General features: G+C 41.2%; 7 protein-coding genes across 21 annotated transcripts; 3 read left to right on the top strand and 4 right to left on the bottom strand.

Annotated features, from left to right (window-relative positions):
* Nucleotides 1–4,175: 4,175 nt before the first annotated feature.
* Nucleotides 4,176–7,723, bottom strand: LOC115686057 (uncharacterized). Of its 4 annotated transcripts, none has more exons than XM_056304205.1 (4): nucleotides 7,542–7,723; nucleotides 6,718–7,173; nucleotides 5,232–6,309; nucleotides 4,176–4,603 (listed from the first exon to the last, which is right to left on the bottom strand). In XM_056304205.1, exons 2-4 carry the CDS (start codon nucleotides 7,148–7,150, stop codon nucleotides 4,417–4,419), a joined length of 1,698 nt encoding a protein of 565 aa, XP_056160180.1. In that variant the 5' UTR covers nucleotides 7,151–7,173; nucleotides 7,542–7,723; the 3' UTR covers nucleotides 4,176–4,416. The 4 variants fall into 4 exon arrangements, with proteins under 4 accessions (XP_056160180.1, XP_056160178.1, XP_030467100.2 ...); XM_056304203.1 differs by having other exon boundaries at nucleotides 6,688–7,168; XM_030611240.2 differs by having other exon boundaries at nucleotides 6,688–7,173; nucleotides 7,542–7,722.
* A 1,223-nt stretch (nucleotides 7,724–8,946) lies between these two features.
* LOC115686059 (dihydrofolate synthetase) lies at nucleotides 8,947–16,518 on the top strand. Of its 5 annotated transcripts, none has more exons than XM_030611244.2 (11): nucleotides 8,947–9,095; nucleotides 11,861–12,144; nucleotides 12,528–12,625; nucleotides 12,728–12,878; nucleotides 13,398–13,460; nucleotides 13,606–13,767; nucleotides 14,327–14,518; nucleotides 14,612–14,711; nucleotides 15,225–15,356; nucleotides 15,687–15,818; nucleotides 16,055–16,518. In XM_030611244.2, the coding sequence occupies exons 2-11, from the start codon at nucleotides 11,872–11,874 to the stop codon at nucleotides 16,408–16,410; spliced, it is 1,659 nt and encodes a 552-aa protein (XP_030467104.1). In that variant the 5' UTR covers nucleotides 8,947–9,095; nucleotides 11,861–11,871; the 3' UTR covers nucleotides 16,411–16,518. The 5 variants fall into 5 exon arrangements, with proteins under 5 accessions (XP_030467104.1, XP_056160183.1, XP_056160182.1 ...); XM_056304209.1 differs by having other exon boundaries at nucleotides 9,013–9,095; nucleotides 11,981–12,144; XM_030611243.2 differs by lacking the exon at nucleotides 8,947–9,095 and adding an exon at nucleotides 11,378–11,509.
* On the top strand, nucleotides 9,104–11,671 carry LOC130135336 (pentatricopeptide repeat-containing protein At2g20540-like). The gene has a single exon (XM_056304210.1). It carries the CDS (start codon nucleotides 9,495–9,497, stop codon nucleotides 11,049–11,051), a length of 1,557 nt encoding a protein of 518 aa, XP_056160185.1. The 5' UTR covers nucleotides 9,104–9,494; the 3' UTR covers nucleotides 11,052–11,671.
* A 675-nt stretch (nucleotides 16,519–17,193) lies between the features above and the next one.
* LOC115686060 (probable WRKY transcription factor 53) lies at nucleotides 17,194–19,735 on the bottom strand. Its single transcript, XM_030611246.2, has 3 exons — nucleotides 18,991–19,735; nucleotides 18,736–18,864; nucleotides 17,194–18,133 (listed from the first exon to the last, which is right to left on the bottom strand). The coding sequence occupies exons 1-3, from the start codon at nucleotides 19,311–19,313 to the stop codon at nucleotides 17,482–17,484; spliced, it is 1,104 nt and encodes a 367-aa protein (XP_030467106.2). The 5' UTR covers nucleotides 19,314–19,735; the 3' UTR covers nucleotides 17,194–17,481.
* A 7,580-nt stretch (nucleotides 19,736–27,315) lies between these two features.
* LOC115686062 (MYB-like transcription factor ETC3) lies at nucleotides 27,316–29,644 on the bottom strand. The gene is made up of 3 exons (XM_030611248.2): nucleotides 29,427–29,644; nucleotides 29,215–29,302; nucleotides 27,316–27,667 (listed from the first exon to the last, which is right to left on the bottom strand). The coding sequence occupies exons 1-3, from the start codon at nucleotides 29,488–29,490 to the stop codon at nucleotides 27,529–27,531; spliced, it is 291 nt and encodes a 96-aa protein (XP_030467108.1). The 5' UTR covers nucleotides 29,491–29,644; the 3' UTR covers nucleotides 27,316–27,528.
* A 4,676-nt stretch (nucleotides 29,645–34,320) lies between these two features.
* On the top strand, nucleotides 34,321–40,851 carry LOC115686077 (polypyrimidine tract-binding protein homolog 2). Of its 3 annotated transcripts, none has more exons than XM_030611269.2 (11): nucleotides 34,321–34,473; nucleotides 35,379–35,620; nucleotides 35,722–35,931; nucleotides 37,772–37,834; nucleotides 37,921–37,994; nucleotides 38,300–38,395; nucleotides 38,506–38,563; nucleotides 38,690–38,794; nucleotides 38,874–38,955; nucleotides 39,071–39,183; nucleotides 40,232–40,851. In XM_030611269.2, the coding sequence occupies exons 2-11, from the start codon at nucleotides 35,435–35,437 to the stop codon at nucleotides 40,586–40,588; spliced, it is 1,344 nt and encodes a 447-aa protein (XP_030467129.1). In that variant the 5' UTR covers nucleotides 34,321–34,473; nucleotides 35,379–35,434; the 3' UTR covers nucleotides 40,589–40,851. The 3 variants fall into 3 exon arrangements, with proteins under 3 accessions (XP_030467129.1, XP_056160204.1, XP_030467130.1); XM_056304229.1 differs by having other exon boundaries at nucleotides 34,387–34,541; XM_030611270.2 differs by lacking the exons at nucleotides 34,321–34,473; nucleotides 35,379–35,620 and adding an exon at nucleotides 36,075–36,132 and having other exon boundaries at nucleotides 35,756–35,931.
* Nucleotides 40,852–41,567: 716 nt separating this feature from the next.
* LOC115686078 (probable trehalose-phosphate phosphatase C) lies at nucleotides 41,568–48,361 on the bottom strand. Of its 6 annotated transcripts, XM_056304235.1 has the most exons (11): nucleotides 48,096–48,355; nucleotides 44,100–44,153; nucleotides 43,633–43,782; nucleotides 43,393–43,533; nucleotides 43,245–43,316; nucleotides 43,015–43,134; nucleotides 42,859–42,912; nucleotides 42,620–42,721; nucleotides 42,416–42,493; nucleotides 42,189–42,329; nucleotides 41,568–42,071 (listed from the first exon to the last, which is right to left on the bottom strand). In XM_056304235.1, the coding sequence occupies exons 3-11, from the start codon at nucleotides 43,771–43,773 to the stop codon at nucleotides 41,736–41,738; spliced, it is 1,185 nt and encodes a 394-aa protein (XP_056160210.1). In that variant the 5' UTR covers nucleotides 43,774–43,782; nucleotides 44,100–44,153; nucleotides 48,096–48,355; the 3' UTR covers nucleotides 41,568–41,735. The 6 variants fall into 6 exon arrangements, with proteins under 6 accessions (XP_056160210.1, XP_056160206.1, XP_056160205.1 ...); XM_056304231.1 differs by having other exon boundaries at nucleotides 43,393–43,782; nucleotides 48,088–48,361; XM_056304230.1 differs by having other exon boundaries at nucleotides 43,393–43,782; nucleotides 48,096–48,360.
* Nucleotides 48,362–52,117: the final 3,756 nt, after the last annotated feature.

Below are 52,117 nucleotides of genomic sequence, written 5' to 3'. Positions count from 1 at the left end.
ATTGGCAGGGCATGGAAATCGTGAAAAGCCCGTAGTATCTTTCTTGTACTGAATTTTATGTCTTGACTTCCTGGTGCCGTGACAATACGTTGGTTACATTTCCTCCACTCTGCAGCATCTCAGGTCGTGTGATATGTGATGGAGGGCATTGTACTATTGTTCATAAATGCAATATCCACTCCAAAACGGACATTCCGTGAATGCTCTCTGCTGGAACGGATTGTGTTGTTTCAGAATGACATCTTAGCAAAGACTCTCTTCGGTACAAGTGCGTGTTTGAAGTAAGCCTTTGATCGATATGACGAGCATTGGGATCGAGCACGACACCTCGAGGGGGTCGAATAATGTCTCACTCCCGACATCTTTTTAGGATTAGCAAAAGTGGCTATAATGAACATAGGCGTCCATCACGCGTCGGATGGAAGGAAGTGTTGACTTGACAAGCATTACAAAATGTATTGATATCTTTCTGGTACATTCGCTTTTTCCTCTACTTTAGGGCTAGATTAGTTTGGCTTTTTAAGTAACTCTCTTGCTACAATTTAAAATTTCATCATTATTCTATATCTTTATCAGAGCCAAGGGGGAGATCTCCACGAAGGGGGATACCATAAGGTTGCCCTAGGTATATATTGGATATATTTGTTGATTTTAGAAAGTATTGCACATTCATGTTTCGATCAAATTATGGGATCTCAAGATGTGAAAGAAAAATAGACTTAGGTAGAGATCACTCCAAACAAAATCTGTCTTTGAAGACACTAAGCCTTTAATCCAACGTTATATGACACAATGTGACTAGCATGACGGTCACAAACTTAATCTCATGTGGTCTATAATATGGTCGAAGGTCATTTCCCGCCCGTATGAATGCTACTAATACGAACTATGGTATTTCGGTGACAATCTAATCCGAATTGCCGACTCCTTATTAGCTTCTTTTTAGTAATAATTGAACAAAATTTTGTACGAGATCATATACCAGAGAATGTGCGCTTTCAAATGTTTTCTCTTATTAGTTCATTTCCTTTATTTTTCAACTGACGTTGGATTCATCGAGTGACAATATGGCAAGATTCGTGGTCGTAATTTCTTTCTTTCTTTTATTGGAAATCGATTTCCATTTCAAGATATCAATGTAGCCCAAATCAAATATCAGAGATAATCCCATAATCATAATGAAAAAAGAAAAAAAAAAAAGAATCGAGATATACATAAAGAAAAAAAATATATGTTTTTCCCCCAGCCGCTCTCTTGTCACAAAAGATTCAAGCCATCTCCAGACACACTAATCAACCCCAGCCAGACACAAATTAAAAAAATAAAATAAAATACAAACATGTTTAAGGTTTCGTTTTTCTCTGTCCTTAAAATAAAAATTAAGCAAAAAAAATAAAATAAATGGAAGCTTTTTGTGTGTTGCGATCGCGAATGTCAACCGGTGTGGATCGCCCTTTTCGTCTGGAGAAACCATTTGAGAACGAACGGTGGATGTTGATGTTGATGTCGATGTCGATGTCGATATTGATGGGGGGGAGGCAATCGGTCATCGACATCAATGGATGAGATACGTGAGGATGAGGGCTATCAGCATCAGCACGTACGCTATTCCTTGGTCTATTGACGTACCTGCATGCGTCCAACACCAGCAATCAAGATCGTTTTTTGATCTTTTCTTGTGGGTCAATCATCAGTTTTACTCTTACCCAACACAAATTATTCGAAGTTCCAATGAAAGCTGAATAGAAAAATTAAGGGAATCGAGGGAGGAAAACACACGGACCGTCGCTGGTGGGGGCCGGAGCCGGAGCCGGGGATTGGGCACGAGCCGTGGGTAACATGATGGCGTACATAACGACGACGGCGACGACGGCGAACACTCCGGCATTAACCTTAGAAGCGCCCATTTTTTTTTTTTTTTTTGGCTTGTTCCTCTCTCTATCTTCCCGGCTAACTTCGTCGCGAAAAGTAGGAATGATTCGAGTGTTTCCTTAGACGAACGTTAGAGGAAATGATAGAGAGAGAGAGAGAGCTCCTTGTTTTTTGGTAGGAAATACAGAGATCTCGTTCCGTTTCGTGAATGGAACGGAACCTTTATAGGTAAGTCACGGGGGTGTGAGATCATGCAAGGGGAGGAGAGTTCTTGATATGTGTCCATTTCTGGAAAACAGAGATGCTTGGTCCACCCGCACGTTTAGGGGGATCTTTCAACGAATGGAAAAGAGGCAAAAAGGAAAGGAACCAGCAATGAATCGATCGATGTTGAGGTATATCATGCATGTTGCACGATGCTGCTGGTCATGAGTTGTCGTTCTTGGCATCTAGAGAACAGCCCCCTTTTTTGCGTGGCGCTCTGTTTTTGTGAGCTGTGTCTGTACGGGCGTATTTTGGGACAAATTATTTGCCATATGTGCACACTTACGCATGTATTGTGTCTGTACTGTTTTGTTTTTCCTACAGCTGTATTACTATAAGTATACAGTAAGGACGATCACTATAATCGCAGGCTGCGAAATCAATCGGCTGTCGGACCGCCCATTTTCGGTGCATCCATTGTTGTAGGCGTTGCCGTGACAAAAGATCTTAATGCCCGGCGATTTATGATTTAGCGTGTAGGAAAACTCGGTAATTAGGCCAATGAGGTGTCTCTGGACTCTCTTGTAGCATTTGGACTGACTAGGCACGAAACTACATAAGTCCTGTTGGTCGTTTCAATTTGGATACCAGTCATATACACCATGCGGAGTTAGTAAGGCCGGCCATCTCTATTCCAAGTCCAAGTCCGAGCTCCTGTTCTAATATCCGTGACCGAACCCGACCTGCCCATCGAGATATCATGTTTGATTGATGCCATAAGATTCATCTTAGGTGAGTGAATTCTGAATCTATCTAGTTGAAATTGCAAGTCAGAATCTGAGTGCGTTGCTAACCGGCTTTTCTTGGGCCATCTCAATCTTTTTCCCTCTCCATCTAATTAAACTCTTGAATCGGAGCCAATGCCTTAACTATTTCAGAGGAATTGTTATAGTTCATAAAACCATGGAAAAACAATCTGACTTTTCGAAAGTTCTTTCCTTTATTGCATCCTGGGGAGCTACAGCATCCACCAAAAACAGCTCATACATGTACCACATGATCTTAGCTTATGAGTGAAAGTATCGCACCATGGAAACAAAAACACGGAACAGCAGATTGTACCAGCTGAGCTAGCTTTCTAGTGCTGACGAGGCCAGACGAAAGCTCCGATGGCAAACTTCCTCTTCCGCTCCACGTCCCCGGCCGCTGCGACCGAGCTTGGGAGCCCGTATTCGGAGAGGAGGCGATCGATCTGCCACTCGGGCATGTTCTCGTAGTCGGACTTGGAGTAACTCGGGTAATGCAGCGGCATTTGAAAGCCGCGATTGCCGCCGTCGGCGTTCCTCTCTCTCTCTTCCTGAAACCGCATTGCTCCAACGTTGTATGCACCATTTGATGAGTCCATTTTCTCTCTCCTTCTCTCTCTCTTTTTGTGAGTGAAAGAGTTTGCCTCAAACCCTATTAATATACAAAATTTCCTGCAGAGCGTTTGTACAGTTGCACGTGAAGGCCAAGGACTTGTATATTTTTATTACTAGGAAACAGAGAAGTTCCACTCCACCTAAAACTCTTAACTTCACTCACAAAAATAGAAAGGCCTCATTTATTTGTGTGTTTTCGTATTGAATTGCTGTAAATCTCAACCCTAGTGTGTTGTCTGGTGAGAGAAGTGTCAAACAGAAAGCGATTCATTAATTCGGCCAGTCGGCGGGTACAGGGGTGCTATTCTTTCTGTGCAGACGTCAAAACGTGCAAAAGTATTGGAGTTGTTGTGTGAGGTCACCAACCACCTTTGTTTTTCCTTCCACTTATTAATTTTCTTATGCCACCTGGTCCTCTGCTCTGGTGTGTACTAAATAATTACTCTAAAGTAATAATTTGAAAAAAATATAGGTTATTGTATAAAAGGGCAGTCACAACTGGTGCAAACAAGGAGGAAAACATTCAAACTTTACCTGGCAAGATCATGTTTGGTATTCCCTGAGACTGAAGTGGACTTATCCTCCTCTTTATTGTGGAAACTCTGCAAATCGAGAATGTTTAACCAGAAGCAGATGCAGAGAAGGTATAAACTGCAATTAATCACTGGACGAGAATCATTAAGAAATTTGATCTTACGTTACGCCATCGATGCATACATACTGTCAACTTCCATATATACATGACACAGCACATATATACAGCCCCTGTGCTTTTTAAAGCAAATATCTAACCTATACATATCCGTCTAATTTCCACAAGACTCGCACTCTGGTTCAACTCAAAGCACAAAGAGTTAGGAAAATCTTTGTCCGAACGGCGAAATGTCCTCTAACTTCTTCATTGGCATCGAAACAGGCTTCAAGAAGGAAAGAAAAAAGGGTCCTCATTGTTCTTGTAGATCTGAAACAGCTGTTTAGAGTAGTGATCAGCCAATTTCCGGCAGAGATCTAATGCTTCAGGGTCATGCTCCTGTAACTCCTCAACCGACTTCGTTAGGTCACCAGATGCATCTCCGTCAGTAAGAAACTCACCCAGAGAGCAGCCCCTAAGCAGAACACCATGATATATTAACAACAGAGCAGCTGGAATTCATAAACTGGATACATAATATTTGAATTCAACTCCACAAAACCCCAAAGGAGCATATTAAACAAGATTATCACTGACTCAAAAGGCAGCATTATTAATTATTCACGAGGAAGTTCGGACAGGACATGCAACTGGTCATGCAAAAGGTACATTATCTAACAAAAGAAACGTACAAGAAACATATACAACCATCGGGCAACACGTACAGATAAAGATCACTGAAAGCAGCACACATCTTGTTGCAAAGGAAGAGCAAACAAATAGAACCATCAGGCAATAAGTTTATCAAGCAATAAACATAAGACCTGAAACTTGTAGTAATTATTAGATCGATGGAAGCATATAAGCTTCCAGCACCAGAGTGTAATACCATCTCGTTTCGTTCAAAGAAAAACAAGGTAAACATAAGATGCTTATGTATAAGATAACATCAAAGCAAACACAGGAGAAAACATAACGTGTGTGCAACTTGCAGGCAGCTTTGACAAGCAAATCATAAGTCAAGCATCCAACATAAGCATCAGTACTAAACAAATTGACCAAGGAAAGAGTCTATCGATACGAATGATGGAAATACAACCTACCTGGGTGCATCAAACTTGCTAAACCCACGTTGATTGTTGTAGAATGCTTCCTTACTAATTTTCTCATCAGCAGTTTGCTGTCGATAGAGAGCACATACAGCTTTCATGCACAACTCAGGTTCCTTACCAAATGCTGCAAGCATGTCTGCCTCAAATTTCCACTCAGACTTATGATCTTTGCTTCTTTTAATTCTCGATAAAATCTCGCCAAAGTCCGTTTCACCATCAGATGTATCTTCTGACTGACCAGAAGCACCATCCCCATCAGAAGCATCATCGGCATGAGAAACATCAGAATCAGCAACTATAAAGCTGCTCGAGCTGTCGTTATCACTGTCTAATCCAAAATCTTCAGAATCGTCATCCTCAGCATCTTCGGTGGTAGGGCCTGCACGATGATGCTGAACTCCGCTGGATGATTTTCGTTTTGCCTTCGCTTTAGCCTCACGTTCCCTCAATGTCATTAGGTGCCGCCTCACGGGGGTCTGAGCATGTTCGACATGGTTGTCTGGAGAAGTATTAGCTCTTTGGCACCGATTCATTTCACAAGTAGTACCAGGTTTATATAATTCCTGAAGATGCATCCTCTTTAGCCTACCTATTGGAACACAATCATCGTCACCACTCTCGCTATCAGTCTCGATAACATTAAAAGCCCGTTTCCTTTTTGGAATCAGTACAGCAGAGTTATCTTCATCACCAGCTATACTGTCATTGTAGTCCTCTTCGTGACTGGTCCTTGCACTGTTCTCAATAGTCATTGCTTTTCCACCCTCTGGAATCCCCTTATATGAGCGGTAATCTAAATCCAAACCCTTTGAATTTTCCTGATTGTTAAGAGCATGCGTTTCGTTGTTAGTTTTATCTTCTTCTTCATCACTATCATGGATGTCAATAATGCCAACAGCGTGGGGTTTGGCAACTCCAGGAGTAGATGAAGCCATTTTTCTGCTGGGGCTTTCCTCCTCTTTGAATAGTAACTTTTTCCTAGCTCTCCTGCCGTAGTGTAGGCATGCAACTTCTTTTTCGCCTTTAACATCACAAGAATTACTTTGCATTGTAAAGTTTGGAGGAGAACCTGCCCAAGAAAATCCAAAGCATATTGTATGTGGCCACAGCTGGTAATTTCACCAAAAAGGGAAGTAGGTATAGATTTGACTACATGTCAAAAATGCTAATCACTGAGAATGATTTCTTCAAGGTCAACCACTAAAGGAAGCTCACTGATGCCGATTAGAAAATCTTTTTTTTTTTTGGCCATGTAAAACTCGCCGATTAGACAATCAAGATGAGATAATTGAGTAATTAAGTTTTAAAAAAGGTTTTCCAATCTATTGTACGTACGAGATACATAATAATAAGACAATCAATGTTATCATGCCAATCAATCATAAATGCTAGAAAACTAACTAACCAAATTAAAAGCAAACAAAACGATGTTGAAAGGTCAAAGTACCTGAAACTTTCAAATGTGCAGCTTCTTTACCACATGATTTGCAACCAGAGCCCACATCAACCAGATCCACCATCCGTGCATCCCAATGTCCACCACATGACTCCTTGAGATTGCCCATTTCCTTTCTTCTGCTCACACCATGTGCAAGTTCATTAGCAAATTCACCATCCGTCCATTCGAAGCCTGAAATTCGTTCCTTGATCTCGCTGTTCTTTTGCTTCAAAACCACAACTTCACGCTCAATAGCCTGCTTCTCAGCTTCTAATGCCTTGAATTTATCCTCGAGCGCTTCATAATCACTCTTCCATTTCCGGTTCTCCAATTCCAACCTCGCAATTCTCTCTTCAACACTCTCACCCCTATCCATGCCTGCGCTAAGCCTACAAGCTTCCAACTCTTTTTCAACAAAATCCAAGCCTCTGCTGTCATCCGGGCATTCCACTTCATCCAAGTTCGAATTCATATCGAATCACGGCGTCTCCTAAACTTCAACAAATCAAACATACCAAGATCAGCATCTCAAACTTCCTATTAGGAGAGCCCTAAGTAGCATAATGACACAGCAAGGGGCAAATAATGAAATTAAAAGATTAAAAAAATCCTAAACACATGTTAACACCAACCAACTCGGTCACACACTAACAGTACGCAAGCTCACTCTAGTCTCCAGCTTTCGCGTAATACCATCCAACAACATCCTAAGGGACCATAAACAGAACAACCCAATACACAATACGAGGAAGAGGAAAATACCCACAATTCAAAATACAATCTTTCTTTCCATTTCTCAACCGCTTCACGCGAAGAAAGAGCAGCAGACTTTTGATGAGACAAACCAAGGAGAAGGCGCATACCAAACGGCCGAGCGGGCGTCGATCGGCTTCGCTGTCGGAAAGATGAAGCCTTCCAGCCTCGTTCTGCCAGGGCTTACGGCCTTCGTGCTCGTCGCAGGTGACCGAGCCCGGAGAGAGAGAGAGAGAGAGAGAGTGGAGCCGCTGGCGCATCGGAAAACTCGACCGCCGGTTGGCTTCTGAGAGACGATTGACGTCACCCAGACAGTGCCCGGTCACGTGGCCATTGAATGGCCGCCACGTGCTCTTAACAACGTAAAAAGTTTTCCTCGATATTCCTTTTCTTTTTGTCTGGCTATTTTTCAGTTTCTACTTTACACACTTATATCATAAGAAAATATTGTAATACGCGGAAGTGTTTGATTCAGCTTTGCAAACGAGACTTAAGAAAGTGCAAATGTCTTGATCTAATTAAACCAAATTTGTTGGTACTTATTTTTTTTTTGAGTCTATTCGTATTTTCATATTTTGATTTTTCATATTTTTAGGTGAAATAATTATTTTTTCAAATATATGATGAGATATTAAGAGATATGGTTAAATATTAAAAAATAAAATGAGGTATTGTAAGATATTATTTCTAGTTATATTTTAGGAAAGATAAGGGTCACGTAACTTTTCTTTAAATAGGGAAGTCTTGTAATTTTTTATAAGAGTGAAATCTGAGTGAAATATATTGAGTCAAAAAATTCTATCTATTCTCTTCTTTTCTTTGCGTGAGTTGCGATTGTTTTACCTTCAAAAATTTCTTCCATCAAATCAAGTTGTTGCCGCGTCTCTGACGCTCAACAAATTGGTATCAGAGGTCATTAGGGAAATGCAAATTGCGCTTAGTGAAAAATTCTTTATAAAGGCTATTTTGACCTAAATAATGTTTGACTAGTGCTTTTGGGTTTGATTTTTTTTTTTTTACGACGGGGATGGGATCAAACTTATTGCATCTGATTGCATTTGCAAAAAAATGAAAAGGATGAAAAATTAGAAAATTAAAATAAGATAAAAAAGAACAGAAACGATGATTCTGTTTTCACACAACGATGTCAATTGTCCGAGAGTTTTCTTCTCTCATCATGCCCGAAGTGGTTGTCAAAGTGAGGCAACACTAGTGGCGCCTATCGCCTCACTTCGACGATCACTTAGTAGTGGTCACACCTCACAATCTTTAACGAGCTTAATCGACCTGCGAGCTAGATCTACTGCTGATCTACCAAACCCCGCCACGGTGGTTGCCATTAGAAATGGCCACCACCACAGGCGACGGTGGTCCCGTGTAATAGTAGAATAGGATTTTCTATATACTTTTTTTTATTTTCCTAAAGTAATTTACTCAAATATTTTATTATTTATTTAATTCTAGTCTAAATTAAATCCAGTCACCTTGGATATGACAAATTCACTTAAATTTTTTTTTTGTATTATTCTATTCCATTCGATCCGAATGCTTATCTCGACGACCAGCGTTGAATTTCACTCGAACTTGCAGTTTACACACAAACTCTGCTTTTCCATTGAAACAGAACAAACAGTCCGTACGTTCAATCTCTGACCGATAAAGAGGTATGCAAACCTTTGATTTCCATTTTTCTTGTTCTCGTCATTTACGAAAGGAAGATTTCGCGAAAACATGGAAACCCGAAATGTAAAATTTCGATCTTGCGGTTCGTTGAAACGATTCCGCCGTTTCTCTGTCGTTATTGCGTTCTTCTTTCCCGCGGTACGGTAGTGCACGCTAGGTGCTCGATGAAATGCCTGCGAAGAATCGGGTTGTTTATTTAGCGGTACTTTTGGCAGGGCATGCTTTGTCATTCTGGATAAAATAAGATACCTAGGTGGATATTGGGTCGTCATGGTTGAGACCGAATTCTGGTTTTGCTTTCGAGACGAATCATGATGGATGTCCTGTGCCAGTGCTCGTGTTAATGCTATATCTCACAGGGGAACTAGTTGTGGCAGCTCATGGCTAGCGGTAGCGGGAGGAGATGCCTCCTGCTTTTGGAGAAATGCAAGACCATGAGACACTTGAGAGAAGCTCATGGACAGGTGATCACGTGTGGGCTTGGGAGTAACAGCTTTGCACTAAGCAGACTCTTAGCTTTTTGCGCAGACCCGCGTCATGGAAGCGTTCATTATGCATGGGAAGTTTTCCAACGGATCCAAATGCCCACCATCTGTATCTACAACACCATTATCAAAGCTTTCTTGCTCAATAACGACTTTTTCAGTACCATGAGCATGTACAATAGGTTATTGATAAGCGGTTTTTGTCCCGATAATTACACGATTCCTTATGTACTGAAGGCTTGTGCAAAGCTGCATGACCATTATCTAGGAGAGTCTGTCCATGGGCATGGGTTAAAAGTGGGACTTCTGTCGGATATTTTTGTGGGCAATAGCTTGATCTCTATGTACTGTGAGCACAAGAGTATGAGAGCGGCAAGAAAAGTGTTTGATGAAATTCCTAGGCGGTGCGTTATCTCATGGACAATAATGATTTCTGCATATGCAAAGGTGGGAGATGTTGATAGTGCAAGGGAGTTGTTTGATGAGGTTACTGAGAAGGATAAAGGTATATGGGGTGCCATGATTTCTGGATATGTACAGAATGGTTGTGTTAAGGAAGGACTGTACACGTTTCGCTTGATGCAGTTGAATGGTGTTGAGCCTGATGAGTCAGTGCTGGTTAGCACACTCTCTGCTTGCGCTCACTTGGGGGCTCTGGATACTGGTATTTGGATTCACAGGTTTGTCAACCTGTGGCGGTTGACATTGAGTTCTCGACTGTGTACCGGTCTCATAGATATGTATGCCAAATGTGGGTATATAGACATAGCCAAGAAACTGTTTGATGAAATGCCTGAAAAAGATAATATTTGCTGGAATGCTATGATTTCAGGATATGCAGTCAATGGTGACGGAGAGAGTGCACTCAAGCTGTTTACAGAGATGGAGAATGGTGGCATTCGACCAGATGACATCACATTCATTTCCATCTTCACTGCATGCAACCATTCAGGTTTGCCACGTGAAGGTCTGAGGCTGTTGTATAAAATGTTGACAGTGTACAAAATTGAGCCTAAGAGTGAACACTATGGTTGCTTAGTTGACCTCCTCTGCCAAACAGGGTATTTGGAAGAAGCAAAGGAAATACTCCTGAAAGTTCCAAGAAGTGGCTCATTTGAAGAAGCTATTGCTTGGAGAGCTTTACTCCAAGCTTGCTGTAAGCAAGGAAACTCGCAGATGGCTGAGTTTGCAGCTGAGAGACTTGTGCAGCTGGAATGTCACAGTGGAGCATATGTTCTACTTTCTAACTTATATGCTGTTGCCGAAAAGCAAGATGAAGTTCAAAGAATCATAAAGTTGATGACAAGCAGAGGAGTTTACAAGGCACCTGGTTGCAGCTCAATTCAACTTAATGGGGGTGTTTATGAATTCATTGCTGGAGAGAAAACACACCCACAGATGGATAGGATATATAGTACTTTGGACAAGTTGAATAAGCAGTTCGACTGCTGAAGGTTGCAACCCTTTTCCAGTATTAATTCTACCATCTGCACTTGAAAGAATGGTTTAACCCTCACCTGGTTTTAGTGTACCACTTTGAGGATAGATAGCAACAAGACGATGTCCCAGTCTTTGAATGAGTCTGCTACCGAGAGGAAATAATAAAGAGTGAAGGAGTTGAACTACACAGTAACAGTGTTGAAACCCTCCGACATGTTCACAAAAATGAGAAATCGAGGTCCCAAACCCTCCGACATGTTCACAAGATGAAGCATGAAATGTCCCAAGAAGAATTTGCTCTTCGATAAAAGGCTAATGGAAGCTTGAGACAGGTGGGACAATATGAAGTTACCGACATTGGATGGACATAGTAAGCTTTGGAGATAGTAGTTTTAGCAAGATTGAGATGGTCTTATTTGATGTGGCTGTGGATACAAATGACTCATGAGGAACCAATTTACTTGTGGAAGGTGCTGGAGGGATTTCTTTTGTTTAGACTCCACGATGACGAAAATACTTCTATTTGTATCTAACATATTATGACATTTCAATTTTACGGTCTCTCTTAAAAGTCTGTTGTCTCACTTACCTGGGATTTGATTAACAAGGATGTGATAATAAAATGTGACTTATGTTTGACCGCATCACCCTCTCCAGCACTCTCTCTCTCTCTCTCTCTCTCTCTCTCTGAAATAAGTGCATTTGGTTTTGAGATGAGTGATGTATGTTTTCTCTGGTAATTAGATGACTGATAATTTTGAACTAGTGGTATAGTAAAGAATTTGTAGCTCCTAATCTCTCTTTTCTCTGGTGGGATACAGGAACCAAAGAAATGCAGTTTTTGAAGCTCATCAGCTCGAGCCCTGCCTGTTCTCTCAGAAAATCATTATATAACAAGAAGTGGGTTTCACCATTTACACAAGGGACTTCTTTGTCCGCAGGGGATGTGGAAGTGAGGGAACTTGTTGAATACATAGATTCGCTCAAGAACTATGAAAAATCAGGAGTGCCAAAAGATGCAGGTACGGATTCGGATGACGGGTTTGATCTTGGTCGGATGAGAAGGTTGATGGGTCGTCTAGGGAATCCTGATTCGAGGTTCAAGGTTTGCTTTTTGCTCCAAATTCTTTTTCATTGTTCTTCTAATTTTTCTTTGTTTATAAAAGTAAATGTATTTTGTCCCATGAGAAGCTCAAGAACTTAGATTTAACCCTTTACAACTGGTTAATGCAAAATAATCTTCGTTACTTTATAATTGATTTATTTGTTAACTACTACGACTGAATTTGTTTCAGTCATTTGCGTGTGAAAAGTACATTTATTGGACTCCTCATTTATTTGTCTGATCATTGGATTGATGAAGTAGCTTCAGTTTTCATATCTGAGACATCCTTGTAGAGGTATCTGTTGATATTGCATGCTTTACTACTTCTCTGTTTCTCTTTAATCTGAGTATGTCTTCATGTTACTTTCCTAACAACTGCATAGGCTATTCACATTGCTGGGACGAAGGGGAAAGGATCTACTGCAGCATTTCTTGTGAACATCTTAAATGCAGAAGGATATGTTGTGGGTTGTTATACTAGGTGTTGTGTTATCACATCTGTTGACTTTATTAATATTTACTTTTCTTTGGTTGCTTTTTCATTGTCTCCTTCCTTATGACTGGCAATATGTTCTGGTTGCAGCCCACATATTCTGTCAATCAGAGAACGCATTTTGGTGGGAAATCCAGCCAAGCCTGTGCCAGCAGAGAAACTAAATTGCCTATTCCATCAGATAAAAGACATTCTTGATGAGTCAATAGTACTTGAAAATGGTTGCCTGAGTCATTTTGAGGTATGCTAGCCTATTTTTCACAAATAACACTTTGTTGACTATTTTAAGAGTTCGTGTGAGTGAGTTTTTCCGGTAGCTGCTGCATAGAAATACTAGTGATGAACAATGAATCATTTTAGTGGGCCATAATCTAAATGATTTTGCCTGTTTGATTCTCCCTCTTAACTTGTCTTCCTTTTTTTTTCCCTGTTTTACTCCTTTTGTCCTCTTTTATCTTTTTGTTGCACTCATGATGCATTTTAGTTCCAAGTGTAAGTTTTGCAGTCGAATTAGATTAGGAGATCCACTGCATTTCCTTCCTTTTTTTTAACAGTTCATAATATTCGCTGACAAAGATAACTCCATCAGCAGCATGCATCATTTTATCAGATAGCTTGTCGATTTTTGGTCTTTCTTGGCTATTAAATTCACTATTGGGGGATTGCACATATAAAGATGCACTCTGTTTGCAAATTCAGAAACATGCACCCTTTTCTTACTGACTGATCTTTTTCATACTGACCAAGCAAAATATTTCAGGTTCTTACTGCTGTGGCATTCACGCTCTTTGCCCAAGAGAATGTTGATATGGCAGTTATCGAGGTTGATTTTACTAATTACAAGATCTCTTTTCCATGGCTTCACTATTCTTTTCGCAAGTTTCCATGCGAATTCTCTTGTCATCCTTATCATGAGTGAAAACTTGGAAAATGGATACAATAGTGATGTCCTTTTCTTATGGAAACAGGCTGGACTGGGGGGTGCTCGAGATGCTACAAATGTTATTTCTAGTTCTGGACTCCTTGCATCAGTCATAACAACAATAGGCGAGGAACATATGGATGCTCTTGGAGGTTCTTTGGAAAGCATAGCAATGGCGAAATCTGGGATCGTTAAGCACGGCTGTCCAGTTAGGTTGTTCTTGCTGCTTATATGTGTGACACGTTTGTAACTACCTCCATGTTCGCTTGAATGTCTTCCAGAAACTATAACACTTTCTTCTTTAAGTTTGGTTGCAAATTTAAAAGGAACTCTTCATTAAATCTAATCTTACTGGAAAAACAACAAGTGGACATTGACAGCATGATGTATTTTTCTTTTTCACCTGTGAGCAGTCAGATAAAAAGTGGCTGGTTGCGCAAGTACAACCACTGTATCTCATGGCAACTGGACTTTTCTGAATTACCTTCAAATTAATGCATGCATCTTTTATGAAACTTTAAACCATTTAATCCTGCTGAAGTGGATGAAGATATCAGATTCATATAGAGCATAAGAGCTCTTAGAATGACGTTGGTAACTAATGCTCCTGAGACCCACTTGTCTATATTGGGGTCGCTGGACTCACTTTCTGGTCAAGTGACTGCTTAAGATAGAACTTTTTTTTGCATAACGTATGTTATCTTGTGAGATGTTCTTATAATCAGCTTAGCCATGCTCTTAATTCTGACATGTGATCACGATCTCAGTTGGTGCTGGGGGGACCAGTTGTTCCACAAATTGAGCGCATTCTTCGTGATAAAGCTTCAGTAATGAATTCGCCAGTGGTCTTAGCATCTGGTGCCGGGAACAGAAGTGTTATAGAAAGCATTTGCTTTCTCGATGGTAGGCCTTGTCAGCGTTGTGACGTTGTCTTAGAAGTTGAGAGGGACTTGCAGCTGGTATGACCTTTTAGAATCTCTGAATAGTCTCTGATCATTATGTTTTGAGTTGTTGGGAGATTTTCATGGAGACATGTCGTTTGGATTATGCAGTCTACTAATTTGTTGAATGTAAGGATGTCCATGCTTGGGGCCCACCAGCTTCAGAATGCAGTAACGGCCACATGTGCTGCACTCTGCCTTCGTGACATGGGTACTAACAATTACCAATGTTTCATTGGGTTGATTTTCCCTGATTGTCTTTGCTGTCTTGGTCATGATTGCTGTATGATTTTGTTGCAAGGTTCTATGCTAATGTATTGATGCATATTGTGCTTAAGTATGAGTCTTTTTTTATGCTCATCTTCAACAATCTCCATTTTATATCGTAGTTCTTTAGAAATGCTGAACTTGTGTCTTGAGAGAGCTTGATGCTTTTTCAAAAGCCAGAAATCTTGCGTATGCCTGTGTTTGTATGAGACGGAGCACTCGCAGACAATTGAGTTCTCTGCGATCACTTTGTGACTTCTGATTATTTCAGTTGGATCCGACACTAAACGACCATTTGTTCAACGCTTTATATTAGTTCTTTCATGATGTTAGACACTTTATTTCATCATAGCATAGAGGTGATCATTAAACATGTTGGTCCTGTCAGTTTAAGAATATGTACAAGTATCTTTTTTTTTCCTTCTTTTCAATTCACGTCTTGTCTTCCTGACTGCAGGATGGACAATCTCTGACCAATCCATAAGAGCTGGATTGGAGCGTACCCATTTGCTTGGAAGAAGCCAATTTCTTACGTTTACAGAGGCCAAGGCACTGGGACTACCTGGAGCAGCAGTACTGCTGGATGGAGGTATTGTGGTGCTCAAATGCCTATTCTGTACCTACACTTTGCACATGACTAGTTTTCTTTCCTCACAAGCCAAAAAAAAAAAGTCTGTATATCTCTATATGTTGTTAGTATTATGACTTAAATTTATTCGTACTGTAGATGTTTCTTTATTGAGATTTGAGAGAGGTACAGGCATCTGTAATTTGCCATAATTTTAGTATCCATAATTTCTAGGGGAGTCAGTATCTGGTGTTGTGCATTTTTGCATTTACTCCTGCCATAGTATGTGTTTGCTTAGTAGATTAGTGACAAATTTTGTGAATCTTGTAATAATTTCTGTATTGTTCTCAGCGCACACCAAAGAATCTGCTAGAGCTTTGGTCGAGACTACCAAAATGACCTTTCCTGATGCGCCATTGGCTCTTGTTGTCGCGATGGCTAGGGACAAAGACCATGCGGCCTTTGCAAAAGAGTTCCTTTCAGGTAATTTCTGGTTAAAGTTGCTTGACCCACTTTCAATCTCATCACTGATCTAAGTGAAGCAAATTAGAAATTGAGATCATTAGATGCTAGGAAAGATCAACAATTCCATGAATCTTATTAGTTATGGTCTGTGCTGTATGTCTAGTGCAACCTCTCCTTGTAGGTCGTGGTTCTTCTATATGCCTTCGCTTTGAGTGCATCTAGTACACCAAAATATACGCTGTGCAATTTTTCAGGTGCAAGATTAGAAGTTGTCGTCTTGACAGAGGTTGATATTGCCGGGGGCAATGCTCGTACGACTCCCTCGACTTTGTTACGAGATTGCTGGATTCAAGAATCTGAAAGAATGGGCATTGCGGTTCTTCACGATAAAATGCCTGAATATCAAGAATCATTTGGGGATGGATCGGAGTGTTCTTTAATTGGGATGGAAGATAGAGTCATATTAACTGCTGCTAACAGTTCGTTGGCTGATTCTCTGCATGCTGCAAACAGAATCCTGAAGAGAAAAGCCAGAAAGGGACCGGCTCTTCTTGTTGTTACTGGATCTCTACACATGGTTACATCGGTGTTGCTTTCTCTTGGTGGTTGAGTCGTTCTTTTTATGAGCTTTTTATTTGTTGTCTATGTGTATCACTAATTGAATACATGTTGCCATTGGAAGTTGATTAATTTTATTGCATCTTGGTCTGAGAGAGTATATGTTTAATTTCCTAACTTAAAGGACTCATCGATACATATATTTTCCCCGGGATTGTCCGAATTCTGATCATTTCTCTATCGCCTTTCTGTGGACATTTTCCAAAGGAATAATCGGGCGTAAATTCACCTCATGTTTCAACTTTTGAATTGCTATCTTTTGTTGGCTTCTCTATATAGCTCACTGAAACAGTAATATCAATCGGCCAAAATCATGCCAAGTCCATCGAAATTGCTTTTCTTGGGGCCTTTGCTGATCGTTTAAGAAATCATCACCTGCTCGTAATTCGATCATAAGAACATGCATTTAGTCAAAATTCCGATATTTAGTGTTTCTTTGAATGAATACTCGAAATTTTTTTCAATGAACGGTTATTATGCATCTTGAAGTGGTTAGACGACATCGGACTCTTGATGAACGGTTACTTGGGAATTGTAGAAGCATTTGCATTGTACAGATGTAGGAGTAACATGTTACATTGCTGATTGTAATCCACACTGAATTCTACAGAAAGAATACGATTTTGGCTGAAGGGATGCATTGTGTTCGCATGTACTGCTTGAGAAATCGTATTGAGTTTGCATGACAATTTCCCGGACTATCAGTATTGCTGCATGTAGCTCCCCTGCGTACGTACGTCAGGCCAAGTACTAGCTACATCAGGAACAGAAAAGCTACGGTAAACAGTCAAATCTTTTTATTCTTGCCAAGCCGAATACAATCACGTAACACGAGCAATCGAGATCACAGGAAGAGAAAACTTAAAAATGGAAAGTCACCTATAATACCCGTCGACCAAGTAATTAAATTTGATGAAGTATAATTACAGGTGAGTAAAGAGACATCATCGTTTCTGGCTTTGCTTGCTTGCTAGCTAAAACCTGGAAATGCTGCCTAAAGGCCAAACCTAACTATAACTCTTGACATTACCACATTGTTTCCTAAATTATTTCGGTTCAAAATTTAGGGAAAGAATCCGGGGTTGTCAAAGGAAATGTCCTCGTTAGCGAACTCCATGCCCCGAAGCGGAAGATCTGAATCCGAACGTACTGTTGCTTGAGAGTTGTTCCCTGAAGTAGCGGCCGAGACAATCATACTGAGCTCGGATTCTGGAGCGCCGAAACTCGGGCCGACCTGGAAACCGTCTAACCTAGCTGGAGACACTGAGAAGCAGTTGGTCCCGGAAGTTGACGAAGGCAGGAAATGAGGGATACTAGAGAAGTCGCTGTTGTTACTCATGATGCCGAAAATGTTATCCGGGGTGGAAGGGAAATTGAACATTGAAGAAGTTAGGTTGTGATTGTCGTTCTTGGAGTCCAAGGTCTGAGTTAGGACCGTGAGGCCTCCACGGAAGTCGAACGCAATGTCTTGTGAATGGGTTTGGTTTGGCTGGGGTTGCGGCTGTATGACTTGGAGAGGGGCGGCATCGACGGAGGCATTGGAATCAGTTTGATTTTCAGGTAGCGGAGGAGGGACTACGGTGGCGGGGTGGTGACTGCACGTGTGCCTTCCGCGGTATGTGATCTCGAAGACAGTGGGGTCGTCATCGGATCTTTGCACTTGCTTGGTAGCCAAACAACCTTGGACATTCCTATGAGTGCACCTATAGTAGCCCCTGAATATGAAGTGTGGGATTATCAATGAGAGCTAGATATGGAGGCCAAAGAAACATAATAAAACTCATATCCACTCCTAGCCGAGCTACTTCTGAAGTGTTCAATTATACGTTAAACTTTGGTTGGCTAAGGAAGAAAAACGTGATAGCGACATAGAAAGCTGCAGAACTAAATAGCCATTAATAACTGAAAGCGTTCTCAGGCGATCGCAACGTGAGAAAAAGGTGGCTGATCATGAAACAACCTATTATGTATAGGATGATCATCGACACAACGAAAATGATTATGCAGCTAAATGATGACGTCTTTCATCCGGACCTTTTCAGACTAACTAACTTCCCATCTGATGAAAAAATGGAAGAAATCTGTCTAGTCCTATCACATAACACGGGGACAAGTATCGAGTTCCTTCCTTCCTTAACGTTTTCAAGGATGTGGCTTATCACAAGTCCACCGATGTAACTCCTTGGCGAAGATTTTGGACTAGGAGTGAGTGAGGCAAGATCGTGAAGTTGTTTACTCTGAACAAAGGAATAGTGTTCTAGGGAATCTTTGTGGTGATAGAGCTGAGAACTAGAGAATTCATCGTCTCTAAACTCACCGTGGATACTTGGCTCCAAGAATGTCCTTCTGACCATACTTCCTCCAACTGAATCCGTCGTCAAGTGGCCCTTCGAGTCCTGTGCCTGGAGCGACATGGACCCGCTTTGTCCACCGCTGCATCGCCTTTCTGCAACACATTTGGTTGCCGTCACAAATCATGCAACAATCATGTCCACATGCAAACATCAAGGGCATTGTCGTGCATGCAACAACTGGCAGAAAAACCATCACATGATTCACTTTAACTGATTACCTCTTCCTAGGAGTGGAACCATCATTAAGATCCCGGTCTGAGTCTCCTCCGCTCATCGGGCTCCCGCCGAGCGAAGGGGGAGACTCCGACATCCGGCGCGGACACCCTCCACCCGGAGCCTCCGCGTTGAGCATGGACAGCGCCTTATCGTATGAGGCCAGGATCCTGTGGATGAGCATTTCTTGGGTTTGATCGTGTGATGAAGAAGAAGACGATGATGAAACAGCTAAATGGAGCTGGTGTTGGAGTTGCTTGGTCAGCTCCCTGCCCTGTATAAGCTCATTCAGCAAGTTCATCTTTTCCCATTCTCCCATATTCTCCATGACTTCAAAACCTCAACGAGAACGTAAAAGACGACTCGGTTTTCAAGCTGTTTCTGACGCACAAAGGCTAGTTGCATCAGAGATCAGATGCTCTTCGAGCAAAAGACCTCGAGCAACAAGAATGCCAAGAAAGAGAAGGCCAGGAAGCATGCACAGCAGAAGCGGTTAAAACAGCAAAAGAACTGGCGATGGTTTCCTCACAAACTACAAGACCCTGAGATTGGCGGGAGCTAAAAATCAGATCCGGGCCGGTCTAAACAGATCTGAGAAGGGATTCACAACACGAGAAAAACACAAAAGAGAGAGACGGAACTTTCGCGTCTCGAACGGGTTCGGAAGAAGCAAGAAGATGATCCAAGAAATATCAGAAAAGAAGTGGAGCACCCTGAGGAAGGAAGGGAGACGGTGGCCGAGGGTGGTCATATATATGGGAAGCCCGTCCTTTTTTGATTCCAAACGAAGGGGGAAAACGAAAGAAGAGAAGAAGGGAGGGAGGAAGTTTGACCGAGAAATGGCGGAAGCCGAGTAAGATTAGACTCTCTATCTCTCAGATTTTCTTTAGTTAAGACCGGTCTTCGGTCATAGCCACAGGAAATACTATTCCCAGTCCAACACACCTAGCAACAGAGGGTTCAGTCCAACGGCTGACCGTTTCTCCTCCCCCCCCCTTCAGGAGCTGCACCCAAACAGTGGATCCCATGTATGAAAACCACTTTTCCCTAACACCCTTTTGAGAGAAAAACATACGAAACGCCCCGGGACCCTCGACCCGACTCGCGACATGGATTCGCGGGTCGATGCAGCGGACCGTGTTCAGTTACTCGATACGCTTATCCGGGTGCTTGCGAATTACTCTCGGCAGATTCGGTATTATACGGTGGTGGTGATGGTGTGTGGAATGAATATACGATGTCGAAAGGCGGTCAAAGGTCGGAGCTTTTGGCGATGGAAGATGGAAAAGGTGGAGAGAGAGAGAGAAAAGAGAGAAGGATGGTGATGACCGAAGAATCTTCAAACCTTGTTCCGCGTCGTTGCTACTGCCCCCCCGTTGCTCCCAACTTCCAAGCAAAGCTAGAGCTTCCCCACATCCATAAAAAAAAGAAATATAAAAGGAAAATTAGACAAATTAATAAAATAAATGCTCGAGAGAAAGAGTGCTAAAGAAATGGCGATGGCGTCATGCTGGCGCTAGGTTGGAACCCTCTGCTTACGTTGACAGCGATGGATCATGTCTAAAAGCGGGATGACAAAAACGACGTGGCGTTTGTTTTGGGCGCATGTGGGGGCCTCCCCTAAAAAAATTGACGTGGAAAGGAAAAGTTTCATTTCAAACCACGGATGACTTGGATTTTTAATGGATTTTATCTTAATCAATCTCATTTTGTCCCCGCTAAAAAGGGGTTCTCGTTTTGCCCTTTCAATTTGTTGAAATTTATGTCAAATTCACCTCGTATTGTTATTATTATTATCTGTCTTAATATCGGATATGTCAAACGTATTGACACGGGATGCAGGTTGTGTTGAGGAGAAAATGTTGGTGGAGATCGAATCGAATTTCAAGCATCGATTAAATGTTTGTATCATCGGAAAAGTTAGTGCTTTGAACATATGAAGATGACTCACATCAAAATTTATATTTGCAATATTAAATAGGAACCAAATTTTAATAGTTCAAAGCATAAATGAAATTAACTTAGATAAGGGTCCATCCGAAAAAGCACTTTAGTTGTCCCAAAATGAAAAAAAAAGAACAAACAAGAAAAGCCAAAATTCTCTCTAATTATTCTTATTAAGCAATTGTTCGAACTTAATAAGAAGATTTAGGGTATGTTTATTCTGGGAAAAACTTCATGATAAAACCAAATGCTTCTCATAAAATCATTTTCTTGAAAAATTATTTTCTCCTTTTCAAGTTAGGGAATTCATTTTCCTAACTTTAAAAATGCATATATACTTTGACTATAAATGATTTTTCATTGTCGGATTATTTTTCCAGTAAATTAAACGTGTGAAAGTCTAAAAAGAATTAACTGGCGAAATTTTTATTCACTTAAACAAACACGTCGATAGTTTCTCTTGTTGTAAACCATTGGTCTGCCAATAGCGGGGAACCGACCGAGCGGGTGCTTCTGCTTTAGGCAACAACCGCAGCACCTAAGTTTGAACGCCTTTTAAATTGTTCGAAAAGCACGTAATTAAGAAAACCATTAAAGTCTGACATAAAACATAAAGGAAACCATTAAAGAACTAAGCACTGGTTTAAAATACGCTAATCATGTCCGGGGAAATCCAATCTCGGGCAGATGAACATGGGGAGATGGGGTTGAAAATTGGACTTGTTCTATTGATTTTTTTAATCGCGATTAGGGTTTCGCTTAGCGAATTTCGATGCTAGATCAGGATAATTTGTGGGTCACTTCCACGCATGCACAGACAATGTTGTAATAGTTTAAGAAGTATCCCTCTATAGTATTGGATCTTCTTTCGTCAAGCTCAGGACTGTTAATTATTATTATGTGATTTTCCATATTCTCATGCACGTACTACTGTTGGCACGATCATAAATAAAAGAAACAATTTTTTTTAGGAGCAATTAACAATAATTATTTGTATGGTGCGAGGTCGAACAGACATCATGGTGTCTCCTAGTAGCATTTCAAGCAAGGGTTGACCTAATTAGAGTAACTAGCATCCACTTGTGCTCAGATTCTATTGAGTTCGCAATCTTTGAATGATTAGAGTATGTGATTAGAGCATCATGTATTTAACATTTCCAATTTGCAAATGCTCTAACCGGACACAATTGTCGAAATGAGTAGCATTCCGATATTCATAACATCTAGCTGTGGACAATGGTAACAAATATTTTACTTATCGGTGTATTTTTGCCCTAGATGTTTATTGAGAGAAAGAGGAAGTAGGATTTGTTGTAGTTTATGGATTCTCCCTTTTTGCAATAGAATTGGCCCTAAATCGAGCTCAAATCCTAAATCGATCTGGATAATCAAAGCTCACTCGAGTATTGACCTTCGAACTCGGCAAGTTAAAGGTTTGCAAGTTGCTACAGTGTTCGCCCTATCTCGTGGCTAGTTGGCTACCTTGACTTTGTTACTCACCGATGCGAAAATCAGGAACAACGATCATGTCTTGAATTGATGAGAGACGCCCAACTAGACAGTAATTAGTAAAGAGTATGGTGATACATGGGCCATAAAAAGAGCGGGACTCTATCACGAGTCCAAGAGTAACGCCACATGATTCCTCGAGAAGGCTCAAATATTTTTCACCACGAACATAGTTTGAACTCCCAATGTCTCCCCCACAACCTTTTGCTCTACAATTGGAATCCAGAAGAATGGAAGAATGGCTGTACAACTCTTTCGATATCAACCCAAAAACTCTCACCTGTCAATGGGGATTGGGATAGCATCTTCTCAACAAAAGCTTGAGCTCATTCTTTTACTTACGCACCACGCAAACATTTACATCCTCGTGCTACGACAGATTCAACATTTGCCTTTCTGATTCTCATCCTGGCAGCTAATCGATCGAAAGATGCATGATCGACAAGCTTAATATAAGACTTGCGGCCAAAAAAGCAACTTACGTGGGACCGATTATTGTTAACTGCTCTTTTTATAAAGTGTTCGAGAAAGCCATGAGATGGACTAAACTGAAGATTAGGGTTTGTCAAAATTTAAGCATAAATTGACCGCCCAAGACATGAGAGCTATCAGAGTTAGTGTCGGTTCCTTTTGGCTCTTTTGCATAGGATTTTTAGGAGTGAATTTAGTTTAGAAATTGAACCTTTAGATTTAGATTACCAAATTGTTTTCTCATCTTGAAAAATGCTCGGTTTCGGCTCATTGCTCTATGATAGTGTTGAACTAAAAAAGGTGTCTATTGTTAGCACATTGCTCCGATCGATTATTTTATTAGAATCGGTAGGCATTTTCAAGAAGGTGAGATTTAAACAAGTTTCCCTTTACAATATTGGATCTTCTTTTATGTCAAGCTCAGGACTGTTAATTGTTATGTAATTTTCCATATCCTCATGCACGTGCTACCGTTGGCACGATCGTAAATTAAAGAATCAAATTTCGTTTAGGAGCAATTAACAAGAATTATTTGTCTGGTGCGAGGTTGAACAGACATCATCGTTTCTCCTAGTTGCATTTCAAGCAAGGGTTGACCTCATTAGTGTAGCTAGCATCCAATTGTACTCAGATTCTATTGAGTTCGCAATCTTTGAATGATGAGAGCATGTAATTAGAGAATCGTGTATTTAACAATTTCAATTTGCAAATGCTCTAATCGAACACAATCATCGAAAGGAGTAGCATTCCGATATTCATAATATCTAGCTGTGGACAATGGTGACGATTACTTTGCTTTTCAGTATACTTTTGCCCTAGATGATTGAAAGAAAGAGGAAGTAGAACTCAAACCCGAGACCTAATAATGGCATGAGCTAGAAATTGCGTACCTTAAGCCGAAATCCTCAATTTAAAAAATTTGTTGCAATTTTTTTATCTTTCTTTTTTCAATAAAATTTACCTTAAATCGAGCTCAAATCCTAAATTGATCTAGATAATCAACTTCACTTGAGTACCGAGTGGCAAGTTGAAGTTTTGTAAGTTGCAATGTTCGCGTAGCCGCATGGCTACCTCGACTTTGTTACTCATCGATGCGAAAATCAGGACCAATGGTCATGTCCTGAACTGACGAGAGAAACGCCCAATTAGACAATAATTAGTAAAGTGTATAGTGATGCATAGACAACAAAAAGAGCAGGAAAGTCATCACGAGTTCAAGAATTCCACCACATGATTCCTCGAGAAGGCTCAAGACAATTTTTGCTGCGTACATGGTTTGGAACTCCCAATCTCTCCCCCAGACCCTTTTGCTCTATCTACCATTGGAATCCAGAAAATGGAAGAATGGCCGTACAACACTTTCGATTACAATCCAAGAGCTTTCACTTGTCAAAGGGGATTGGGCTCGTTCTTTTACTTAAACGCACAACGCAAGCATTCACATCCTCGTGCTACTACAGATTCAACATTTGCCCTTTCTGATTCTCATCCTGGAACCTAATCAATCGAAAGATGCGTGGTGGGAAATCTTTAGGGAAAGGCAAAAGACTTTACGTATCCTCCTCCACTCTGTACCTTTGCGTAAACACAAAGTCTAAGGTAAGAAAAGAAAGATGTGCAGTGAAGTTGGACCTGTTCAATGCCCAATCATTGTCACAAGGTGGGGTTGGGTCAGCAGTAGTACCATGATGTTTCCTTGAGAAAATCAACGTCAAAAAGTTGGAGCAGAAGAAGAAGAAGGAGGACAGGAAACAACAAAAGAGCGGAAGAGAAATTTCTCCTGGGAAGGGAAGCAGTTCATGGGTGTTGATCCGAGAGAAGCTTCGGATGCAGATGAACCGGGGGACAGCGAGCGACTTTTTTTTCTTTTTTGGGTCGAACAGCGAGCGATCGATGAGCCGCAATGTTGATGAGCGCCCTTCTAGACGCTGATCCGACGACCGAGTCATGGGACCAGCACGGTTCGTGTTGCTGAATTCCAACGCGTTGGAATTCAGGAACCTGTACCTTTCGGGACCATCTTTTTAGCGTTCTTGAATGAAAAGTGTGGGCAGGTTTGAAAACTCGGGTCAACGGCCAGAGATGGGTCGTTCGAATATGGTATTTTGGAAGTTGAAATCGAGGCGCTTTTTGGAATTTATGGAGAGGGGGGAAGATTCTAGTCGAATTTCATGCTTTGAATTGTGTCGGCAATTGGGTTAGGTTAGTGTATGAACGGTTGTATTATATATATGTATCATGTATGTGCTGAATTTTTCTTTTATATCCCATCTTTATGATTGACAAGCTTATTATAAGACTTACGGCCAAAAAAGCAAATTATGTGGGACCAATTATTGTTAACTACTATTTCAAATAGTGTTCGTGAACACCATTAGATGGACTAAACTAAAGATTAGGGTTAGTCAAAATTTAAGCATAAATCGACTTCCTAAGAGATAGAAGGTACTTTTGCTACGAATAAAAATCATAACTAGTATCAGTTCTTTCCGGGTTTTTTTTTCCTTTATGAGTGATTTTAGTTTAGAAATTGAACCGTAAGATATATATTACCGAATTGTTTTCTCATCTTGAAAAAAAGTAGAGTCAAAAGAAAATGCTCGGTTTCGGCTCATCGCTCTATGGTAGTGTTAAACCAAAAGAGGTATTTTTCGTTAGCACATTGTTCCGATTAATTAGTTTTGTCAGAATTGGTATGCATTTTCAGAAAGGCGAGTTTTAACCCAACATCATCTAGTGAGTCTCGACAAAGCCTGGTCATAGACAGGGGCATGCACATTCAAATTACAAAGTTTATTTTGATTAGCTCGAGCCTCCTCATTGATCATCTCTCCCTGCTTAACTTAGTAGACTTTGAGCTTTGGCAGTACAAAAGTTCGGGTGAGGTTGCCAAGCTGATTTGAAGCACTGGTTGCCCAAACCCAAGTCCAAGCCCAAGCCCATCACACTGAATATAACCCACTGACCCAATTGGAGGATCAATGAGCCTAGATGGGCGAGGAGTCTCACTCGAGTAAAAAGAACTACATTCTTCATTAATATCAAATAAACCAAATTCTAATTAAAGCTAACTAAGGCTCCGTTTGTTTCAGAAAAAATAATTTCCTCTTCCGACATTTGGTTCGCTTAGAAAAATGAGTTAACAGAAAATGTTTTCCTAGTCATGCTTAAATTCAGGAAAATGGTTTCCTTTTTAAAAAATTATTTTTCAAAAAAGGTATTTGCGCTTGGACTCAAAACTTTACACTTGGGCATAGAAACCCTTATGCTCATTCCCAATGTCCAGGACCAGGTTTCTGGCGGCTGGGCCCAAGTCTATTAAGGCTAGGCTTAGGACCCCGATGCTTGTGCATGGATCTCCAACACACATGCTTGGGTCCATCGAGGCTGAGCTTGAGCCCGAGCCCCCGACGCCTGTGCTTAGGTCCATCGAAGTCGTGCTTGAAGCCCAACACTTGGGCCCAGGTCCACAAAGGCTGAGCGTGTGGGATCCAAGTACCTGAGCTTGGATCCCCAGCACCTAGGCCCAGATCACAAAAGTCGTGCCTAGGTCCACAAAGGTTGTGCTCCGATCCATCGAGGCCGGGTCTGGGACCTGATGCTTGCGCTTGGGTCCATCAAGGTTGAGCTCGGGATCTAGGTGCCCATGCCCATATCAGTTAGGGTCCATCATCGGCCGAACCCGTGATTCTAGTGCCTATACTCGATTCCTCGACTACCCATGTGCAAGTTACTAGTGGTCGAATATTGTATGTCTATTTAGAAAAATCAAATCAAATTTTCATACCAAACGACGGAAAAATATTGTTGAGTTCATTTTCAAGTTTTAGCTAAGCACTGGAAAAAATATTGTCATTTTCCTAAAAAATGTTTTCCAAAATTGTTTCATTTTCCGTGAAACTCTGTTTGTTTCGTAAAAAATAAACGATTTAGAAAATATTTTCTTAAAAATAATCGCTTGTATCGTTTACAAAAATGAATGAACGAGAAATATTTTGATTGATCACGAAAATGTTCAGACATAGATCGTTGTCGACAATGAAAATATTTTCCCTATACTAATTATTCCAAGCGACACAAACGATTATTTTCAGGATAATATTTTCTAAATCATTCATTTTCCGTGAGACAAATCGGAGCATAATTCACCTCACAATTTCAACCGGAGCTAGCCTTCACAATCAAAATTTTAGGAGAAAACACGGGCGGAGGCAGCGTCGAAGTGCTATCGTCGTCCCCAACGAAAAAAATTGCGTCGGATTTGTTCACAGGTATGTAATCAAGAATCAGACAACATTTGTTTCGCACAACGCATATATCGATCGATGACTAGTAATTGAACCGGTGCCCCGACGGACCGAGTCTTTGCTAGTATTTCCGGCAACAATAGACGGAGTCGTTCCCTGTACTCACTAATTCATAGAGATGAAGCCCCATTAATTGCGCAAAGAATCAGAGTTATGTTTCTTCCACAAAGGCCAATGTTGCCTTCGCAACCATGAAAAAAGTCGAAACACCAAAACTTGTGAAATCTCATGCTGTAACTCCGGCCCCTGTACTTTTTGGCTTGGAACCATATGGCGAATGAACACGAAGCTGAGAACGTAATTAAAGTCAAATCACTTGATAAACATGGCGGACTTCGGTTTCTTGCGTTCTCGTCTTCTCTCGGCGAACCCTTCGCCGTGCTTCATGATCCAGAACCTCTCGATTTCCGCCGCGCTCCGTCCCGGAATCCGCCCGGCTATCAAGTCCCACCTGCGGAAAGAGAAAGCCCGCCGTTGAAGCCATGGCACGATGAGATAAACCGAGTCTCGAATCATGGAGCAACAAACAAAATTTGTTGACCAAATGATAACTTGAAATACCAAATTAGTACACTACTATGTAGCATGTGCGCATGCCTATGTTCTCCGGAACGTGCATAAGCCTCTCAATTTTGAATCAAATCTTTTGCATTGTACATTAACAGAAGCACATGCATGTCGGGAGCAAAAGAAGACAAAAGTTTTGAAATGTGTTTGGAGAGATAGGAAAGATAAAAAGAAATGCAAATTAGATTGGGAAAACACTTTTATAAAACGAGGGGGAAATTGTCCGGTCGATCCTAAACCTACCGTACGGATGCCGATTCAATTTTGAACTTTCTAATTTTGCTAATTCAGTCCCGAACCTTTACGTGAAATCCCAATATAGTTATTCTCGTCTATTTTCGTCGGAAATCGCTGAGGTAGCGATGTGCCATGGATGGCGATGACCGGACTGCCACGTCAGCGATGTCTAGCGAAAATTGATCGGAAAGACCACATTGAAATTTCGGGTAAAAGTTCATGACCGAACTAACAGAATTGAAAAATTCAGGATTGAATTGACATTTATAAAATACATTTACAATTGAATGGGTAATTTTCCCTAAAACGAAAGAGATCTATATTCACTTTAACCGGACAATATTTATTTTCGATTTGTTGACAATCATGTCGACATATATGAGACCAGTTGACAATTACTTTGATCATTTAAGTTACCTCTTATCTAATTTTTCTACAGCCTATGGACATGGCACGACATCTTAACAGAAAAAAACTTAGCATCTAATGAAATTCTCAAATGAAATCACGAAATCTAATTTGAGGTGGGATGGCCTCCTCCTTGATTGCTTTCTTTGAACACAGAGATATTATTCACCAAAAAGAGCGCTTATAATTGTCGATGCAAAAAACAAACTTCATTTGGTTATTGGAAATAGCAAAAATAATTGAAAGATCAAGAAAACAGTCAATCCACTCGAGAGGACAAAAAACGTGAGGCGTAAATCACCCGACACGCTCTATATATCTAAGTGGACGAGGGGCCAGGATGCGAAAAAGTGATCAGCAGTCAAGTCTTTTAAAATCATGGTGGGTACACACACGTGGACAGCCCACTTCTCATTTTCGTCCTCATCCCAATATATAATGGTGTCTTGAATCAAAGGCAAAAGAGAAATCCAATCTTAGCTAAGGAAACCCTTTACTTCATTCTAGTTGGAGACTCGCCGGAAAGTGGACGGCAGCCCGCACGACGACGAGTCTGCTCCCGTCGAGCCTCCTCGGCAGCACTAGCTCTAGGTGTTCTTTCCCCCTAGCCCCCTAGCCAGGGCTCGGATTGGCCTGGCCTGGCCTAGCCTAGCCTTCGGGTCGACGCCACTTGTCTATCACTTCTAACTTCTAAAGCATGTAAAAGAATTGATCTGTCTTGCGAAATTGCAAAGAGAGGAAGGACTTTATACGTTACTCGAAGATGGAGAAGAATTCGATGTTCACCTTTCGCCGACGAGCCTATGCATTCTGTGGATCAGGTCCTCCTCTTGCTCGGTCATGTTTATGTGCTCCCACTCGATGCTACTAACCTCTGTTGAATAAACAAGAAAGAGACCATTTCTTAGCCGAAGGAAGCAGCACATGCATGTTATCATGGAAAGAGAAACAAAGCAAGCAAGAAATGATAAGTGACTCGAGGGAATGCGAAATCTAACCTTCTGAATCGGAAGGTCTGGCGATTCTGGCTTGTCTCCGGCAACTCTTTCCCAAAGTTTCCATAGGAATTCACCAGAAGAAGAAAGAAGAAGGAGAAGGAGAAGGAGAAGAAGAAGAGGAGGAGGAGGAGGGGAGAGACAAAATGAGTGGGGTGTGCGTGCGGATATTGGGATATGGACATTTAGTAGTAGAATGAGACTTGCTAGAAATCCGATAGAGAAAGAGTATATATTGATAATATACAAGCGCCACAAAACCCGTCCCGCTCAGTGCTTCTCTTCCCAACCAACCATGACAGGCTTTGGCCTTATTGCCTCGGTTGACTTGTAGGATTTTGTAGACTTGTAGTTGACAATCCAATCCCAATCTATAGAGAGAGAGAGAGAGAGAGAGAGAGAGAGAGAGAGAGAGAGAGAGAGAGAGAGAGATGCCTCCAATGGAAATCTGCTTAAAGTTAAGAGTTCTTTTTTTTCATTTAGTTTGAGCTACTATACTCTGCATGGTCCTAAGCTGATATTGGTGTAGGTTGCATGATGAATCATGTTTGTCAATTAGAGTGTAATTCCTCCTTATACTAGGGTTCATTTGAGCTAGCAATACATCAGCATGATTCTTGACTTTATACAACCTCGAGTGATATATAATACACGACAAATCTTGTATTGCGGACTAATTAAGTGATCTTATATACTCGGCCTCATGATTATGTACATGGATCGCATGTGGATCCGACACTTCCCATCGTTTGCGCTTATCCCATCACCAATGTTCTGAGACCCTGTAATGGTTATTCCTAATGAGTGAGAATCAAAAGAGAGAAACCTGGTCTTCGTGGCTTGGTGATGCTTTTGCTTGATGACTGAATTCGGGCAGATTGATCTGCAGTCCGATTCCGTCACCGCGTTTCTGTCAAGCTTTCAAGCATCATTCGCTTGGAGTTCTCATTCGACTCTTCAATTTTGGCGGCGGTCATTTCTTGACTCTTATTAGATTTCACCGTCTAAATTAACTGATATATAGTTTACAATTAGATCACTCAGAAGCAAGCCAAAGAAGACCGCAGCAAGTTTCAATTGAAAACCAGACAAACGGGCTATAATGGCGACTTTAAAAAGACTGAGGGCTAGTTACACATCAGACCAGCTACATGACGCATAAGAGTTTCCCTGAATAAAGATAAAGCCAAGTGTTCTTCATTGAATATGTGACGAGACATGAACTGTTTCTTTCCCCAAAGTACAATGCGTTCTAGTCATGTTATGATTCGACGAAGCATGTGGCCATCCATGGTGGGACAGGAGAAGCCAAAGAAAAGAAGACACTAGCTTTCCAATGAACCAACCCCCCAGCATTTCCCGCTCCTCTAATTTTTCCCTCCCTTTATCAAGCCAGCTTGAACACATAGAATCAAGAAAACAACCATTAAACATCGTCTTTCTAGTGGTTCATCTCTTGATCTTCATTAAAAACAAGATTATGCTGAGCAAGAAAGCTGGGTTCTGCTGATTCTCCAGGAATGATAGGTAGCTATAGAAAAAGGGGGTCGAAACCATGATGAGACAAGAAGAGATATGATTAACAAATTGAAAAGGAGATAAGCTTGTGAAGTGAGAACTTTTGTAAGTTTCCTGGTTGTCTGGATGCAGTTCAACTAACAGTCTAGTTATTCATCTGAATAGTTTCAAAAAAGGGGTTCCAATCTTTTTATCTTCTGAGTCTTTTTTCTTTTACTTGGCCTGGATATGTGCCAGCTCTTAGAGCCCATCTCATAGTATAAAAAAGCTGCAGATGAGAAACTTTTGTCCCGTTTCTTCCTCTCAACTAATCCCTTGTCCACCCAGTTTTGCTCTGATGTGAATCGCATGACAATTGTCTGGACCAAAAAAAACATCGAGATGATACCTTGCTATGTTCTGTTTTTGGCCTATGAAGCTATGTGAAGGTCGTCTATGTCTTGCTTTTCAGCACACACCTATATCCTTTCTTGAAGTAGGTAGCTTTCTATAAATATGTTCTTTGCTGTTTTTAATATATGCTAATATGCATTCTTACTAGTTTTAATAATCTTCATTCGGTTTCTAGATACCTGTTTACGGGACCCTAACTTAAAAAGAAAAAGGAGAAAAGAATGTCGCTCACCTCGTAACTCCACAAATGTGGTTACAATGTTTCATGCTCACTTTGAGATCCTGTTTCAAGTTTCTTCTTAATGAGTCGTCAATTTGATGTAGGGAATCCTCTTATGAAGGGCTATGGTACCACGAAAAATACCAAAACTTGAATCGTGCTCTTGCATCATTGATCACGCCTAATCTAGAACAGGAACCGAAAAACATACATGTTAGCCCCTAGACACAATAGTAGCATCATATGGCTCGAACAAGATGGTTCAACGTCTTGATATTGATTAAACTTACAGGATTAAAAAGGATAAAAAATTTGAAAAGATGCGTTCCACTTTTTTTTCTCTTTTCTACCAAGGATGTTGTCTGCACGTAGCATACCCTCATGAGAACGACCCATTCATCAAATCGTCGTTTTGGGGGAGAAAACGATGGTTTTTGTCGGGGTTGGATGGAATTGAAGAATTTCGGAGACGTTCACGAAGCTTCGGCGGGTCATCGGCTTCAATCAAGGCTCGCGATTTCGGGGAGGGACCATCGCGATCCGATCAAGCCGAAGCTTGGAGAAATGAAATTAGCTGTCGAATGGACCCAATGCGAGTTAACTCGATTCTTACTGAACCCTAATCATGAGACATGTTCATTCACGTCAACAAACATGGATGGGCTTGAAGAAAGGATGACTCTATTCAAATTTCGTTTGTTTTGTGAAAAATATTTTCATTATTTTTTAGCATTTAAATCGTTTAGGAAAATGAGTCAGTGAAAAGTGTTTTTCTAATCAACCAAAGATCTAAACTTAAATTTAAGAAAATGAGGGCACGCAAACCCCAAAATTTGCTCCCAAGCCCTTGACAGAGGCCGGGCCAGGGCTGGGTCCGCTAGAGTCCAAAGAGGCAAGGGCTCGGAATTGTGGTGCCTGACCTCGAGTCCATAGAGTTTGGGCTCAGGACACCAGCGCTCGTGGCTGGGCCTAAGACTTTGGTGCCGTTGCTCGACTGCATGGCGCCTCAGCCTGGGTCCATAGAGGCCGGGCCCCAGACTCCAGTGCTTGTGCCCAAATCTCTAACACTTGGGCCCGGGTCCATTGAGTCCGGACTCAGGTTCACAACACCCTGCCCTGTGTCCATTGAGCCCGCACCTGAGTCCATCAAGGCTGGGCCCAGGTCTCGATGCCCGTGCTTGTGTCCATCAAGGCCGGGCCAAGACCTCAGTGCCCTTGCCCGAGACCTTGGTGCCCAAGCCCAGGATGACATCCATGCTCGGGTCCTTGACATCGAGTCTTAGGTCCATCAATGTTGGGTCCAGGACATCAGCGATTTCTCGGGTCGATTAAGGCCAGGTCGAGACCCCGGTACCCGCGCCGAAGTCCATGGAACCCAAGCCCGTGTCTATCAAGGTCGGGCCAAGGACATCGATGCTGGAGCCTAGGTCCCTGCCACTTGCGCACGGGTCCATCGAGGTCGGGATCGGGACCTTGAAGCCCGTGCCTTGGTCCCCGAAGCTCAGGTCCATGAGGCCAGGCCAGAGTCGAGGTTCATCGAGGTTGGACTCAGTACCCTAGTGCCTGTACCCGATTCCCAGGCTACCTATGCGTAAGTTACTAACACTCAAATAAAGTATGTCTATTTAAGGAAAATTAAATCAGATTTTCCTTTCCATACGACAATAGTTGATTGATTTGGAAAATATTTTTCTAAAAACTATCGCTTATATCAATTGGAATAATAAGTCAATATAAAACTTGGTCATTAATACAAACAATTTGTGTTTAAACATTTTTATGGGCAATAAATATATTTTTGGTTAATTCATTTCCGAAAAAAATACAAGCGATTATTCATAGGAAAATATTTTTCAAATCATTCATTTTCCGCGAAACAAACATACTATTATTTCTTTGTTCATTTATTCACCAATTTACTTTTTTCCGGGGTACGGGACACAATTATCGGTAGCAAGAAAATTTTCTTGGGAAAAAGTCACAAAAAATCCTAAACTATACCCATTGTGATATATTAACTTAATTTTTTTTGTGACATAAAAAAATTCAAATTATGCTCACTGTGATACATTTACCCTAAACTTTTTCTTATGACATAAAAAACCACAAACTTGTATCTATGCGGCACATTTACCCTCTTCCGTCATGGTTCCATTAGATGATTTTTTCAGCCAAAATAACGTTGTTTTTATTTCACTTAAGTCACGTGGGCGTCATATTAACACCGTTTGCTTTCTAATGTCTATTTAGGTAGATCTTTAACGGTTATTGTTAACAGAACTTTGACTGAGGGAAAATGTGTCACACAGGTATAAGTTTGGGATTTTTGGTGTCGTAGAAATTTTTGTTTGGTAAATGTGTCACGGTGATTATATTTAAGGGTTTTTGGTAGATTTTGGTCGATTTTCTTGTTCATACTTCTTTTTGTGGCCGTGTCTTCAAATAAATTAAATATACATAATCTATATAACGTACATTACATATTGATATAAAATGATTGGCATCGCTCTTTAATTTTGCTACTTGAAATATTCCCAGTTACGACATTAATCTGGCATAAAAGTGAAATTTTTTTGTTTTGCTCAACAAATTAAAAAAAAAAAGTTAGGAAGCATGAATTCCATGATTCAGAAGATAACGGCTTGGAAGCCCAGAGATGGGTCCATTGGGCCCAAACAGGCCCAACTTAGGAACACAAGATATTTGGGCCCATTTAAGAAAGGCGTTTGTTATCATATTAGAATAATGCAATGCTAACGTCAACAAGGTGCTCTCCGTGCGCTTACCGAAACCAAATAACTTCCCCCAAAACCACGATAAGAGAAACCTCTGGCCCTATCTCTCGCTCGCTCTCCACCTGAAACCCTCGATTTCGAGATTTGTCGCAGGAATCGGCGGTCGGCTCCGGGGATTTCACAGGTGATGATCCGATTCTCTCCCGACCTCTTTCTTGTCGAGCGCCGTTGGTTTCTGACCTGATTTCTGCGGTTCGAATTCGGTTTTTTGGCTGGGGATTTTTCTTTTGGGTTTGAATTCGGTCTTGTTCATCGTGAATCGTAAGGGTTGTTGTGTCCGAATGGACGATTTCGATAGGGTCGATGGAAGGATTTCTGTTTCCTTGTCCCTCCGTGTGTTTGATTGCGCTCGCCTGTCGTCCTTTCGAGAAGTTGTTGCGAGATGGATCGTGGTGGTGGGTTTTGAAGATGCATTGCGTGTGCAATTACCTTGGTGTCCTTGCATGTGATTCTTTGGGTAATACTCCTGGCTAAGAAATTTGTGACCTAAGCGGACTTCATGATCATCGGTGCGATAGAGATATAGGGGAAAAAAAGGGTCTGATAGGCCCTCGTGATGTGGTTTTCAGGAAGTGGTATTTGTTGTTGATGCATCTGTTGTGGTGTCACTGTGGTATCGTGAGTCGGAATTTGCATATTTGAAATATCTTATCTTTCGTGATGCGTTTTGGTGGAACTTTCTCGTGCGAGCATTTCCGGAGGGGTTAACATTACATGAAAGTTTGGAAGAATATTCCTACGCCAAAGGGTAAAAGGTGTCAAATTGTTGGGTTTTGGTTTGTTATTTTTTGGGTTGGGCTTGCTTAATTGATTTTCTTGTCCCCTTAATCAAGTGAACTTAAAAATACATATACTGAACAGATAAGTTGATTTGCCAGTTCAATAGATTGTGATGCATGTGAAGTGTCATTCAAGTATGTTGTCTCTGGAGATGCCGATCACTTGGTAGTTGGACCACAATTGCTTGAATTGTTAGTTCGCTATTGTTTCTTGGGAGCACACTAATGACGGAACACTGTTTCTTTGCAGAAGTGGGAGGGGGCTTCGTATCTTCTGTTGCTCTCTGGTAGTTTGGGTTTATTCTGATGGCATCAGTCTCTAGTCAACCACAGTTTCGTTACACACAACCCCCATCCAAGGTGCTTCATTTGAGAAATTTGCCATGGGAATGCACTGAAGAGGAACTAATTGAACTGGGGAAGCCTTTTGGCAAAGTTGTTAACACAAAGTGCAATGTCGGAGCTAACAAAAATCAAGCTTTTATTGAATTTGTGAGTGCTATTATCTAATCCTCTTGCTTATTCTCCCCCTTCACCTAGATTGTTTTTGCGATATCATTTACTAGCCTTTCCTTCCTCATTGTGCTCTATAGGCGGATTTAAACCAGGCGATTGCAATGATCTCATATTACGCATCATCCTCTGAGCCTGCTCAAGTGCGTGGAAAGACCGTCTACCTGCAATACTCCAATAGGCAAGAGATAGTGAATAACAAAACCACAGCGGATGTTGCTGGCAATGTGTTATTGGTAACAATTGAGGGCAGTGATGCACGTCTGGTCAGCATTGATGTTTTACATTTGGTAAGTGTTTTGCTGACATTTTTCTTGCAATTGTTGTGAGAGGTAAAGTTGCTTTCAGGATGTCAACATTGAGTAACATAGTAGGTTGTAGCTTGTCGTGTTCTAGTAAGCTTTGTTTGACATGAATGTCAATGAATTAGCAGGCCCCTTTCAAGGCAATATCTTCAATGGCAGCTTAGTGCATCGGGAGAAAGAAAGCATGTGTGTTTGTCTCCTTTCTCCTTTTCTCAACACACCTCTTCCTTCCTCTCTCTTCCCTACTCTTCCTCCTCAGCTACCAATTCGTGCCATTATTTAAATTTAGGATGGTTGCAGTTTGAATGTTTTACTTATCCCTTTTCTTTCATGTGTATGAGTGTAAGCGTCCACATGATTTGCTTCTGTTGAAAGCAATCACTGCGATCTTCTTGAAAGAAAAATGCCAAGAAGTAGAAAGATCCATTTTGATTGATGAATTGTCATTCGGTGAAAAAAGAAAAGAAATAAGTTGACACAAAACTATTATTACTACACGTGTTTTGTCTTTTCTGCTTTAGTTATTTTCTCCCTCTTAACATCCACATAGTGGACACAAGCAAGAAGCACGGTTGTTCTTTGTCACGAGTGCACTTTGTAGGGAATACTCTCGACTTCTAATATTTTGGTGGGTTTATTGATATCAAATCAAAGATGGCAGACACAATTCTTCCTTTGCAAAATGAAATTATGGTCAGATAATAATAGTAATGCTGTCAAAATGTCTTACATTTTACCTATGACGAAATTGTCAGCTATAAACAAACAGCGTTTACTCAATTGTGCATGTCGTGAATGTTTTATTTTGCCTGACTTTGTGACACATTCTGAGAAGCCAGCAAAAATTTGATACCTTTTGCCAATTTGTGAAAAGGGTATTTTTGTGCATAATATTCCTGCACCACGCTCGACCAACCTTCAAATTCCTTTCTCATATTAGAAAGCAACGGGTCTAGAAAGGTGAAGTATACAAAGTGTTTCTCTTGCATCAGAGTGATGTATTTCTTGTATGGGAGCTTGGCTGATCAACGACAAGAAAATGTGACTCAATAGGCATACAAATGACACATTCTCAACCACACACCTGATCCCTACATCAAAGAGTTGTTAGTAAGATTTTGACGCCTCCAGACCACAATGAATAAATCCCTTTGTTGTATGAGAGCTTTTTCCTTTTTCTCAATGGGAAAAATTTTCTGACAGCTCATCATAGGGTGTTCATTGTCTTGCAAATGCTTTAGCAGTTGTCCTTGTTATGTTTGGAGCACCAAACCTGAGATTTCGAGCATCATTTTGGCAATCTAGATGTACTTTAGAATTCATTAACGGATCTCTTGGTCTAAAAAAAATAAAACGCTACACGTGATGCTTTCAACTTTGGTACGTAAATGTGTAAATTGTCATATTTATCTCTCTGGGAAAGTGGTATTGTTTTACTGACAACATTTGAGTACATTCTGATGATCTGTCTTATAACAGTGATACTAAGGGGGGATAGGGGTTGGAATTTCTCTTTTGATCCAAGTAACTGTCTGTGTTACCATGCTGATGTCTTGGAAAGCTCATTGTTGTGTTTGGGGTGGCTGTGAACCTGTGACTTTTTAGCCATGGCTCTATTTTTGGAATTTAGCTTTGACTTTGGTTTGTTTGGATCAAATTTTTATTTCGATTGGATAAGTTTAATATTGAATGCCTAAAATTGTCAGTAGAAATTGTCGAGATTAATTTAAGCTTTTTCAATAGTACAACTAACTTAAATATCGCAGCCAATTGTGATAGATAATCTTCTTATACTGAACATTTTTCTTGTTAATTGGTAATGCAGGTCTTCTCAGCTTTTGGGTTTGTTCACAAGATTACTACCTTTGAGAAAACTGCTGGATTCCAGGTGACAAAATTAAATGGACTTTTTATAGGTTTTGTACTGATTTTATTATTTAAGCAAAAAACTCTTGACTAAAATCTTGTTCTTAGGCCCTGGTGCAATTTTCGGATGCCGAAACTGCTTCTTCTGCAAAAAATGCCCTTGATGGAAGATGCATTCCTAGGTGACGGTTGTATTAATTTTTTGACATGGTATTTAGTCCATCTGGAACTGGTACATGCTGCCCAAAGTCATACATATTTTGGCACAAGTTTTTCTCCTATATATTGTGTTTAACTATGATTGTTAAAATGGGAGAATAATAATTTCTAAGTAAGCCAAAAATCAAATTTCTCTAGTTATGGAGAAGCAGTTCTTAACATAGAGTGGCATGTTCATGTGCTTTGAGAATTTCTATTGGGCTGCGATAGCATACTCTTCTAGTGCACTCACATGAAGGTTACTGACTTACTTTCTCTTGATTTACAGCTATTTGCTTCCTGAGCATATGGGTCCATGCACCCTCAGGATCACATATTCAGCCCACACAGATCTGAGTGTGAAATTCCAGAGCCATCGGAGCAGGTGACTTTCTAATTGGGTTTTTTTTTATATCAATCCTTTGTTTGATGTCCGTTTCTTGACTGATTGACTGTGTATTGCCATGTTTACCTTGGACACTTTTTGTTTGTCAGGGACTACACCAATCCATACCTTCCTGTTGCTCCATCTGCTATAGATGGCAGTGGTCAGGTAAGGCATCGAAACTCAACATTTGCATTGTTTTAATCACACCCTCTGTTAGTATGAGGTGGGCTTAATATTTTGTCTGCCTTATGATTTGATTGATTTGATTGAACATTGCATTTTACACTGCAGTTGAGTGTTGGCTTGGATGGGAAAAAATTAGAACCTGAGAGCAATGTCCTTCTCGCATCAATAGAGAATATGCAGTATGCAGTAACATTGGATGTTCTTCACATGGTACTTTTTGTGATTCTGTCATCTGCATTCATGGGTGACCAATGTGTTTTCAAAGTATTACCCATTTCGCATGGTTCAGGTCTTTTCAGCTTTTGGACCTGTCCAGAAGATTGCCATGTTTGACAAGAATGGAGGGGTCCAGGCTTTGATTCAGTACCCTGGTTAGTAAGAGCAGTGAATTTATTCTGGATGAAGAATATCTTTCTTGCATTTGGGCCAAAAATATGCATGCATCTAATGAAGTGCATGTTTGGTGTCGCATCGCTGTCCATGCAGATGTTCAGACAGCTGTAGTTGCAAAGGAAGCTTTGGAAGGGCATTGCATATATGATGGGGGATTTTGCAAACTCCATATCTCGTATTCTCGCCATACAGATCTTAGCATAAAGGTAATCACATCTGCTGCCCCATGGTATGACTTTTATCTCGAGAAATTGCGACTCTCCTGCACTGTGGATATACAGTTCCTTGCTTTTGATACAAAAAGAAAAACTCCCTCTCCTGTATCAAGTTTTCCAGTTGAGTTTGGAAAGATGCCACTTCCAATTGACCATTTGATCAAGAATAATCACCATTTAAAGAGTCACTAGTATGATAATCACATGTTTTTGATTTGCACTTAAAAAGAGTTAAAGTGAAATCTGTTCCCAGTAGAAGGGGGAATGACGTGAAATATGTATACACCTGATGAATAAGGGACGGCGTTATGCTATTTGGCTGGTATAAGCTGTCTCACTCTGTGAAAAGTGGTCAAACACTCGTTGATGTCTCTGTCAACATGAACTTTCATTGATGCTGTTGACTTCAAATGAACCACATGTTCAAGGTTCTGCTCATCTCCTAGGATCCCGTGTTTCGTTTTTAAACGTGACCATATATAAGTTACACCTGTTTGCAGTGCATTTTCTGTGTCATCATCATTCAGGGAACCTGAACTCTCTTGTTTCCCTCGCTTTGAAAGATAAACTTTAGGTGCTAGCATGATTTAACTTAGTCGCTTTAACATGAGGCATTTTGTATAATTTGTTCTTATATCATGAATTGGTGGGAATTTGAAAATTGAAGCAAGTGTTCTGGCCACTTCCTTTTGTGACAATGTACTCATGTTGTTTTAAGAAAAAATAGTACGGAAGCCTGGTCATTTTAGTTAGGACAGTGCTAAAATCTGTTGTTTTTTCGCCTGTTATTCATTGATCATTCTGTGGGTAGGTTATGATTTATTAGCTTAGTGAATTGTTAGGACCGAATGGAAATAATGGTCTGAGTATTTTGCGATGCATTTCAGTATCAATGTTGGTTATATATAGCGCGTCATAATAATTTTGTTGTGCCTTTGTTAATTTGCTGATATTGTTCTCTCTTACATCTCGAGTTTTGAAGAGCAACAGAAGTAGGTGGGAGACTGATAATTGATTGATATGCTGACTATTGTTCCAGGTTAACAACGATCGGAGCAGAGACTACACAATTCCCAACACCCCGATGATGAATTCTCAACCTTCAATACTAGGGCAGCAACCGGCTTCAGCTGTTGGCGCTGCGCCTCAGCAGTATGGTGGACTTCAGTATGCTCAGGCTCCCGCTCAACCCACAATGCATCATCCACCCCCTGCAGGCTGGGGTCCGGTCCCTGCAGCTCAGTCCATGCCTATGCAAGGTCACAACCCACAGTACATGCAACCGGGGACCGTGCCTTTCCAGATGGGCTCTCAGATGGGCCCTGGAATGATGCATGGCCCGAGCCACCCTGGTTTGCCGCATCCGCCACCAATGCCTCCATATCAGTCACAATAGCACTTCTTTCTTTGCTCGGTGCTACAGGTGTGATGGCCCTTGATTGATGCAATTCCTGTGGGCCTGAAGCTCTCTGGTGGTATCCTTTTCTTAGTAAATTTTTTTTGGGGAGATGGGTGCGGTGCTCATGTTATAATTTCAAACTATGTTGGGGAACTGTAGCTTGCCATTTGATTCGGAGGTTTTAGATATTTACTTGTTCATCATAGAGACGATTGACTTTCTGCACCAATTCGTGAAACCTGTAAATGAGTTGGGTTGGATCTCTCTCTCTCTCTCTCTCTCTCTCTCTCTCTCTCTCTCGTGGCGGGATGAAGGTGACAATTCACACCGACGATCCGGTCAAGCGTTAAGAGGAACTGAGTTAAGACTGAGTCAAGCTGATATGCCATTGCTGTCATCTTTCGTTGGATGTGGCGAGTCTAATATTTGGAGCAATACTACAATATGAAACTAGTTACCGTCGTCCGATGATTACTTCTATGTTATGTTCTAACCATCGTTGGCTGGAACAACACCGCCTGTACCATCAAGGTCGACTGTAATCTATAAATATTGTCACAACCGCAGCAAGGACATACTATCAATGCCTAACCATTGCTGCAATTACCTCCGTTCACGGGACTCCTGCCTGGGACATTGCTGCCACCATCACCATCGGTGGTCGACTTCTACTCTTTAGGGAATTCGACGAGGGGAAAAAGAAAGAGTCGCGCATTTGTCAAGCACTGCAAAATGCTGTTTTGCAGGTTTTGGTTTGAACCGAAATGAAAGTCATGAGAAAACCATTTAGACGGAAAAACATGGTGAAAATCAGTGTGTCAAACGGTCTTCTTCACTTGAATCTCTACATATGTACTCCTTCCTCTCTTGTGAATTGTCTATATGTTTGTAGTTTTGTGGAATGCCTTAGAACATGATAAGGACGAAAGTTATTATAGAAAGATGCGCAGAGGCTGCGAGGGATTTTACATCCATGTCCCGGAAATCGGAAGTTTCCTTCGTAATATAGGTGTAACTCCAATTCCCTATACAACAAGCAAATGAAGATCTAAAAACCGAAATTCAGGTAACCTTCAACATGAGAAAAGTTGAAGCCATAGGAGCACAGGGTACTCATGTCTCTCTTTTTCAACTTTTTACACGACTAACAACTCATAGAGCCACAGGAATATGCTGAACTAAATATTCTTGAGCCAAAATATGAAAGAACAAATGAACGGTGAAGTCCTCTAAAACTTAAGACTGTCCCCATCTGTCTGCACCTTCTGTCATTTACATCGACAAAAAGTTTAGTCTTCATCAGTAGGTCTTCTGTTTGAGCAGAAGACCTACTGAAAGAAGAGGAAGTCTTCCCCCATCTAGCAAGGTGCGACAAAAACAAATGTACTTCTTCCGGGTCCTGTAGAGAGTAATGAGCCTTCGTATCCTTAGGTACCGAAGATACAACAATGGGACAACCTTGTCCCCTACTCTTTATTACCTGCAAAAATCATGCAAGACTACTCATTCAACATTCTATCATTGATGGAAATCTAGCCATTGCACTCAAAATAAGGGTTGAGAGCAGAACTTCATGATTTAGTGAATAGACTAGAACCTCGAAAGCGTCTTCATCAGTTCGGTCGTCCCCTATGTATAATGGAAAGACTTCCCTAGAGTTGCTGAGTCCTAAATTCTCAAGTAAATATTCCACAGCATGTCCCTTGTTCCACTCTATGCACGGTCGAATTTCCATGACCTGAAATTTTTGCAAGCGAAAGTCTATGGTTGAGCATACAAGTTGTGATGAAGAGGAAATGCAGTAACTTGAGGGACAAGGCATACCTTTCTTCCCCAAGTTAAACGGAAATCAGGGTAGCTCTCTAATACAGATTTCACCTTCTCCTTCAATACTTCGTGATCCTGCACATTGATCAATCAAGCTATTATTTCGTCGTTCTTCTTCATATGCTATTGCCAACCAGAGAGTACTGACGGAGCAAGAATGGCTCTGGTATATTGAAAGTGCATAAACAGACTCTTTTGTACCTCTTCTCTGACTTGCCGAAAGTGCACAGAGACACAAAATTTGTTATCCTCTACTCGGGCACCCTTTATTTTCCTGGTGTTTTCCTCTAATGTGGTGAATATCTGTCAAAGGCAAACGAACATAGTTGTCATCTACTGCTATTTAATAGGGACAAGCTCTCAGTTCCAATGGTCTTCAAAGGGAAAAACCAGGTTCCTCGTTATTGAACCGAAAAAAAAAACCAGATGAATTAGCTCACCTCTTGAATTGCGGGCAGGAACTTCTTTGCCGGTTGGAACGAACCTTCATTTCCCTGAGGGGCCAATAATTGCGAAATTAAAATTGATTGACTGAATTTTATGATAAGATTGTTATTGATGAGTAAACTATATGCACGCTTGTGAGTCTCAAGTACCTTTCGATTGACCGGAAGATGTTGCTTTCCATCAGATGTTGGCGGCTTTGGTGGAGCCATTATGTCCATTCCATGGCTTCCGGCATAGTAAACATCATCCAACTTTACAAACTCTTTTACCTGATAAAGGAGGAAGAATCACTATGATAAGCATGTGGTCCTATAGACTTCTTTTGGCATAGATGAACTGCATATCTTTTAGCTCGATGAACAACATTTCATTCACATACCTTGTCTCTACTCCTTCCACTAATAATAGCTGTTGGGAAATATTTTGAAACTGCACGTACAGCACTGCGCATCTGTAGTTGATGCAATACTAGTTAATAACAAGTGATTGGCCGAATTATTTGAACATTGTGGGTAAAGTGTGATTACCTCATCGGACATAAATGCAAGGTCAGGGTTATTTACAATGGGAGAGAGGGTGCCGTCATAATCTAAAAATACGACGATCCTCTTGCCCTTAGCCACTTTCATCATCCGCTCAAACATGCGCAATGCTGATGGGTGTTCCTTCTGTTTTTTTGGGCATTTGGAGGGAAAAAAGGAAGCGGACTTAGTTGTACAGTCATAGTGCAGAGGAAAACGGCTGCTTATAGTATAAAGAAAGCTTACCACCCAGGAGTTATAAGCCGCTTTGTGGTCAGTAGCTATCGGATCAGGTTGCTTGAATCTCACGCAACTTAGAGGATGATTACCCACACCATTCTCCTCAGTCTTAGCTGTGGGGACGACTTGTGCGAGAATGGTCATCATATATTTTCACTACTTGTTGGCAAAAAAGAAAGAGTGCACATGGAATTAATCAAAGTTAAACAAGAGATGCAACTACAATACTTCATAAATGCAACTACCGTGCTGTCTATTGTTGTAGATACTTATGACTGGTGAGTTACAGGTTAGCAAGCAGACCAGGCTAATGGGCTTTTATTACCAACGCCACACACTATGTAGCTCAGCCCCATCAAGCAACCAGTCCACAGGTCAGTGGTTTTTTTAATCTTTTGACAAACTTTTATGATAATTCGATCCAATATGTGCACGGCTAGAAGTAGCATGATGATACAGAATATTCAACTTACCTAAGATGTCCTTTATGTGCACGGCTACACACTTTTGCTTGTATAACTATACACCTGCAATTGAAACAGAAGATCTTATAATGAGGAAATTGAGAAGGGCAAATCCCATGATCCGATAATGAGACCAACTACTACCAAGTAAGTCAAAAGAAGAAAAAATAGGAGTCGTTCGGCTGAGATAGAGGAAAACAAAGCAAAAGAAGAGCGATGAAAATGGAAAGACAAAGGGAATTGAGATGTCCCAACTGTTCCTATGACCGACCAAACTGACTGCAAGTCAATTGATGTTGAACCCACGAACACTTTCAGAAAGAAGAACCTATGTATACTCTACAAGAAAGGGGAAAAAGAGGTGCTACAGCTAGACCAACACTTCTCACCAACGTGACACTGTTGAACACGATCCAGTAAACGTTCGGTGTGCTGGGTCCATATATCTCTTAGCTCAGTCCAATCACAAGCAGATATATTTCAGGATTGACATGTCAATACAATCTGGAAAGTAAGAGAAGGGAAAAAGGAACGCAGCACTGCACGGTCGTATTCCGTCAAGGGACTATTATTGTTGTTTTTTTCTGTTTCACAACGCTCCTTAGAAAGGCCAATGTATCATTATTGTTCCGTTACAAGTGTCACGAAACAATTCATGGGACATTCCCCAAGATGAGGTCGGTTTAACAGATGGGTCGCTTTCCAAAATCAAAGTGGGAATGGCTTTTGCAGAGAAAAGTACAATGTCGAGTGACTCAACATTACATGGATAACTGCATAATGGATGTTGATGCCTCTCTCATTGGGCAGGCGGGTTGCTGTCGGAGCTGATTCAGTTGATGCCGACATGAACAAGACTAACTAACGGGGAGTTTCATAATCTCAGCCCACAATGTATGACACGTTTAATGAATTGAAGTTGAAGGTGGAGTTTTGTCTGTCCACGTAGGTCCTACTTTAACTAACCAAAACGTCCCCTCCTAACTAATCTTTCCTTTCCACCTCACTTTAATTCTATGATCGACATCTCTCTCTCTCTCTCTCTCTCTCTCTCTCTCTCTCACCCACCCACCGTATATCATTTTCTAGTATTTTGAGCTTCATATAATTGTTAGCTGTGCTTGTGATAACTTCATCTCTCATGATATAATTCAATATGTGCAAGCTAAGTGAAGGGGATATCGCAAGGAACATGATAAGAACAAAGAATTTGGCTGACACGGACTTAAACTTGGTGTATAATTTTTCTTCTGTGAACGAAACATGGATGAGAAACAATGAAAGAGCGCTTCTGCACGTGATTCATGGGATGACAACCTGAACTTCGCGAAAGTGCTCTGGGGGTAGCTAAGATCCAGAAAACTTAACTCATGAACTTGATCCCTAAAGTGAGGTCATGAACCATGCATAGTGCAAGTCCAAAAGAAAGACAGGAAAAAGAACTCATAAGATTTCCCCCACATCTCACGCGGGACAAAAACCAAAAGAGCTGAATCAGAAAGCCTCCACTTGCCCCGAAACAAAACTACACGTGTATCCTGCGAGGCCATAGATCAACTCGTCTCCTTTCTTTAATTTCGATAAAAAAATAGGACTTGACTTTTGAAATCTGAACCCAGTCACCGGGTGTGAAAAGAGGAAAGACATGGAAAAAGCAGTAAAAGCAAAAATCTATCCTTCCGGGAAATAAAGTAAACAAGAACCAGACAGAAACACTTTTCACGTGTCAGCAGAAAACTGGTCATCCAATACGTCCCACACCTCTGGATCGCTGTTCGGTCGACACATTGAAACCCGGTTTCTGGAACTTTAAAGCCCACAGGAAGAAAGAGAGGCACCCACAGAACCCGACAACATGGGAAAGACCAAGAAGTCTACATCCCCCTTTCGAAGCAACTACTGGCCTGCTAAAGTACACATCTTTTGAGGTCGAGACAAGACATGCCTGGTTTGAAAACTTCGTGTGGACACGGAACACTGCTACAGAATAGTCATTGTATGGAGACGGTATTCTGGAAAAGTTGACTGATGACTAGTCGTAACTACTCGGCAACAAAGGGGGTCCAAAGTCTAGCGAAACTTTCGTCGGAGAAACTTAAGTGTGTTTAGGTAAGTATCTATGTCTTCAGCTTTGAAAGTTGAATCATGTAGGACATATTGGGAAAATAATGAAGTGAAACAGAGCACCTCTTGGAACAAATTACAAGTAGCTAGCATGCACGAAACATCTACCCATTGAAACTATTGCTCGAGACTCGAGCAATCATCTGTCGCATGAAACTACACACACCCGATCGACACAATAGGGTGTTAGAGAGAGTTAAACGTGCCTCAAATCGTGAAACGAGCAATTCTTTCCTTTGCTAGGGACTTTACGTTTTCAGGGCTAATTTTTCACACCGAATAGAATTGAAGAAAAGTCGAGAAGCCAACAGTAGATAGATGGAAAACATACCGCTCGAGAGTTAAATTAAGCATGATTATTTGTTGTTTATTATTCTTACGTTGATTCAAGTGAAATGGTGATTTGTGGGTACATGCAATGTACGTCGGTGCCGCCACCAAGCCGCTCGCCACACGTGCCAACATGCGCAGAGACCGTTTTTTTAGGTACTGGTCCCCCCAGAGCGCGTGAGCCCCACTTCCATTGGGCCCCACCAACCAACCGAACTACCTAACCGGAACCGAACACCGAACCGGCCGGGCGGGCCCCGGCAGCCCAATCCCCACCGCACACGTGGCGGGCCCTCTGCCGACAAGCCCCCCACGTGTCGCCCGACACAGGCCGTTCGGTCCGAAATCCGGGGGCCTTCCGCACGTGGGAAACCTATGTACTCGCGCTTTCTTTAGACTCTCTCTCTCTCTCTCTCCGCCCCTGCCTGAGGTCTGGTCAACTGGGCCCCCCGTGATCAGAACCGCACGCGGGCTCGGCTCCATGACACGTGTACGGACTACGATGCTCTAGACTTCTTGTCCTCCAATTCTTTAACAAAACAAAGCAAAGCAAATTATGGACTACTTCTTATATTCCCCATCAATTATTTGGACACGCCTAATAAAAAGTTCATGAAAAAAAGGGCACGAGATCTTCACAGTTTTGACAAGGCAACTTAGCAAAGTGGGACTCCATCTAATCTTTCGTATCACAGAAGATTAATAGGATTCGTATTGTTCACTAAAATTATGTAAAAAACGACTCAATCAATTAAAATATCGATCGGTCAAAGTTGATTTTCCGCGAAAAAAAAACCAAGGGCGCATTTTGGGTTTTGATTTACGAAAGTCAAACGTGCTGGGTCATACGTGCTTTGACGAAGCTTTTGTGATGGCAATTTCATGGTAATGATCCTAGTCAATGAACCGACCTGTGCAGTTAAGTGCTCGTTATATGAGTCTTCTAGTCACGGTTAGGGAATTTTCAGGAAGATTCGTGACGGACGACAGGGTCGCTCCACGTCGATGATGACGGAGACAAAGGCAGGAGAAAGGTCGGCAGCAGCGGCGGAGGAAGCGTGTCGTCCTCCTCCTCCCCCGCCTCCGCCAAGCCGAAGCTTAAACAGCAAGGAAAGGGCTAGCACGCGGATGTCACGCGCTAGCGAGTCGAGTGTCGGGGAAGACGAAGCAGGAATGATGCATCACGACGCTAAAGAAAGAGGTGGGACGAAACGATCGCCAACCGGTTCTCGTTCTCTCCGCGGTCGTGCTGACACTCGTCACACAGTCGCTTTCATCACATTAAAAAGAAAGAGAAAGCAAGCAAGCAAGCAATACGAAGAAGAAGAAGAACCGGAAGGACTAAGCGCGGGTTCAAAACTAAGATCGATTCTCCATCAGAGCTTTTACAGAAACACAGAATAAATGAACGAGAAACTCGAGATCGCGCCCCAAACACATAAACATTCAAGACCGTGACAGAATGCACAGAGAGAGAGAGAGAGAGAGAGAGAGAGAGAGAGAGAGAGAGAGAGAGAGAGAGAGAGAGAGAGAGAGCACTCACAGATTTACAATGCTCGTGGTCGATGACTAAGGCCTTGTTGCGCCGCAACTCAAGAAAACCTCGCGAGAGCTTTTTCGAGGGAGAGAGACAGAGACACACAGAGAACAGAGAGAGAGAGTGAGAGAATGTGTGGCGTCTGTCGTGTTTACTTCTATGGCTGGTTTGCTGCGTTCGATGGTGCTTCGGCGATGAGGGAGATTGGTGTGAGGGAAGTAACGTCAATTTATAGAGAAGGGAGGCAGAGACAGAGGAAAGGGAGGGAGGAGACAGGAAGGAGGGAGGTGTCTCTTTGCCGAGAGATTTCAGCCTTTCACATCTTCTTTTTCTTTATTTAATTCGATAAAGTTGCTTTTTGGGCTCTTGGAAGTGTCGCGCGCAATTGACCAAAACAGCCTTTTCCCGGCCCTTTCCTTTTGTCCCTACGTGTCAAGTTTGAACCACGTAAAATACACGTCGGAGCACATTAGGAAAGGCCCTGGGCCATAGATAGAAAATAATCTGTGCCAAAGAGTGTGTGATTAGTGTGAATCATGAACGCGCTCACTTGTAGTAAACTAACCAAATACGCTGTGATAGTCCCTCCTCCGGTCTCGACCATTAAATGATTCATGGATAGTTTTTGTCTCGCGCGCCGCCGTCGGTGAAGGGAAATCAATTTCCACGGATGTTTTAAGGATGATCATAAAACTCGCACCGAAAGTTTTGGGAAATTGCAACTAGTTCACATACGTGGTTCCGTGCCGATACCTGTCGATAGACGTATCAAACGGGTAGATCGGGTTGGGTTGGGTTTAGGTCGGGTCGACAATGGTCCGATCCAAATGAACTCATTTAACCCGTTTTGACCCATTTTCATATAATGCAAATCTAATGATCCATACCTTATCCATATCCGCTCCGATTCATATTGCTAAAACACTTTCATATTTAACTAAATCTAGGAAAACTCATACCCGAACTAAAATGAGAGTGTAGAGTAAGTAAGCGTGAGATTGAGTGAGGACGGGAGAGATAAGTTGAGTTTAAATAAATTGTAAATTCATTAACGACCCATTTATGGATCCATATTATACTTATACCCATTTATGATTAATTTACTAAATATAACTAACCAATTTATGATCCATTTACTAATATATGAGTTAAGAAATAGATTCATGATCCATTTTGATAGATCTACCTATCGAAAGTGATTCTCTCATAACCGATACCGAACAGAGAGTAATGGGTCCGCACGAATCGGCTAATAGGTGCTATCCATCTCTGATGCACTTTGAAGACCTTGCGAGGAAAAAAGAAGGAGGGTGTCGGGAAGTTTGCAATGCGATTTCTCGCTTTCTCTTTCTTTTCTTGCCCCTTTCGGGGTGCAATAATGGAGCTTTCTCGTGGACATGTATATTCTACTTAACATAGAGATGTCATCTACCTCTCATCAAATGGGTTTTTCTTTAATGAGATGCAGTTCCAAATGGGATCACATGTAATCAGATTTCTTAACATAATGAAGTCATGACGATACCTTTTGCTAGCCAACAAATCTCTAGACAATTTGTGTCCACACCGGAAATCTCTACCATCCACAACCTAAGTAGCACCGACACCTACATGCGACACGACAAGAAACAACATACCGACACGTCATTTCTAAAAAAATATAAAATTCCGACACGTTGGGACATGTTATATATTAAATAAATATTTTTATGTATACATGATAAATTATCAGTTTTATGATTATTTCAATCAAATTAATTTGATTCAAATCTACAAATAAATAAAAAATAAAAAAAGAGTGTCGGACGAGTGTTGGTGTCTGACACGTCCGACACCTGTCCAACACGACACGGAAGCCTCCGGAGAGTGTCTGTGCTTCCTAGTCCACAACCATGTTACTAACCACTGCTCATTATTATGCTTGTTGCATAAGAGCTGCTAATGAATCATGTGATTTGTGCAGAGCTCTCAGCCGATGTGTTTAAGCTATACCAAATCTAGATTCCTGTACAAGACAAGAGGGTGACTAATGACTATACTTAGTATCTTCATTAATTATGACTCTGGATTTAGCTTTTTCTGAAAAGATTCTGCTGGCATAAGCTCTTTTTCCCTTCTCTATTAACAAAAGATTCTTATCCCATATCTCAAAAGCATTAAGTTTGATCAACTTTTACTCCCTTACTCTCCTCTACGTCCACTTTAGGGTTTGGATTCAAAAGAAGAAGGAAATCCACTGTCCCTGGTCCTGAATCTAACAATCAAACTTGACAGCTCCATGTCAATTCGAAATAATGTGGTCATCTGCTGTGGTCGCATGGTCTTTTTTTGCATGAACTTCACGTACCATTCCACGTCAAAAGTGTTCGACGGCTATTTCATTATGTGTTATTCCTTTGACAGCACAAATACGTTTAGACCCAACAACAATGTGGAATGGGAAACAAAGAAAAAAGAAGAAAGCCACTGTGCATGTTCAATAGCCAATCTTTTCAATAGTACATGTGATCTGGACTAAAAGTTATACATTTTCTTGCTGTTACACTTTAATTATTTAGATCCTCTCTGTATTTAGGGAGCGAATGGACTTCTTCAATCTATCTTTTTGAGGGTTCACATCATCATTATCCCACTCGATGCCGTCGTCTATCTCTGTCGTTGAGCTTACCTATAAGCGACACCAACAGACTGTTTTGTGCCCTCCTCCTTGCTCCTTCACTTTACTGTGACCTCTCCCACTTCTGTCTCTCTTTCTCCCATTAGCGCGAGAGCCAACCACGTGCAACCCTAGATTGACGCCCTAGACTAGCAATGTGCGCATGTTTTGTTCACTGCTTTTGTACGAACTTGGTTACCCCAACAACAGACCGAATAGATTTCATTTATGAAATTGTAAGATTCAGATAAAGCCCTTCCCTTTGAATGAAAAAGAAGGGGAAAAACAACACAGCAATTGCATTGGGCAGGTTGTCAGATAATGTTGACCCAACTGAAATCCCCCACCGATACGGCACAATCAATGCACATTACTTACAACGTCTAAATTCACGAGAATCTGCGTTAATTGTTGTTCCTCACAATAGGAAGCACTAGATACAGAGAGACTTTTGGGGAAGAGATGCATATGAGACACAAACAGAAAAGCTTGTCTCCGTAACAACCGATGCAAGATAGGCATCTGTAGTTGGTTTCAATGTCGTCTTGGATTTGAATACTTGGTCACATGTAAGAAGAGGACGCCACATGTGAATTGACCCGTGGTTATACTGGTGCATAATTCCCACATTATCCTGAGAATAAGAATCGAATTCAGGATTCCAAGCTTTTGTTTCATAAGGTACACCATGCATGTCGGATATCATTACTGCCCTAGACAGAATGGGATTTCATTATATTCATTTGGGTATCACTAAAGATACTAAATCTCCACAGAAGCTTTCAAAAAGAATAACTTCACATTGAATAAAATTGTTTGAAGGGTAAGGGCCATAATTCATCCGACACATGTTACTTTCTTTTCTTTTAATCACGTTATTCGGTAAACGATTTCTTTTAAAGAATATTACATATCCGGACCCCTTACAGTACTTGATTAATGCGATCGGTTCATCACACTTCCCACATTCCACAAAAATCGAGTAATTGTAACGGTATTGCAGGTTGATTTGAGAAATTTACTGAACAAGTTTAACTAAATTTTTACCAAGGAAAAATGGTTTACGTAAACTTTCGCGAATTGGCTAGGATCCTCTCAATTTTAAAAGTCAAATCCTTCCGAGATCATGATACATCAAGGATGATGGATCGTTGCTAGTGACACCCATTATGCGATGAATGTGGGTAATGATCACAACATAGTAAAAACCGAATTTTGTTATTAAGAGGGTCTCATAATCCCACATTTCATGTTACATGTGACGTGTATCTTGCTTCAACGTTTTCTTACCACAAATCTACAATAAAAAAAGGATCTCATCTTTAATTGAGTCAACAGGTGTCTGGATCAAATTGATAGAGAATTGGGCTACCGATTTTG

This window comes from Syzygium oleosum, unplaced genomic scaffold, assembly GCF_021117445.2.
Source record: "Syzygium oleosum isolate NSW1041296 unplaced genomic scaffold, Sole_v2.1 Sole_v2.31, whole genome shotgun sequence".
Classification (NCBI taxonomy): Eukaryota; Viridiplantae; Streptophyta; class Magnoliopsida; order Myrtales; family Myrtaceae; genus Syzygium; species Syzygium oleosum.
Note: the sequence above shows the minus strand (reverse complement) of the source record. Positions and strands in the feature narration are given on the sequence as shown.

Bases quoted from the DNA above. Each gene is read 5' to 3' on its own strand.
- LOC115686062 (XM_030611248.2), bottom strand. From the start codon at position 29,490: ATGGAAACTTTGGGAAAGAGTTGCCGGAGACAAGCCAGAATCGCCAGA. The intron at 29,303-29,426 runs GTTAGATTTCGC...TTTATTCAACAG, and splicing joins CAGACCTTCCGATTCAGAAG to AGGTTAGTAGCATCGAGTGG. The intron at 27,668-29,214 runs GTGAACATCGAA...CTCTTTCCGCAG, and splicing joins CATAGGCTCGTCGGCGAAAG to GTGGGACTTGATAGCCGGGC.
- LOC130135336 (XM_056304210.1), top strand. From the start codon at position 9,495: ATGGCTAGCGGTAGCGGGAGGAGATGCCTCCTGCTTTTGGAGAAATGC.
- LOC115686059 (XM_030611244.2), top strand. From the start codon at position 11,872: ATGCAGTTTTTGAAGCTCATCAGCTCGAGCCCTGCCTGTTCTCTCAGA. The intron at 14,712-15,224 runs GTACTAACAATT...TCCTGACTGCAG, and splicing joins ACTCTGCCTTCGTGACATGG to GATGGACAATCTCTGACCAA. The intron at 15,819-16,054 runs GTAATTTCTGGT...GCAATTTTTCAG, and splicing joins TGCAAAAGAGTTCCTTTCAG to GTGCAAGATTAGAAGTTGTC.
- LOC115686060 (XM_030611246.2), bottom strand. From the start codon at position 19,313: ATGGAGAATATGGGAGAATGGGAAAAGATGAACTTGCTGAATGAGCTT. The intron at 18,865-18,990 runs GTAATCAGTTAA...AATGTGTTGCAG, and splicing joins GGTTCCACTCCTAGGAAGAG to AAAGGCGATGCAGCGGTGGA. The intron at 18,134-18,735 runs GTGAGTTTAGAG...CTTCATATTCAG, and splicing joins CTTGGAGCCAAGTATCCACG to GGGCTACTATAGGTGCACTC.
- LOC115686077 (XM_030611269.2), top strand. From the start codon at position 35,435: ATGGCATCAGTCTCTAGTCAACCACAGTTTCGTTACACACAACCCCCA. The intron at 35,932-37,771 runs GTAAGTGTTTTG...TTGGTAATGCAG, and splicing joins GCATTGATGTTTTACATTTG to GTCTTCTCAGCTTTTGGGTT. The intron at 37,835-37,920 runs GTGACAAAATTA...TCTTGTTCTTAG, and splicing joins AGAAAACTGCTGGATTCCAG to GCCCTGGTGCAATTTTCGGA.
- LOC115686078 (XM_056304231.1), bottom strand. From the start codon at position 43,773: ATGATGACCATTCTCGCACAAGTCGTCCCCACAGCTAAGACTGAGGAG. The intron at 42,722-42,858 runs GTGAGCTAATTC...TGCCTTTGACAG, and splicing joins TCCTGCCCGCAATTCAAGAG to ATATTCACCACATTAGAGGA. The intron at 42,494-42,619 runs GTACAAAAGAGT...ATCAATGTGCAG, and splicing joins TTCGGCAAGTCAGAGAAGAG to GATCACGAAGTATTGAAGGA.
- LOC115686057 (XM_056304203.1), bottom strand. From the start codon at position 7,150: ATGAATTCGAACTTGGATGAAGTGGAATGCCCGGATGACAGCAGAGGC. The intron at 6,310-6,687 runs GTACTTTGACCT...TTTCTTGGGCAG, and splicing joins TGCACATTTGAAAGTTTCAG to GTTCTCCTCCAAACTTTACA. The intron at 4,604-5,231 runs GTAGGTTGTATT...TGTTCTGCTTAG, and splicing joins AGCAAGTTTGATGCACCCAG to GGGCTGCTCTCTGGGTGAGT.